General features: G+C 38.0%; 1 protein-coding gene across 1 annotated transcript; it reads right to left on the minus strand.

Moving 5' to 3' along the window:
• Nucleotides 1–1,751: 1,751 nt before the first annotated feature.
• Nucleotides 1,752–35,297, minus strand: CD36 (CD36 molecule (CD36 blood group)). Its single transcript, XM_084279234.1, has 14 exons — nt 35,185–35,297; nt 27,961–28,191; nt 19,569–19,729; nt 17,328–17,472; nt 14,398–14,577; nt 14,174–14,265; nt 13,709–13,755; nt 11,384–11,453; nt 8,516–8,703; nt 7,571–7,689; nt 6,068–6,141; nt 5,295–5,349; nt 4,934–5,098; nt 1,752–4,201 (listed from the first exon to the last, which is right to left on the minus strand). Exons 2-13 carry the CDS (start codon nt 28,078–28,080, stop codon nt 4,934–4,936), a joined length of 1,416 nt encoding a protein of 471 aa, XP_084135360.1. The 5' UTR covers nt 28,081–28,191; nt 35,185–35,297; the 3' UTR covers nt 1,752–4,201.
• Nucleotides 35,298–67,745: the final 32,448 nt, after the last annotated feature.

Here is a 67,745-nt window from a genome sequence, read left to right on the forward strand (position 1 = left end):
TTTGCCTGTGATGATAATTTGTGGGTGATCTCACCCTGTCCTTATCTTGAACAGCAAGCCTTTTTTTTGTATCTTCTCTGTCCAGCTGAGGAGACAGGGTGATAGAATGGCTTTGGTGGGCATCTGGCCTCCAGCCAGGGTCAACCCACCACAGAATATTCACATATGTGGGCTTTCCATTTGGAATAATTGAGAAGAAAAAGTAAGGGCAAAACTACAACTTTCCAAGTCCTACATGCAGATATTCTGGTGGGGGTGAAACTGAAAACATATTTAAGTTGTATCCAAAGCCTAGATCATATAGAAGTGCATACACATGTCTATATGTATGTGCCGATTTGTCCACACATCCTTGGTGTTGCACAAGTGATGATGGGCAAGAAATAGAGTCCTGAAAAATACGGGTGCTTCTGGTTACGTCAGGAACATATTTCATAAAACACCAATTCACAGAACTCAAGGGAAACCCTGTTCTTAGGAAAACACTCCAGAATATTAATGGACATCAAAATTTCTGACTTAGTGTTGCATTTAAACAACCTGTCATTCAGCAGAAACTCGAAGAAACTGCTGTGCTTTTTCACTCACTGCTTTTAAAGTGTTGTAATTATTATCGTGATGTCAACTGGCAGAGGCAGCATCAATGAATTTTAGCCAGCATTATTTTTAAACAGCCTATGCTGAAATGAAGCAGAACTTGTGAAAAGCAGTGTGTCCTTTGGGTGGCGCCTACTGCAAAGCATTTGCTTCCCTTCTTACTCAGTAGAGCTGAGAAAGGTTCACAACCGCAGCTGGCTGCATGTCCCTGGCTTTTTTGGGTACTGCTGGGAGAGGGTGCTACCACAGAGCATCAGGGATATCTGGTATGCAAAGAGGGTACAAAGAATAAAAAATAAATAGAATCTATTTATAAATTCAGTTTGAATTTAATGATTCATTTACCTCTTTGAATTTTGTTTTTATATGGATCATGAAAAAACCTGAAGCTGTAAACAAATTTTATTAGTTACTAAATTTATTACTTTTAAAATACTGATGAAGTGTGCACCCATGAATAAAACAAGTCCTTGCTTTGTCCCACAGAGAAAACATCAATTTTCTTTCTTTTTCAGGGTGTAGAAGCATGATTATGTTACCTTAACAGACACTGGAGGGCCAAGGTGGGAAGAAAAGGTTTTAAGAAAGGCTTTGAAAGCATAATTATCAAGAGATCACAAACTGGCACACCTGCTCTGGGGTGTATGTGGGCTGCTAGATCTTGGGTCAGATCTGATTTTCCCCAGTGATTTCCCCCACAAGAACCTGAGGCGGGTGAGGAACCCAGGATCACCTCCCACCCAACCTGCCAGGCTAGTGGAGCCAGCAAAGGATGTTGTAATGTGCTTCTGGGTGTGCTAACACCATCCTGCCCACACCTCCAGCTCATGGGTGCTGAAAGCAGGTCACTCTGAGCTTGGTTTCCTGGCACTGTTTTAGAATTGCTTCACTTCAGACATGCTGGTGCTCAGCTCTGCCCAGAAAGTCTCCTCCTTTTTTTTGTAATCCAGAGCATAAATATTATATGTCGCTGGTATTTATAATGTATCACACGGCAACATGAAAGGTGATAGGCACTTCTAAGCAACCGTGATGTGCTAGAATACAATGACATAACAAGGTTACCTGTACCCTTTCTTATTCATCTTATAACATCAAGCTCTAGGAAAAGAAAACACACCCAGAATACCAAGAAAATAAACACACAGACTTCATTATTCAACACAGAAGACTTTATTTACAATTAGACGTAAGAATGTCAGAAAGAAGAGCTTGAGCTTGATTTTATTTGTATTGATAAATGTTTATCCTGCATTGGTTGAACAAATGTAAATACTTAACATTAGCCTTAATAACATGAATTAACAATAACTGTAACTGATGCTTTGGACAAAATAACTGCTAATTATAATTCAAGTGCAGCCTAGGTGATGAAAATAGTTCAAAAGTCCAAACCGGCATTGAGATCAATGAGATTATACATATGAACAAATGTATTTGTGTGCATGCAAAATTGGGCCCTGAGACATTTAAAATCATGGCCTGACTTGCCAGATCACTGCTGCTGAAGCACCACAGAGCATTAAACAACACTAATGGAGCAAATAATACCTTGCTGGCAATGGATTTGAAGCAAAAGAAAATTAAGCTGAAATGCTAGTGTATCAAAACCAACAGGAGCATTGTTGCTGTTCCTTTTGTGAAAAGATCTCAGTGCTACATTCTGGCACAAAAGGCTAATTCTATTATAAACTCTTGGTGTCAGATCTTGAACCACAGCAGAGCTGTGCTTGCCTCAGAGAGGACAGTGACTTCATAACTTCAACTGTCCTCATACTTTTTTCACCAGTCCATAGGACTCTAGGTATGCCTTTAGTTGTCTCAGTCTGTCCCCAGACTAATATAGGAACAGAACATCACATATGACACCAGCAATAATGTAAAGATAAGAGAAAGGTCTTGTTCTTCACTGACTAGCAAGGACCATGAGTAATGAAATGCATGGGCTCTCTTAAGAGACAGCAGAGCTTCCCTTCAGTGTCATGCCTCTTTCACATCTCCTGCTGTCTTACATTGCATTTCCAGCTCATGGCTCGATAAAAAAAAAAAAGAAAAGTGTATAGCCATGAACCACAGAGACCTTGCCTTCAAGAATAATCTCCTGAGATTTCTGTGATTCATCAGCTCTACTGATAGCTTCACCATTTTGTCCATAAGGTGCATGGGAATAAAACAACAGCATGCAAGTCTGTTGGGTTTTTCTATTTATTCCCAAAGGGTGAAAACACCTTACTGAAGATACCTAGCCAAAGATTTAAGTCCATTGTAACATTATTTCCAAACACCAGGCTATGAGAAGATGCCCGTATTTACTTTTCCTGTCTCTTTGCAGCTTTTATTTAAGGGGACAAAAGAGTCAAGAGCAAATCTTAAAAAGTGCTGAACTTAGGCTCTTGTTCTGAATTCAATGAGTTCATGGGAAAAGGAGAGACCCCACACCACTCAATATCTGCCCCATTGACTCTCATTTCTAAGATATGGAATTCAACTGAAACAAAAAAGTAAACCATTTGCGCAGATGGCAGTGTTTGTTACCTGTCTACAGGCTGATGCACCTCATTAAACAAATGGTTACACAAATTTCCTTGTAGCAGATGGTTTATCAGTAAAGAATTGGGGCTACCTGTTTTCTTTCCATAGTGAAGAAGTGGAACCCTCTGATGCTAGATCAAAATCATTATCTCGAACTTTTCTGTGTCTGGAGCATTCTGGAACTTTTTCTCTTGACCTTAAAAGTGATATATGATATCATTCCCTAAGGGAGGCCATGGGCAAAGTGGGGTTAGGGCAGAGCAGAGGCTGGTGTTCAAGCAACGACAAGAAAGAAAGCACACAGGAGGCAACTGTAAGAGCAGTCGAGCAGGTTGGGAGTTAGGAACTGGCTTAGACTGCTAAGCAGCTGTGGAGCCAAATATTGATGAGTTATATCAACATATCAACAACTGTGATGTCTGTGAGCCATCTCCATACAAAATTTATAAACTTCATATTTTAGTAAGTCTTTTATTAACTTCATGTATTACAGTTAGTAACTTTACATACTAAACTTCACATTCAACGCAATTCACATCCCTGAAGAGAGGACAAAGAGCAGTTCTATTGCAGCAGCTTCCATTCCTTGAAGGAACAGATAGAAACTTTGCAATAAGAGCATCTAGAGCACAGCATGAGCTCAAAGGTGTTGTCATTCCCAGCCTGTGCTCAGAGGCAGAACATCAGCAAAGGGCTTTCATTTGTCTTGCAAATCCCAGAAGAAAAAAAGAAACAAGTTGCATAAATGGCAGAAGATGGACTAAAATCCAAGTGCATCTCAACTTCAGTCTGCTTGAATGTCATGTAAAATGTGTAACAAGGTTCAAATAATCAAAGTTACTTCAAAGCATAGTTTCCACGCTTGTCTCTGTAGTGATGTCAGTATTGTGGACCTTTGGAAACATCAGCTTATTTGGGTTAGTGAGTTGGTCTTCTCAAAATGGAAAAGCATGTTGAATTCCATAGCATGTAGACTGGCTGTGCCTTGCATCATACCTTTTGTTTCTGAATTTTAACATGCTGCTTGGATGAACTTTCAATTAAACATTGCCTACCTGAAGTCTTTTGTTACCTGTAGTGAAAAAAAATCAGAAATCAGCATGTGATTAAGTCTTCTTAAAAATGTCTCTCTACTACAGCATACTTTTCACCATAAAATTCACGCCTCTGCACTTCTTTTAAATCACTCCAAAGATGTGTTTGGTTCATTAGGTGTCAGTGCATTAATCCACCACTTGGTTATTCTACCCATAATAGGAGTATATTTAGTCTTTTGGGGCTTGTTACATTCAGGAGATGTTTAGACTAACATGATATCAATGCACTACTGAGACAAGTGAGAAACCCTATCCAACACTCAATAAAAATGTAATTTGCAGTGTGTTCTCTGAACTCCAGACAGGGGTATATCCTGGAGGAGCACAGGAATCTGCAGCTGTGTGGCCTCTGTCCCAGAGAAGTACTAGAGGACACATCTGAACAGTTTAGCAGTCTTGGATAAAAAGTCTATTTTCATAAACACACAACAATCATGTTGGATTTTGGAAAAAAACAGAGAAATGTTGGTCTTCTGATATAGTTCCAAATACCCTCTCGTGGGTATGTTAATAGCATCCTGAAAGATTAAGGCTGGAAAGAGAATTTTAAATCATTAGCTAAATTATGTGGATGACTTCCCACAGAACAACTACTGAATTTACTAGCACTTAAAAAACAAGAACAGTTAAATAGACAATGATTCTGAACTTCTTGAAACCCTGAGGAAAGGTTACCACTGAGGACCAAGCCATTTGTGCTTACTTACTTATTTTAATTTCTTTGATCTGCATATGAAAAAAGAACACATGAATGCGAGGAACAGCACAGAACCAGCGATCATTAATGCCAACTGCAGCACACTCAGCATCTGGACCCGACCGGTGACTTTATTTCTGAACATTTCTGCTTTCTCATCGCCAATAATAGCAGACTGAAACAGTGCAAGAAAAAATTCAGGGAAAGTTATATATGAGAGCCTTCACTTGCTGAATATATCTGTGGCATGTGCAAATCACGGCATGAGTTTAATTGCTCAATTTCAGGGCACCAAGACAGCCAAAGCTAGCTTGGGGGTTTTCCCCCCTTGTTTTAAACAGTGAACATTAATAAACAGAAAATATACTAACCTCATTTAGCCAAAGAATAGGAAAAATATAAGGTTTTTTAACTTTTGATAGAGCTCTGAAATGAGAAAATAAGTACAGCATGTTACCTTTAATTTGATGCATAAACCCTGTCTCTAAACATTTTTCTTCTCCTCTAATGCATTTATACCTTTCAGATGTAAATTTTTAGTATAGTTTTAGACTGAAAAAAGCATAAGCCCACAATTAATAACAACCATTTTACTTATCAGGCAACTAACTCTTTCTGTTAATCAGAAAGAAAGGCTGTACACAGCTAGGCATTGGTGGGAGGGTCTGCAGATTGTGAAGTTCACCTGCCAGCTGTCCAATATCCCAGAACACTAGTGTATTTGGGAGAATGAAGAGAAAAGAAACAAGCTAGAGACCCATCAACCCTCATCATAAAACCCATCTAGTGGCAGAGCACATATAAGCTTTCTCATTGGATTTATTACACAGAATTTTGCCTTCTAGCTCATCCTCATGGCTCCCGTTGGTGTTTTGTAAGAATTCATTTTTAAGAACATGTTGCCTTGTAAGCTTCTATGGGGAAATCAAATGTTTGCTAAAATTCTTGGGTGGTTTCTTGCTTAAGAAGACTTGCTCTTGTACTGAAATTTATGTTCTTGGAAAAGACATGACTGAATTTTTTGTCCAGAAAAACAAAATGCTTCTTTTCCTAGTCATTATTACTGACATACTTGTAGACCAATCACTCTTGAAAAAAGTCTTTAAAAACAAAATAATGAAGCATGATACTTCTCAATACTTACTCAATTTTTGGTGCAGGCTTCACAAGTAGATTTACTTGCAGCCTTTTTGCAAATCGTAATGTAAAACCAGTGATCTAAAACAAGAAAAAAAACCAAATGAACATATTAATTTCTACTTTTTAATTCAATGCCTAAGGCTATAATATGGGCTGTGGCAAACACTTTGGTATTATTTTAACCTTAAGTTTTGAAGGATTCAATTTTTATGAAATTTTAATGTTTCTAAGGGTCTCTCATTTCTCATACAAGTTCTGGTTTTGTAGCTTTACAATAGTTACTTTTGTAATTTGCAATTAAAACTGTAGGGGGAAAAAAGATTAAAAATAGTATATCAGTCATTAAATTTCTCATATAAAAATAGGGTTTAGATTTTTTTTTTGCCCAGAAATTAGTTATCTTTTCAATAAGGATGTTTAACTTGCATAGGACCGAAAACAAATGTTTCATATTAGAACAAATATATCAAAAAAAGATCATATCTTTTCTTCATCTCTTCCTTTTCTTAATTTATGTCTTCCTTGCTTTGGGCAACCTGGTCCAGTGGAATGTGTCCCTGCCCATGGTGGGAGGTTGGAACTAGATGGTCTTTAAGGTGCCTTCCAACCCAAACCAGTCTGTGATTCTATAATTGTTTTCCACTCTGTCCTCCGCAAAGACAGGACAGGGTGTGTTCCTTGAAACTTTTACACCAGATTTAGGAAATTCTGATCCATGTCTCTATTCCAATGAAGGTGAAACAAAGAATTAATTTTATATCTCCTCACTGAAGACACATAGTTTAACTGTCAAATTATATAAAAAGAAAATTAGTGAAAAATCCTGAATTTTACATTTTCTTCCAAATTTAGAGTAAAAAAATATTGAAACCTTAGAATTCATCATAAAAATCAGAAAACTTTGTGAAATACACTTAAAGTTAGGAATCTGAATTGCTGGAATAGAAGTAGAGGTAAAATTGGAAGCAATGAATAACAGAGCTGTCATAAATTCATTCAGCTTGGGAGCTCTGTTGGACAACCTTAGTCACACAGTCTGTTCTAGACTATTTTTTTCACACTTCTAGCAATTTTCTTGGAAATAAACTGATTTATATTTATTACATTTCAATTTAGATAATATTTATACAAAAATGACTAATTATAGAAAATAAAATCAAATATAGAGAGAACAGCAGAACTTTCATAGAAAAGAAATTTCTCAAAGTGCTTGGAGGTGATAGAAAAGCTATAGCATACTTCAAAGTGTGCAGAATCTATTTAATCTCCATTCTCAGCAGCGAAATATCAAAACTTATTTTCCAAACTTTGGCGATCAGAGTGAGATAAAGTTTGTTCTAAATTTCCCCTGCTAAAACCATAGCACTTTTGTGAGCAGATCTTGCAAAAGCAAGCATGAAAATGTTATGTTTTCTGCTCGTCCCTCTGGTAAAAGGCCTACTCTACTACAATGAAATTTAAACATTGCAAGTTTACTGAATAATCATTAATAAATAGTTGGACTTACAGGCTCTACATCTAGAAATGTCTCATGCTCCTTCTCATTCGGGCTCAGGCCTTCAACGTCATGCAATATAGAGTCGCTTGCATGAAGAAAATGTGGGAGAGAGATATATACTGGTCTTCCTATTTGAAAAAAAAAAAAAGAATCTCACTTGAATCTTTAAGCCTTATTTCAGTGCTCATCTTCTAAGGCCATTTTCCATGCAGACACCATTTTTTGCATAGAGATACAATTCTGATAAAAATGTTAATAGTCCTAAACCTCCCCCCCTCAGCGTGTGTGTGTCCCCCCCAAAAAAAAAAAAAAAAAAGGAGCATTTCTGTGATTCTATTGTTACTGGGAAAATTGGTAAGGTGAAATAAGTTGTGGTCATAACTCCTGCTTGTCGTGTCCTCACTGTGGAGCTGGCAGTGCTCCAAGTTTCATGCTGAGGTGAGGACCTGTCACTGTTTACCCTATCCTATGATCTTGTTTTAGTAGAAAGTAGGCCTGAAGGGAATCCACGCTGTCTGCTCTGTACCAAACACAGGCTCTGTGTACATTTATTTTACTAAACCAGTGCTAACCTTGGCCAATAGTGTGTGTTGATCTTTGCATGTGTATATAGTTACGTACACGCATATATTGTGTGTGTGAATTATCACCAATACAAGGACTGTGACTATCCTTGACTTTTATACAGCACCCATAGGATCCTCTTTTCTGTACTCACATTCCTACAGTTTCAATACACAGGCTGCAGCATCATAACTATGCACAGCAATTTGTAAAATCACGAAATACTATGGTTCACATTTTGGAAGATGAGGCTACAGAAAAGTGAACGTTCTCAAAGGCAGCCTGTGGAAGAATTCACGGACACACATGAAAAGTCCTGGATCAGCTACAGGACATATGCTTTCTCCCACATTAAATGGCTTGTTCGGCAGTACTGTGTCACTGCTATACCTGCTTTGCAGGCACTGATGTCTAGAACTCCAGCTAATGTGCAGTTCTGTGATATGACTTCATCTGTACAGAAGCAGTAATTATCTGCGACTTCAGCAGGCGATGCAAACGCTTCACGAGGGACTGAGAAACGATAGAGTGTGATTCCCTTCACATCCTGCTTGCCCTGGAAAACTCCATAGATAGATCTGCATATAAAAGAGAAAAGTGTTACTGTCATTTGGAATAAAAATCCGAATTCATGGCAAAACTCTTTGAGGATCCCTTGACTGCCTCTCTCTTAAAGAAACAAGCACTCCAGAGGGCTGATGCCTGGGCTCCACTGACACTGTTCAGAGGCTGGAGGGGTGTTCCTCTGTAATGGGGAACACTCTACACTTTCACAAAAGGATGTACAACCTCAGAAGTGACCACAACAGCACACAAAAAGACAGACAAAAATACTAAGGCTACTAATAAAAATTATACACCACACTAACTAAGAGCTCTTTCCCCTACACATTTCTACACTGACTGTTTTTATGAAATTTTGAAACTTTTTGGGCTACAGTAGAGATAATTACCAATATAAATCTGCTCTTTTATTGGCTTTTGCTGACATTATGATACTAATCTAAGCTTTATGATGCAGGCACCATTCTCCCTTTAACCTTATTTCATTGCAGATGAATCAGAATACCAATTAAGCTTCTTTCTTCTGATACATTATCAACTGATACAGAGATATGGTTGTTACAGAGTAATGTAACCAGGGCAGCAACACTTTGTATCACAACCAAACAAAAGAAGGGTTCTGGGTTTTGCAACATGGACAGAAATATTTTCTATGATCTCTTTCAACACTACCTTGGGGCAATTGTTACTGTCCTTTTTCACTGTTTATTACTTGTGAGAATCATATGGTCAGAACAATCTCTCAAATTGTGTGGAATTGATCCAAAGAATTTTATCATTTCTGCTCTGTGTAGAATCCACTTTTTCAGGACTTGCAAAATATTTTCAAATTTGGAAATACAGTTACTTCACACACACACACAAACCAAACAAAAAACCCCAACGAAAAATCCCAACTTTATCTTCATGTAAAAACACTGTTCTTTAAAAGCAAACAGGCTGCAAAGCTAATGGCCCTATTTAAACCTAGTTAAAAGGAAACAGCTGTTTCCAGGCAGCAAAATAAATAAAGAGGTCGAACCTCCCAAAGCAAATACACTGTGATGCACTTTAAATCTTTAACATTGCTTTCAGTGATCCCACTGGATAACTCAGGGGCACTGGATAGACACAGCAGAAGCAGCAGGCTGAAAAGACATCAGGAAGGAATTTATTAAGCAGGGTTTTTTGTTTGTAAATACATAAAAATAAAATATGTAAAAATATCCTGTGAGAAAACAATTTTGAGTATCTAGTAGATGACAGTAGATCCTGTTCTGCACAAATGATGTTCTGAAGAAACGCCCAAGATGGGCCTAACTGGCCCCTGCTGTACCTATTGCCTTCTCAGACCAAGTAAGGCAGTTTACAGGCTGGCTCCTGGTCTTAGGAGAAGTTCAAGACTTTGAGCCCTCAGTGTCTTTCATAGATCTGTAACAGCTCACAACAATGTCAGATATTTCTGAATCTTTTTCACAGAATTTCACAGAATCACTAGCTTGGAAAAGACCTTTGAGATCATCGAGTCCAACTATACCCATCTTCTACTAAATCATATCCCTAAGCACCCCATTTACCTGTCTTTTAAATACCTCCAGGGTTGGTGACTCAACCACTTCCCTGCCAGCCTGTCCCAGTGTCTGATAGCCCTTTTGGTGAAGAACTTTTTCCTAATGTCTAATCTGAACCTGCCCTGATGCAGCTTGAGTCCATCCCCCCTCCTATCACCTGTTGCGTGGGGGAAGAGACCAACACCCATCTCTCTGCAATCTCCTTTCAGGTAATTTTACACAGCAATAAGGTCCCCCCTCAGCCTTCTCTTCTCCAGGCTAAAAAAACCCTTCAGCCGCTCCTCATAAGGTTTGCTCTCCGGCCCCTTTACCAGCCTGGTTGCATTTTCCTGGACACACTCCTGGACCTCAATGTTTTTCTTGTAGTGAGGGGCCCAAAACTGCATACAGTACTTGAGATGCAGCCTCACCAATGCTGAGTCCAGGGGCACAATCACTTCCTTGGACCCGCTGGCCACGGAATTTTTGATACAAGCCAAGATGCCATTAGCTTTCTTGGCCACCTGGGCACACTGCTGGCTCATGTTCAGTCGGTGCTCAACCAACCCCTGAGTCCTTCTCTGCCTGACAGCTTTCCAGCCACTCTTCCCCAAGCCTGTAGCGCTGCATAGGGTTGTTATGACCCAAGTGCAGGACACATCACTTGGCCTCATTGAATCTCATCTCTTTGGTCTTAGCTCATTGATCCAGCCTGTCCAGATCCCTCTGAAGAGCCTCCCTACCCTTGGGCAGATCAACACTCCTCCCAATTTACTGTCATCTGCAGACTTACTGAGGGAACATTTGATCCCTTCATCCAGGTAATTGATAAAGATATTGAACAGGACTGGAGCCAGGACTGACCACTGGGAAACACCACTTGTGACCAGAAACTTCCATCACAAGCTGAAATAAACTTCTGTAAATAGCTGAAATAAAATATACCATAAAGTGCTCACTAGTTGACATAAATAAAAGTGGTTGAATCGGGTTCTGAATCACCAGCACAGCTCACAAATTGACTTGTGTTTAGGTGAAATGTTTATGTTGAGCTGTCTCAAGCAATGGGAGCCCAAGCAGAACCACTGCATTTGCCCTCTGAAACAAAAGAGCATTCGGGTGGCACAGGCAGGTGTGTGTGCACACCAGGAAAGGACCAGCCTACCTGCAAATATCGGAGGAGAAGAAGCGCAGTACCTGATCCTTCTTAACAAATGGGGGGAACGATGCCCCATCTGTGAATAAAATAAAATAAAAGTTCAAAAGCAATTCTACTTAGAAGACATGATTTAATTTCTAGCTCAATACTGAGCTGGTACTTTCTTATCAAGCTGTGAAAAAGGTAAACAAAATGAGTCATTTATGGGGAAAATATTTATGTAAGCTATTGCTCAGTGACACACTCCATAGATAAGAATGTATTGCTTTTGAAAGTGAGCCAAATTATGGCAGCTATTTTTTTCACAGCTGCAAAAATATATGACCACGCCCATTAAAAAATATGTAATGGGAAAAAAAATACTAATTAATACGAATCTCAATACCTGTTGTCATTACTTCAGGGGTAATGCAGTCTAAAGACCTAAACCTTTCTAGAGATGCCTGGTTCACCTGCAGTTGTGGCAATCAGCGATTACAAGAAACACAGCTTTAGACTTCAAAACTGACAATTTAATAATCAGTCCTAAACCCTTTTTCACCAAAGATTGCTCAAGTGGACCTCTTCTTTGTAAGATGACATTCTCGCTGTAGATAATGGAGAGAAGGAAGCACTTCTGAGAGGCAATCCATCTCACCCCATGGTAGTCACGCAAAATAGGTCAGAGGAGTAGCACTTTGGTGGTGTCTTTCTCTCCACTCGCTATAAAAAGGGCACAGCCAGTTCAGATGCACATGCCTGCACCGCAAGCATCCGAAGTTAAGTAAGAGGAACCTCTGCCATTCCCAAACAAGGTGGTGCAACAAACCTTTAGCCAGTACATTTGTTATTTCTTGCTACAATTTCTGTTTAGTTTCTTACTCAGCAGCCATAACCAAGGGATTGAAAACATCTGTGACAGCTTTGGATCTAGTTGGCAAGAGTGAAAAAGCTGAATTACATACTGCCACTTGCCCACTGCTGGCAGAAGCATTTTTTTTTTTCTCAAAGAAAAATCCAAGATCATCCAAGACACTGTTTCTAAATCTCGGCAGTCATGGAGAGTTTGCAAACACAGACTCGCTTCAAGCCCTATACAAGAATACTGCTTAATCTTTCTGTCTACATATTTATTTATACTATGCATTTTGCGCTTTAGTGTGAAAGCTTACCAGACTTTTTAAGCCTGTAGCTTTTCTAAAGACATCATCTCTCCTGACAATGAATGCTCTTGTAAATTATGTGTAACCTTTTCTAACAAGTAAAATCTCCACATTTTCACTTGCACTTAGTCTAGTCAGCTGAGTGTGTTTATCCCAAAAGTTTTGGAAAAAAGGGAAAAAAAAAAAAAAGCTGACCTTGAGGAAAAAGGGTTCAAGCTTCTTAAGAAAGAAGGAAAGTCCAAGAACCTAAGAAAATATTGCCTCCTATAAAATTAATTACATAGTTTAAAAAGGAACTAAACCTTAATTTACTTGATTTTTGAAAGTCAGATTCTGGTGATTGATTTGAAATACTTCAAAATAATTGGCCATGTGTTCTGGGTTATAAGAAAAGGTAAAGAACCAACCCCCCCCCCCCTAAAACTCAAACCCAAAACCATGCTTATTTTGATACTCCCACTGAAGACCTGCAGCTCTGCCAAATATTCTACCATGACATCTGCCTCCCTCAGCTCAACCCACTGTAGTGTCCTTACAGCAATACTTTCATGCATCCAGAAGAAAAATATCATGTTGGACAAATATATTTTAAACCACTCAACTGTTTCAATATACATTACAAAGCAAATTCAAAAATATTCTTCTCTAGTTTATTTATCCCAACTCAACTACTTCTACATTCTTCTTCACTTGCCTCTAAACCACCTGTCTGACTGCCTTCTCTCTTCTCATCTCAATTTCTTTTCATAGTTCATTAAAAAACTTTTCTGTCTGTTCTGGTGCATTTAATTTTATTTTTTAACACTGTAAATGAAGGTTCACTCTTAGAATGCAAAGACAATTATAAACTAGTATAGCAATGAAAAAGAATCTCAGGTATATTGTACCATAAAAAGTAGTAGAAGCAGAGCTGCATTTATTTCATTCATCTCATCCATATCTACTCTAGCTGAAAAGGATATGTGAACATGTATATATAAAGTAATATACTATAAATATATATATATAAAATAACAGATACACATATATGTATGCATGGCCGAATAGTATGTATACATTCATATTTATATGGACATCTAATATACATAACTGTCAAAACACAGGGGATTTATCTTAAATATTGTATCTCATTATTCCCTTGCAATATCAGGAAAGGTTCTGAAGTTTTAAAAAGCTTTAATAGGCTCACCTGTGCCATTAACCAAATCACAGTGACCTTCCCAGTATGAAAGATTCCTTTAAAAAAAAAAAAAAATTATGCTGCATGTAGTCTATTATACCATGCAATAGAATTCATCACCGATATTGATACATATAACTGCTCCAGTATAAGCCTGATCTATTAGTAAAATCAGAGGATAGAGATGTTAATTTTTTTATTCACATAAACTATATGCGGCATTAGAATAGGGTAAAAGGGATCTAGCTACTTAAGTATGCAGAACAGAAATAACTACTTGTATCAAAGAATCAATAACTGTCTTAAATGCAATTAGCAATTAAAAGAGAGAGGTGGTTTTACTAAGCCCAGGGTTTGATCCAGACTCCTTTAAATTTCTGAAGATTTTCCAATTATTTGCATAACTTATGAATCAAGACTTAAAGACCATACTGTGAAATAAGCATGTTTTTTTCCTATACAATACTATGGTACCTTTTGTTTTTGTAGCTTTCAATTATCGCTGTTTTTTTAATATCTTCTTTTCCAGTATAGACTTTGTAAAGTCCATCGGATGTCCCATTATACTGTAACAGACACAGAAGAAGGAATAACAGTTAGAAGTACTGAACCAGATCATTCTTTCTCACAGCAGCTACCTTGATTTTTATTCATAGAATTACATCTGCAGAATTTGCCTCCTCATTGGTTTCACTTACCGGGTAGAAGACTCCCAGAACTGGGTCCAAAGGGAAGGGTACTTTGTTTAAGAAGGGATCTTTGTATCCCCACAGTAATTCTTTCACTGTTCTGTTCTGCAGCATGGATGACTTAGAAGATTTAATCCAAGTGTTTAACAGTAGTTGTATAAAAGTGTTTGTATACAAGGCAGGTGCAGCCTACAACAGCAACAAAGGTAATGTTTAGCATAAAATTCTGCATATGCTCTAGACCAAAAATAGAGAGACTGACTCCAAGAATTCTCTGGCAAAGCTGGTTTCTGGAGTTGCAGCTCATTCTAAGTTTCTACTTAAAACTGACACTCCTTAACAAAATAATTACTGCCATAACTGACACAAAAGCAGCTAATTTCTCTAGATCATTCCTAATCACAGAACAGTTGAGGCTGGAAGGGACCTCTGGAGGTCATCTAGTTCAATCTCACTGCTCAACCAGGACCACCAAAATCCACTTGGCAATGACCAGAGCAAGATGGCTTTTGAATATCTCGAAGAAATAATCTCAAATTCCTGTGGGCATAATATGGTTTGTACGTCTTTTGGTTTCCTACCACTTTTCTATCATCTCCATACGTCAAACGCTTCAGACTCACTTAAACTGTAAACACAAAATAAAACTATACAAGCCTTGTTACATAACTAATTGGTTTAGATTTGCTGTGACACAAGCAGAAATACTGCTGCATCCTGCATAAAACTCAATCTCCATTATTTCTTTACCCAGAAAGAACTCATATTTGCAACAAACAAGTCCATTCTGAAGAGCTTTAATTCCAAATACTGTTTTTTTTTTTTCTAATTCAATGAAAAATAATGTAGATTTACTAGCAGTAATTGTAATGAACATTCCCAGAAGCATAAACACAAAGTCAAGTCCCTAAAGGAACTCATGGAAAGCAAACAGGAATGATCTATGTTGGCCTATCTGGTAAAGCAGGAAATTGTAACAATTTTAAAGAGCAAATCTGCGTAAAACCAAATTATTCTTTTAGAACAGATGTTCAGCCTAGGCCCAATAGGTGAACATCTCTTTATATTTAGAGATATGAATTTTCTTCTTTCATTTCCTGCCCCCTTCAACCCCATGAATCTTTCACTTTTGTGTGAACTTGAAAACAGAGTAAGCAGAAAATATGGATATGAAAAGATTATGAGATAGAGGACATGTGGGTTCATTTCCCTCAAGTTTAAGAAAATATGTAAAACACCTCTGAATTCCCCTGTGAGCATTTTGATGACAAGGTTATGATACAGAGGTGGATTAAAGTCACTGTTGTCAAATGAGATAAGCAGAGCTTGTCTGGGAATATAGACTTGCACCAATTTGTTTCTGTACAGCAAAATAGAACTAGGATCTTTTGTTCCCAACTGCTTTGACATAGATACTTCCCGCCATGAGCACATGAAGAGTTACATGGTCCAAAGTGTGGAACCTGTGCAGTGTTAAATCATTGGAACATGTTGCCCAGGGAAGTGGTGAATGCCCCCTCCCTGGAGGTGTTCAAGGCCGCGTTGGATGGGGTCTTGAGCAGCCTGGTCTAGTGAGAGGCATGCCTGCTCATGGCAGGGGGGTTGGAACTTGATTATTTTTAAGGTCCCTTCCAGCCCTAACCATTCTATGATTGTGACACAAAGAACTCTGAGCTTATGGAACAAGAACAAATTTTCATAAGAGGGTTGTTGGCCTAAATTAGGACACAGTCAGAACATAGATAGTCTGAATGAGGTCATTTACCTTTATTTATTAGGTTATTTCTCCCTAAAGAAAAAAATCTCAAGGGGACCTCACACAATATTCCAGTACTTTTTAAAGGGCAGCTAGAAAGAGAATGAAGACTCTTTGCAAGAAGCAACATGGAGAAATCAAGGGACAATGAGTACAAGTTACACTAAGAAAGGATTCATCTTGATAGGCAAAGAAATCTTTTACCATGACGAGTCAATGCCTGTAACATCATGGTCTCCCCATCACTGGAAGATTTCAAGGTGCAATTGAACAAGGTGCTAGAAAATTTCATAAAGGCCTTTCTCAGAAAAGATTGGCTGGGATGATCTTTTGAGGTCCCTTCCAACACAGCCTCTTCTATGATTTTAATTGCTGGTACGATTCTATTCTGTGTTTACACCAAGCATCTCTTTACTCTGTCCCTAGCAGCCCCTCTCTCATAGTGGTCCTGAACACTGACGTGCAGACACCAGAGTTAGTTCAAGGCCTGAATACAATTATGAAAATTGCAAACATCAGTCAAGGGCAAACATTCTCAGCCTGTGATAACATATGAAATGTCTGAACTGGAGAAGGCTATCACCACTCTATGTGAGGAACCCTGTGCTTTCCTTTGAAGGAGTAAGGCCTCAGAAGGACTGGAGAACTCAGGGATGCAGTCGTGCTGAGGGGCAATATGGGGAGTAAGCAGTTGAGGCAGCAAGGCCATGCATATACAGAGCATGGGATTTTATGCAGCCTCTCCTGTAAAGCAAGATTGAGGATGTTCTGGAAAAGGTATGGCAAAGGCACCTTCTACTGTTCATGCTGTACCTCACACAGAAAGGGAATCTATCCACAAACTATTCCCACACTAAAACCAACTAGGAGGATGCTTTCTGATACATCCCATCTAAACTGATGAGCTTGCTTATATTGACAGGATGAAGTCAATTTTAATTTGCCATTAAATTACCCTGGAAATATAAGGAAACCTTAATATAAATGCAATATGTCCTTATAATTTTATTTGGTTTTAAAGACTGTAATACAGCTGTCCTCGGTGTAACTGACACTCTTGTCATCTGAGTTCACAGACAAGCCACCAATCCTGTGGCAATTTCACTATTGCTAACTGCTCCCCTATTTCCTCCAGCATGTCAACATTTGAATGTGGAAGTTATAGTTTTGTTTCTTTACTTACAGCAACAGCAAGGTTGAGGCAGGTGAAGGTATCATTTTCTGTCCCAACAGACATATCAGGTTCAAAACGAGCACTGTTAGGCAACATGTAGGATACAGTGCCATCAGAGTTTTCTGTGATATTTTCTTTGGGTAAATATCGCACCCTTGAAATATAAAATAAAAACATAGAATACTTTTAATATTTTATTTTTGACACAACACGTAAGCATGCCTGACTGAAGTTTTTAGGGTTTTTTTTTTAATTTGATGACCATTTTATAACCACTAAAATAATTATAAACTTTTAATGTGATTATATGTAAAAATTCCATTTTCTTTAAAATATTTTTCTTTTGGAAATATGTCCTTAGTGCCTCATGGAACTTTGATACAAAAATGGAAAAAATATTTCTTTTTTATTTTTATTTCAATAATGAAACTTATTTCTTTTTATATTTTGTTTTAAATTAATTATGTTTTGTCACATTTTTTTCCTAAGCCTTCTCATGGTTGCATGTAATGAGGGGGGTGACTCAGAATAGTTAATAAACAGTCTTATGGTCTGATTTAATAGGCCTGTGTTGCAACAAAACAGATTAGAGGTTAAATCCATAATGGGAGTCCCTCTGATAACATTTCATATGCATGTGGAGATTTAGAAACAGTCTTTCAGCTCCACTGAAATTCTTCTAAGCCTCTCCAGCATGCCCTGTCAGCAGATCATTAGGGTGCAAACATCTGAGGTGCTGTAGTTCTTTAGGTGCTGTAGCTCAACACTTCAAGTACCAGTCTTCTTGCCAACCCCTCTGTGGGGCAGCATCCAAAATCTAGTCTATGCTGTGGGTCCACAAAGCTTGTCCCAGCCCCATCCCAGAAGGGATCTTCAGTGTACTTCATCAGATCTTCCAGTCCAGGCTTGGGGTACCAAAAGGTTCAGGGAGCATTTCCCATGGTATAGACATAGCCAGTACAGGTGGGCCTTACCCCAAAAGCATCTGGATCTTGGCTTCTCAAGATCATTTTGTGTGCATCCCATTTTAATTCATAGCCTAATGTGTAGACATCCTACTTGAAAGTTGGGAGACTTTTTTTCCTAATTATTACTTCTAACTCGAAACAAGGTTTCCCAAGAGAATTTCAGGGACAGATGTGTTTTCAAGGCCAGTTGCTCTAAGTTGTAATAAAAACCTATATATTTAAGGGGAGATTGAGAGACTCAGTGTCAGAGTGACCCAGGTTGACCCAACATCCCAGGGTTGACTTCAGTAGAAAGAAGAGCTTTAGCCTTCATTTTTTACATAATCTCATCTAAGCTTCTAGCAGAAGCTTGTCACTGAGAAAATAGGTACCAGCACCACCACCAGAGTAAAACACGTCTCTTTAGCAGGAATTCACCTTCTGCCGTATTTCTTAGTTTCCTGATTCCTGTGTAACCATTTCCTGTTTTCACAGGTACTTTATGAACTGAAAGTTCTCTATTTTGAATGAGAAATAAATAATATTTTAGGCACAAAGCATCTCAGCTGTAGATGCTGCAACGCAAAACCATCTTGTGAACATAATATACATCCACGAAGATATCAAGAAACAAATACCATTTTAGGAAAGTAACTCTGTAACAAGGGTGCCAGTTGTAACTGGGTATTGAACTTAATGACACAAGAATCATCAACTAGTCTTTTGTCAACATCACATTTAAAATTAAGCAAATGATTAAAATCTTCCCCGAATGGAGATAGATTGTTGCATCCAGACCCTGGCTAGTACATCCAGTAAAAGGAATGCTTTTCAGAGGAACAATAAAAAAAAGGAACAGCTACAGATTAAATATAAGACATAAAGGAGCAAAGAAACAAAAAACATTAAAATAAATATGAGTGATATATGGATGATGGACAATCTTTTGGATTTAGGACATCTGGCATATTTTCTTTTATGTAAAAGTTGGCAAACTCTGAACAGGAACAGGTGCAACATGCCTCAGTGGTGGTGTGGCAAAACACGTTGCTAATGAGCAATTGTTTTTCACAAGAGCAAACAGATTCACACCCAATTACCTACTTCTATATGTGTTTTCCCAATTGGAGCCCCAATACAGAAAGTGTTTTGTGATTGCTGTGTGTAGCTGCAATTTAGGCAGTTTTGTCAAGTCTAAAATACAATGCTGGAATTTAAAAAATAAATCTTAACCCCACAGAACTCACTGATTTTAACAAAAGTTCTACTATGGCATGTCACATATTCCAGAGGCTTTGCTTACCTGTATGTGTAAGGTCCTCTTTGTTCAAGTTTTGGACGTTCTCCTTTGTCTAATACCTCAGTAGGATTTTGCACATGGAAAATCCAAAATTGCCTGTAAACTGAACTTCCTGGCACAAGCCAATTTTCAAAAGCAATGGTACCATTTGAAATGACAACTTCCTAAAAGAAGAAAAATCAAAGTTAAATTTAACCACAAAAATTGAGTGACAAGCCACATTTACTTTCGGGACAATTGTTGAAGATTCCCAAACAAATGGAAAAAAACCACTAGTTTTATCACCCATCTCAGGCTTAAATCACATGTTTTTGGCCAACATTTGAAGGCAGCGTGACATTCCTACTCAGCGAGAGCAAAAATGAATCCCCCTAAAACAAGTGACCACAAAGCTGATATAATTGTTACCATAGCCAGTAGCACAGCTTTCCTATTGCTGTGGTTGGGCACTGCCTTAGTTCTCAAAAACTTGCCAAATCCACTGATTATTTATAAAAAGAATATAGTTGAATTACTGAAAGTTACCCAGCAGTTTTTAGAATTCATAAACTACTTCCATACATTTGCTAATATCCCAGAAGTGGAAATGAACATTACTCATGCACAATGTCATTTTGCAGTCAGTGAAAGCTAAGAGTGTTCTTGCAGGACTGTTTTTTGTCAGAAAAATCATGTCACCAAAAAATGAGACTTTCTAAGAAATCGCTCTAGTTTCAATAATTCTGTAAGTCAGGTTTTCCAAGTCCAGGGAAAGAAGGAAGAATATGGCTGTAAGGACAAGACAGGACATCAGGAATCACTCTTAAGTAGCCAAAAGCTTTATGTCCATGGTACTTGGATACACTCTGGCAAATCAATCCTTATGACTATACAGGGAAAAGAAGAGTTAGAAGGTATATTTCCTAGAGGATAATGAAGTTTTTCCCCTTGTTAGGAAAAATTTAGAAAAGGTTTGGGTTTTTTAATGAGAAAAATCTAGGCTACCTGGCTCCAACAAATAAAATGCTTTTTTTTTTTTTTTTTTTACAGTTGTGCAACATTAATTAGTTAATTTACTCAGCTTACAGGGTCTCCTGAAGAAAAAGGCTGGAATCCTTCCAGACACAAGTGGATAGATCTTCTTTCTACCTTAATTATCTGCCTCTGAAGTTTGCTTTGTGAGCACCATAAAAAAAACCCAACCAATCAACCAAACAAACAAACAAATAAAAAAGGGGATACTATCAATTAAGAACAAATGCAGTTAGAAATGAATGTCATATCTTGGAGAACTGTAGAAAGCCTGTTTGTAATGTAGAGTCGCTAATGCTTTGCTGGTGGTGTAAAGCCCTGGGCTTCCTGTCTGAATATCTTCTATAATGTGTGTGCATTTGTGTGAGAGGGGAAGGAGACCTCATTGCAGCAAATGTGTTACCAACTTGAAGTCTTGCACTCAGACCCGACAGCTAAAATCTCTTCAGCCTTGTTTTGCAAACCTCAGGAGGACAAAGGCTTTGCCACAAGCTGTGATCCAGCATGGGGCAGACCATCTCCTTGGTGAAGAGCAAGAAGTTTGCATGATTTGGAAATCACCTTTTTGGTTTCCACAGAGAATTGCTCAAAGGATCTGGGAGAAGTATGCTGATATGAAGAAAGGCAGAACTCACTCTGCTCAGGGTCTGTCTGTGACCTATGTCTGTGACCTATGGGACAGAGACAGATGCCATTTGACCTCCTGCCTCCATGTAACTGTGATAGGGAAATGTTTGTGGATTCCTGCCATCTATATAGTGAGGAGGACAAACTGAGTCTCTAGAAATCAACAACACACAGGCATAGAGGTGAATGGAGAAGTTTTAACCCCATGACAATAGATTTTAAAGTAGTGTTACTTACTTCCTAAAAGGTTTAAGTTTTTCCCTCCATCCATTCTTCCCTCACCTTATATAACCCTTTGCTAGGGGTTATCATAGCACAGAATGATTTGCAAACTCCCCTGCCACTGCAGAGTTTGCTCAGAGTGCCTGAGCCATAGGACCTCTCCTCCTATCCTTGAGAGGAAATAGGCCCCAGCCTACCTATACCTTCAGATATGCTGGACACTTTGAAAATGTTTATTCTGCAATGGTCATATCTTATGACTTTGTGTTGACTTAGAAAGATATAAGGAACATGATTTCTCACAGCTTTCTCCATGTAAATTATCTTTTTTTTTCTAATGGGCGGATCTTTGTCTATTATCCTCTCTCTGCTACTACAGGGTGTAGCTGTAGTAGCAGAGTAGTTACTACAGTGTAGCTGTAGCTACACCCTGCTACTACAGGGTGTAGTTCTTCCACTCTTCTACTAAGAGTGTGCAGGACTTTATACTGGTTTTTTAGTACAACCAGGACAACTTTCCGTGTAAACTGAGACAGTAGGCTGTGATGAGCCTTTTCATGTACCTTCTATACTGCCTGTTACTGCACTTTACTGTACAATGCACTTTCTTATCAATCTAGAACACTTAAAGAGGTGGTGTGGTTGTTCTTTATTTTTCATGCAAGAATTCCCATGTGCATATTATACCCGTAGAAAATTCCAATGGAGAGGAATTAATTTGGGTGTTGTATGAAGATCCCCCTGGGACCAGAGTAGGTAGGACAGCCAGGTCACAGCATGTGGATTTGCAGCTCACCATTTACTTTGTGCAAATGCCACCATAGACACTTAGGGGATGCTTCAAGGGGACAACTGATAAAACCTGGCAGCACTACAGCCAAAGGGGCAGACCAGCTCCTGCAGCCCCTGGTACCTGATCCACATGCCTCCCCTTTCCCTTGTGCTGGTAGTCATTCATCGGGGAGCTGCTTCTGCCTGAGGGACTGGAGGAAGATTCTTTCTTTCTTTTATTTTTTTTTTTTTTTTTATTTTACTGGGTTACCTTTCTACTAGTAAGCAAGTTGGCCCCATGGCGTGGGTAGGTGAAGAATCAGTTGAGAACCAGAGTTTAAAGAAGGGAAGCAGCAGAACAAAAGAGGAGACGGAGGAAGGGAGCAAGACAATTACTTTCAGTGGCATTCAGGCATTTTTTTAAAATAATGTTTCTCCTACAAAGGAGGTGTGTATGATTCTGTCACATACTTAAAGAGTACAAATGATGGGTTAAAGCACAAGAAAATCTTGAGGTCTGTCTTTATTTATGTCTTCATTTACAAAACTAGTATACACATACCAGCAAGACCTTGGGTTTTGGCTGGCTGATCACTGGTGAAGCCAGCCTTGATACTATTTCTCTCTACAGCTGGTCACTTGCATATTCCCCTAGTAACACTGCCATATTTGGTGATATTATGAAAGATAAAGTAATTGGGGGAACTACTAGTTCACATCTGATAGTATGAAACACTTCTCAACTCCCTGGTCAACCTAAATCAGCTCTAGTATCTTATGCAATAGTTAACTATCGTTAAGAAAAGTAGCTGTACAATGTGTAATTGCAGTACAGCCAAGTTCATCTTATGATCTAACTGTGCAAGACTGAGTGAAATCAATGGGAACTTTAACCCCTTTTGTTTCTGACACAATTGTTCCCCTACTTATGGTGGGTCAACTGGCAATGCATAAATTCAAGAAATGCTGGGCAGTCAGTAATGGAAGGTTGTTGTATTTTGTTCCTTTGTGCTAAATCATTCCTGATGGAGAAATACAAAATGTGAGACAAAGTGCTGTCTTCCCATGACATCGTGTCCCATTTTGCAGCTAAAAGTACAAATAGCTATTTATTGCTCTTTAAGTATTGGAACAGGCTGCTCAGGGAAGTGGTGGAGTGACCATCCCTGGAAGTATTTAAAAGACGTGTTGATGTGGTCCTTAGGGACATAGTTTAGTGGTGGACTTGGCAGTGTAGGTTAATGTTTGGACTTGATCTCAAGGGTCGTTTCCAACCAAAACTAATATTAGGATTCTATGATTCTAAATGATATTATTAGCTTATTAGCCTTTCTGTTCAGGCTTTGTTGGATCAAAACTTTAAGTCTTTTTTCCATTCCTTGATCATAAAATATTATGGAAGCCAATCAAGTTTATCATTGATAATGCTGGAATACATGTGAGTAGATCATTTATGTTTTGCTGAGAACCAGCAGTTGCTTTAGCTTCATTAGTTTAGATAAAGAATTCACATATGAATGTCCCAATCAGCCTTTTAAATTAGAAGTGTTTCCTATGCCTCCAGTAGCTGAGGAGCTATAATCTGGCCAATTGCAGATAACAGATAGGTAGAGAGACAGATGGCTAAACATAATAATAGCTAAAATTGATAGCTTTATTTCTAAAAATAGCAGAGACTAACCTTGAGGACTCTACAGAAAGAGTGCAGCACTGAGGTATTGTGGCAAATCATAGATGGTTCTGCATTATCAATTAATCAGGAATTTGATATATTAAGTAAGATGTGGCTTCCGTTAATGTCCCGAGCTGACATGCTCAGGTAGAAAGCAAAAATCCTTAGAGAAACAGCAATAAAGATTCTGACAAATGAATCAGTTACCAATAGGGTTGAGTGGTTAGACCTGGCTGAAAAAAAAAAATTATCAGCTGAGAAAAACACACATTCTATCATAAAGTTATGATGATTGATGGGAATTTTGCCTAAATAACTAATATTGCTTTAAGGGAGGGAAATACAAAAAGTAGTAATGGAGCCATGCCAAAATATCTCCTTTCTAAGAGATCAGATACAAGCTTTCTTATCTGTTGTTTAAAATTCACCTTTCCTTTTGTTTATTTTTTTTTCATGCTATATATCTAATAATACTGATAATAGACATGATAATGTGCAACCAAAATGCTCACAGTCAGTTGAAATGTGCATTTAATAGTCTCAAACAAAATATATTTTGAAAAAACCTTTAATGTTTCACTCCTAACTTATCAAGGGCAGTTTTCTTAACCCCTAAAGTCTTCATGTCAACGCATCTCTTACCTCTGGATAGATTATTTGGGGAAACTTGTATTTTTGCCCTTTGGTACTGAAATCAAATGCACCTTTTAATAGGGAAGTCTCCTTTCCCTGAATACTATAAGATCTGAAATAACTTGATACTAATCTCATTCAGTGCATCCCTACCAAGATGCTGTTGGTGTGTTATTTTGGGTGTGCTTTTCAAGTGACAGTTTCTTTAAAGGGCCTCTGAAAAGATTCAGAAAACATGAAATATTGAAATTCTTTACAGCTGCTGGAGGCAGGAGTAGCAACAGCTTATCCCAAAAAGCTCTGAGATATGGTTAGAGCAGTCTGGGGTTAGAGAAGGTAGCCATGTGTTTTGTGTTGAAGCACAGATGTATGTTATTAAACTGTAACACATGAAGAACTGACATCTTTGGTTGTCCACCATGGTGGAGAACAGGATTGCCAGCTAGGAGATAACAGCCTTTACTCTGAGAGTCTCTGTCAAATTTCTAAGAGCACTTGAGATTGTCTATGTACTTGCATATGTTTTCTCTTTGCTGCAACAACAGTATGCAGCTTTCCAGCAAAATATGTCTAGCAGTGTTTACTCAGGCTTATCTCTCAATAACTGCAGTAAAGGAGAAATGAGGCTGCTAGGGTTTGCTAAGCTGCAGAGATGTGTGCTGAAGGGAAACATGCTTAGGCTTCCACCACTAGCAGAACAGAAGAACGGTAAGAACTATTCATTACACTGATTTTTGAAATGCAAGTTGTCCCTATTTATTGGGAGATAGTAGAAATTCATCTGGATTTGCTTGAGATTAAAGTGATGTTTATGTGATTTGACCAAATCTAGATAACAAGTTAATTTATGAACATTTGGCTTGTTATGGTAAGAAGTGTCCTAAAACTATTAATTCAGGATGAAAAAAAAAATAATCAACATTTGATTCCCTAATCCAGCAATAATATTTTGTAGTAGCATTCATTTCCCCTAGAAATTTAAATTTGGTCTTAACTCCATTGCTGCCAACTTGTGCAAATAAAGAATTTACTCTGAGGTAGGCTAGGCAGAGGAACAACTAGGGGTCATTTTTCGAGCTTTGGACTGTGCAGAATTTCATATATAATTTTGCTTGTAATGGTGATATCTGAAATAGTGGGTTTTTTCCCCTTTCATTAAAAATACAGCATTTTGACATTTGTTTTCACCCAGTGGGTGAGGACCTAAATTCAAGCTTTGACTCATAAGAGTCCAAACAGAATTATAAATGCTTACAGGCCATATCTGAGAGAACATCTGAGAGAACCCTGTCCTAGAGTCTCTATTCTTGAGAAATTCTAAATAAAATTGTCACTGAAACTGATCTGTTTCTACCAAACATTTCCTTAAATAAATAATAAAAAAAGAAATTTCCAAAAGTGCAGGATTTTAGGGGAAAAAGAAGTGTATTTTCAGTATGCTCTGTTCAGCAGACTTGTGTTCTTTACAGTCAGTTCTGTATTTATCTAAAATATAATTATAATGAATAACAAACATTTTTCTTACTAGCCCTTTTATCAACACAAGTAAATCAGAAATAGTTAAATTCAAGTCCCTCTTGAGCATTTGCTGAATTGATCCCATATTTTGGCTGTTGTACCTTGGCATATCTTCTCTGAAAAGGAATTGCCTTAAGTCTCACTGAAACCTCAGCATGCATAATAGAATGAAAATAATCTAGTATGGCCTGTACTTAGAAAAAAAAATGAAGTGTGCATTTGCTTAAATAAATATAGCTTCTACAAATTTACTTTTTTATGTTTTATAAGAATACTGGTAAAGATTTTCCTCTTTATATATCAAACAAGCTGCCTTGAAATAGGTACAAGTATCTGAAACATGATCACAATGCAGAAAATAATAAAGAGGTTGAGGGAAAAATTACTCTAATACTTTACCACTAAGAACTCATGCAGGCATGGTTTAACATGTAGACATTTGCAAACCATGCTGGGTAACTGGTTCATTATTATAAGTAAACAGATGAACACATAACATTGCCAATACCTGTAATTTACTTTGAAAATACTTAATGGCCTAAGACAACACTCTGGATTAACTCACAGTAAATATTTAATGTAAGGAGATACATAGATTTAAAATTATGTACTTTCTAGAAAACCTGCTACTTCTTCAATATGTCAATCCATTAAATTGTTTTGCAAAGATAGAAAGTATGATTCTTTTTGTAAAATATTGCAAGGTGGGTGAGACATTATTTAATCAGAATTATTTTTATTCTCTATAAATCTGAAAATCTCATGAGTATGCAATAAGAATTGGAGAATTTCTCCACGGTTAGGTTTTCACCAAGTGTGCTGACAAAATTGAAGAGTCACAGAGAAGCCATTTTTTCTAACTTTTATAAAAAGGTGATGCTAGAATCTAAGCAGGAGCTCAACAGAGAGTTGAACGTTTACTGAGAGTTCATGTATTCACCTCCTCAACTGACTTCAATAGCTGTTGAGTTCAGGGCCATTTTCCAAAAGAGCCTTTGAAAAAGTATCACCAAGTTCTCCAGATTCTTAAGTGCGACAGCAGATCATTAGGAGGACTAACCACCAGACAAAGACTTCAAGATTTCTAGATGATTAACTGTAGGACAACCCACCATGACTACAGTGACCTCAAGGAGATTTCATGTCTCCATGTTGGACACCTCATGGCTTTCACAGTCTTTCACTCCAGATTACTCCATGATTTAGAAACTCAGTTATATGCCCTTTTCACCAAAGATTTAACAAATTAACCTTTATTTTTTCTTTAAAGTCAAACCAGGTTATAAAAACATAAAATAATATAAAAAAAAACCCAAATCAAAACCCAGAAAATTAATTGTGGCTTCCAGGTCTATGAGTCTCTACTGCAATTACTTCATTTCTTGTACCCTATAATCAAGAAGATGCATATGCATGATCAGATCCTGCAGGTTTGTGGAACACATTGAGTTGGATCACATAGCCACAGAATGTAAACTGAATTCATGAAGGTGAATTCATTTTGCATCAGAAGTTTGACTGGATTATTTCCAGTAGGTAAAAATAAGTGCATGGAGTGAGTGCCAAAATAAGAACAAAATGCAGAAAAATAAACAAGTGGATCATTACCAGGAAAAAAATTAAAGAAGCCATAAACAATCATAATTAAAATATAAATAGAAAATGCTTAATTCTAAATTATATTACTGAAAACACATCTTGAAAACCGTATTTTGGATCCTCATGTGAAGCACGAAAGAAAATAAGCAAATAAACATGGCAATATAGAAATATATTAAAAAATATTGCTTCAACATCTATCTCCAGGGAATTTTTGATTACACATATTACAAAACCTAGGTTTAATTTTAAAAAAAAAAGCAGAAAGCTTGCAGAAACACTACATAAAATAAAGACTATTTAATAACCACAAACCATATAAACTGAGGAAAAATATTGTACCTTTTTAATTGCTTTGCCTATAAGGTTATCTCCAACTGGTATCAGAATTCCTCCAAAGATAGCCAGCACAGCACCGATGATGGCCCCAGTGAGGAGCCCACAGTTTCTGTTACAGCCCATTCTTCTTTGTCAGGATCCAGGCAAAGTAAAAAAAAACTTGCTGTAAAGACTTGACGTTTACTTCTCACTTCTTGGTCCCAACAGACTCACTGATCTCCTCGAGAGAAGCTGCTAATATAAGGAGAGAGTGAACAAAAATCACATTCCAAAGCTCAAAGTGCAAAGTGCAGGAGGTGAAGCAGGTAGGAAGATAACATGTCAAAACCAAACAGATAGTGGCAGCCAGTGCCAAAAAAAAAAAAAAAAAGTGCATGAGCTTTTTTGTTCATTTTGCTAACGAGCTATTTGCTCGTTTGCTTTTTACATATCATTATTGTTTTAAATTGCAATTCTTTAAAAGGCATTTTCTTTTTTGGCTCTCTTGCATTAGGGCAAACTGACATTGTCCAGCTGACGCTTTTCCTGAGATAAGCACCTTCTCTAAAATATCTCAGTGACAAGGGAGGAAGCTATAGCCCTTTTGTTCACAGCCTACAGTGCCCATGGCTCCCACTTCAGGCAAAACCAGGAGTTTACACCACTAGTGTGAGCTACTCAGGCTGTTTCTGCATTTTTGTCTGTAAGGAAGTCCTTGAAGTCCATCAGCACCATGGTGGGAATGGCAGCCTCCAGTGGGAGGCACCTACAAGAAGCTTGTTTTTCCATACCTCTGTCAGTCCTCAGTTTGCTGCTGAAGGGATAAAACTTTGTTTCAACAACTTCATGACAAAAGCATGACTGGATTTCCTTTTGGAGCTGCACTCTTCCTACTTTCATCAATCCCAACTGATTTACAGAAGGGTAGACTTCTTAAGGAGAGTTTAGATTTTAATCTTTGAAAGATGTAACACAGTGTTTCAAGTTCTCTGAGTCTCAGGAATAAAAAAAAAAAGTCTGCAGTTACTCATTGGGAAACAACAGTTACTGGTAATATGCACTAACATATCTTAAGGTCTGGCCCATAGCAAAAGGTGTAAAGAAAATCAGAATGATACCAGTGCTGAGATACATGGTAAAAGATAATCTCCCAGTCATCTTTTTTTTTTTTTTTTTTGTATTATTTTATTATTTATTTATGACTGAGACAAAAAACCCCACCTAATTTTCAGTTTATTCTTGCTTAGGAATTAATCACATCCACATAATTTTCAGGTTAGTTATTTGATTTACACCTCCAGCTAACAGAAAAACTGCTGGTTTCAATTTTAGATGCCACTGTCCATACCCATTTTATTCTTACAAAATTTTGTTTGTTAACATGCTGTGGTCATCTTTGAATCAATGTTAAAGCAGATTTTAATTGCGGAGTTAATTACATATTGAACACCAAACACAGTGAGCAAAGGAAAACAGAAAGATGGAATGGAAGAACAATTTGATCTGAATTCACAGTTTACTCATGAGGTTTAAAGGGATAAAGCATCCCAATGGATTTCTGAATAGTATAGGAGGTGTGGGAATAGTATGTTTTATTTTTATAAACACAGCTATAGGGTCCGATTAAAAAAAGGACACATATAGCATGTACTTACATATAAGGTACCACAGTCAGCAGACAAACCAATCTCACCTTTATATTGTGCATGTACCCTAGCCTAGACTGCTCCTTTTATCCATATTGGAAACCCATCTCTTGTCTACACTAGCAGCAGTTTATGGCTCCCTTGCCATTACAATGCCTATTTCTGTATATTTGATCTTGTTTGGTAATTTAACCATTTCTCCTTGGAAGAAGAATGACCAAAAAACTACTCACAGTCAGTCAGTCAGTCCATCTAGCTGCCACCAGGTCATTCCTTGTGGTTCCCATTTCACAACTTGACCCTTTTATTGCTGCACATAAGAGGGACCACGAAAGAAACCAGATTTGGCTAAATTTTTTTACTCTTGCTAGGGACTGAGAAGAGTCTCTTTAAAGAGACCTGGTTTTGTATATCTCCTTTTTCTGCTGGAGGAGGTGCACCTTATCTGAACCCCAGGTTTATTAGCTGCTTCTCTCTTGAACAGCTCTGTTACTCTATGCCTTTGCACAGAACAGCAACAGAAACTCATCAGAGTGGTAAAAATAAGAATAAAATGCATTTTCCCAAACTTTTTATGGAAGTTTTTATGCACTTTTCACAAAGATAACGAAAGGATGACTTGACTGAATTATAAAAACACCAAGTTAGTAAAGTCTCTTTGACATAGTGGGTGGATGAATAATGTGGCTAATGGCCAACTTCAAAGCAAATGCAAATGAGAAATTCATTAGACTGGAGAACTTTTGAGTGAAAGGCACTAGGACCACATCTCATATCTTTGTAACTATGTTCAGAGCAGGATTTTTATTCTGGCAAAGGCAGAACTTTAATATGGCTGGGCAATACATTGGATAAGCAGTGTAGGGATTGTAGCTATTGTAGCAAATCTAAGGAGAAACAGAAATTCACAGTGAAATCAAATGCTGAATAGTACATATTTCAAAATAATTTTTTTTTACAAGTGTGGAAATATCCATTATAGTATTTACAATGGAAACAATATCTTCTATAAGTCTTTAAAGAGTCCTTTTAGGTGTGGCCAGACATTTTTTCTTAGCTTACACACTTAAGATTTTCAAACACAACAGAAATACACCTTCCACTGAAATGTATTTCCTTCCAAGTTTCACTAAGATGTTCCAGTGGATTAGTGTGTGTGTGTGTGTGTGTGTGTGTGTGTGTGTGTGTGTGTGTGTGGTGTGTGTGTGTGTTAGGCAGGCTAGATATCTCTCATGAGAACTAGAGATAAACAGGTAAAAAGCAACTGGCTGCTAATAACTTGTGTCTATTTCAAGCCTTTTAAAACTGCACAATATTCACCCTTCTCCCACCAAACACAATGCAATAGTAGTCTAGACATAACATAATTTAAGCAATTCAAATCATCCATTACACAACTGCAATGAAGAGCACTCACAACTTAACACTCGATTTCACATAGAAATCAACAATCTATTCTAATCTATCACAACAGAATGTAAAATATGAACATTGAAGTAGAATTTTTTTTAATAGGAATGCAGTTATGTCTTGAATTCATATTCAAGGAAAAGCTATTTGCCATAAGTGGAATAGAATGTACCATAACAAATTTAGATACTATGAGACTATAGTATGGTTTAATTTTATATTTGACTACAAGATTAATATTTACCCCATTTGACATTGTTGTGTATTTTTTAATATTGTTTGAAATGTCCTAAATAGAATATTGATAATGGAAATGGTCCATTCAAGTGTCTCAAAAGACAACTTACAAGCAACTGAAAGATGTAAAATGTTATTTAACTTTTTCTTCCCTACTTAACTTTTACTTCTGTAAATGTCAGTTTAAACTAAGCCCATATACAAATGGAAAGATATTATCTGCATTTATTTATTGTTTTCCTCAACTTTAATAGCAAGTTTTAAACATTTTTTGACATGGCAATATGCCAGTTCTTAATGATATTTATTGCTGCAAATGAGAGCAACTACAGTGTGTATAGTGAAAATTAAAATGGGTTTTTAAAATTCCTTTTAAGAGTTTCAACCCCAAAATATGCTGTTTCTTTAAACATAATTCCAGTTTGGCCAAGGTTAGATGGTAGGATAAAAAAATCCATAATTTTTTAAGAGATAAATTTATAGGGAAGTGGTTATTTCTGCTTTAAAAAAAATTACTAAAAAAAATCTTTGATTTGCTTTGAAATTATAGTTTAAAGCTTTTTATCTGTAACAGTAATTGTTATACATATAACTTTTTTTAAAAAAGACACATTTCTTATAAATTCACATTACTCCAGAACTGTAATTTCAAGAATATGAAATATCAAAAAACAGAATGCAATTAGGAAAGCTGAACATAAAATACCACTCCTAACATAGTAATAAATCACGTCACTAATACATGTAAAATTTCACTGTTTCTTGCAAGCAGCTTTGCAAAATTCTGACATTTTATTTTATATTACAAATAAATAATTTCAACATCATTCCATCAACTGATATTAAAAGTATTTCCAAGGAAACCCCTCGGCTTTTAAATGTTGTATCATATAACTCACCTTGAATAAGGGCAACTGACTTTTCAGCTGAATGTACAAGTACTTAGCACATGACTTGCTTCATGTTAGGAGAAGGAAAGCAGTTAAATCTCCCCACCAAGCACATAGCCTCTAAACTCTGACAGAGTGTTTATATATTCCAAGAAACGTCAGTTCCCTCTTTATCTTTTTGCCAGAAGAAAAAGCTAAGTTGTATTGGTGTTGGGAGGTTGGGGTTATTTTTACAGTCTGACTAAAAGCCACTACCTACATCTCGTGGTAATATACTTAGCAGCTGCAATCTTTGTCAAATTTTGATCCAAGTAAGTCAAAGGTCAAGGAGACAAAAGGGTAACTTACTTATTTGGTTCCTGGTCACTTCTCTAATATCCTTCTGCTTTAAAACTGCTCACAATGGCAAGTCATGATGAATGACTTCCTGACAGCTTTAAGATCCAGAATATTTTCAAATATTGTTTGCTACATAGCATGCTATATAAGTAAAGACTTACTACTGCAGTCATTCTCTGTCAAAATACAGGTTAAACACATTTACAGCTTAATCACCATGATAATTTATTTTCAAGCAATAAAAATTAGGAAATGTCAGAATATTGCTTTAGAGGATTTTTTTTTTCCTTAGAGCTTGAATTACATTTCCTCACAAACTTGTAAGGCTCTTCTTCTTTTGCTGCAAGTTCAATGAACTTAACCCCAGGAGCTTTTTTTTTTTTTCTAATGTATCTAAAAAATAGTTGTTTTTACACTGGCATCTGTGTAGACCAAACTATAACTCCAGTACAGTGTCCACTAGTAATTAACAATGATCAGGTTGGCAAGCTTTTGCACAAATTTTATTTAATTTTTTTAATACCTCCTCATCCCAGGTAGATTGAATTAATGGCTTTTAAATATGATTCTTCAGGCAGCAGCAAAGGAAGTGATTTACATACGTCTTATTTCACTACAAGAGACAAAATATTCCTAAAAATAGATTCTTAGGTCCAGACTTTCAGGGTATAGCACTGAAGAGTTTCTAATCCACATGCTTAGTATATGCTGCATGTTTTGAATGATTGTTTACTGTGCTATTTTTGATATTGCCCTGTTTGAAAGATTTTGTGGAAGAAATTAGCTTCTTCCAATCTACTTCCTATAAGTAAATCTAAGGTGGAAGAAGATTAGTAAATTTGAGGGCTTACTTCCTAGTAGTGAAAGCAAGAGTGACAGTGAGCCTGGTCCTGTGAAAGCAATTTGTAGGAAAGTCTTTGTATAAGGCTTGCTGCCAAGGAAAGCTGGTGAACTTGACTAACTCCAACTTCACATCCTTGAAAAGCGGAGCAGTTTTGAAGGAAGTCAAGTGCCAGGTTCAGCTGCAGAAACCAGGATTTGAAGCTAAGAGACGTGTTGTGAAATTTTGGATAGCAGTCATTTCTGTAACTTATAAACAAATCAAACCATAAGTACTTAATGGTCCTCTCTGTTCTCTGGCTTCATATGAGAGTTCCGAGGTTATAAGGGAGAAAATAGAGAGTGATGACAGAAAAAACAAAAAATTCATCAGAGTCCCCAGTGGTGTGAACACAGACACACTATCACACAAGGAGAAATGGTTGGGAAAGACAGTAAAACAGTCACATGCTTGATGAAGACACAGAAAACCACAGAGAGCACAAAAAGACAAATGTGGTTGTTAACTAGAAATGAAACTTCCTGGGATAAACATACTACTGACAAGAAAATGCAGAAATAGTGCCTGTGATTCCTGGCTTTTCTAGGCTTCTCATAATGGGGCCTTTTGGAAATCACTTTATTTGGGTGCTTTCTAAACTCAAAGGAAACAAATGAGAATTACTATCTTTCCACGTGCCCTAAGATTCCTGAACACTCAACAAACCCCTCTTCTGTTTTTTTTTTCACATTAAGATCCTTTTCATCAGGGGATGACATACTTTTATGGTTCATATAATTTGAATTTTGAGGATGCTCACATAAATGTCCCCACATTCCTGTAGGTGTTCGCTGATGTACAGTATAGCACAGGATAATTTGTATTCCTGTCTTTCCACAGTCATGGCACTTGCACGGCTTTTCTTCACATACCTATTATAAAACTTGCAGAAACCTAATCTTAACATTAGTCCTTTTCCAAATGTGGAGATGTTAGCAGATGTTAGCTGAGGTTACCAGCACATGAGGTATTGACCCAAATCAGCCTTAATAATTCACTTCACTTCTATTGCATAAGAGCCTCCCCTAGAGTGGACATGGTCTATCTTCATGTACTGCCTATAATGAACCAGAATGTCCAAATGATAAAAATAATAATTTAGAACTCATATTTATATTCTGAATTATATTATTTTCCAAAAGCCACAGGATAGAACAGTTATATGGCAGGAGTAGTCACCTCACTTTAAAAGAATAAGGTATATAGAGATATTTCAGTTGTTTCAGATTTTCTTTTGATACCTAAGGACCTAAAAGAAAAGAAAGACATATTTTCATAACAATTAATATATATTTTTTTTTAATAAGGTGAAAAGTAGGCATTTGGTCTAAGGAAAACAAATAGGATTCCTCTCCTCTCAGTGGAGAGTTATAAGCATATCCACTGACTCATCCCATTTACCTTAAATGCTCATCTTAGGTAAGGGTGCATGCTATCTTTGGAGCTACTTATTGGACATCTAAGTTTTAGAAGGTTAATGTTAGAACAATTCCATTCAAACTCCCCAAAAAGTCTTTCAATTCCTCCCTTCAGCAGCACACCACAGTGATAACACCAGGAGAGCTACACAATGTTCTCTCACAATAAGTGCAAACAAATTGTGAAGCAAGAAGAAAATGCAATGAGAAAATTTCAAAATATTTACCACCTGAAATTAATGGAGAGTTTGGCCAAAGATTTGCAGACATGGTGTGGCATTTTTTGCCCACCTTGCACTGCAGACTTTTACTGGAGATGTGTTGGCCTTTAAGATTTTCCAGTGTATGCCTTGAGGCATACTCCAACCATTCATATCAAGCAGTCTTCAGTCCCCTTGAAAAAGAACCTCCAAAACATGCATTAATACCTGATTTCCCATCACAAGAACTTGGAAGACTCATTCCAAACTTCCGTGTTCCTCCTTTATTACTCCCAGATGTAGTTTTCCCAGCTCTGTATTAGGACCTAAGGTGCTCTCCCTTGTGATTCTCAATGTGTTCTGACGATATGGAAAACGTCCTAAAATACCATTGGCTCAAGCCAACTTGGCAGCAATACAGTGGAAACAGCATGATATATTTGGCTCCTGACAGTGATGAGTTTCTCTGTCAAACTGTAACTAGGTTCTTTAAGGGGAAAAGGGGTGATGGAAGACCCAGCAGCTGCTTCAATTCATTTTTTTTCCCCTGGAAATATTGATTCTGAGCTCTTCTTTCCTGGTTGTGACATGCATGAACTGCTGCCTTTCTCAGTCCTCAAAATGATGTTTAAATTTTATTTTCAAGTGATTTTAGCAGAGGAATCATGAAGAAAGCACAAGAGACACAAGAGAGACAGGATTAGAGTGGACTTAGATTCTTCCACTTCCATGGGTTCAAATGAGAGTCACTCAGAACATACTTAAGAAGGAACTTCGTAGAACTGAACCCCATTACAGAAACTGTAATATAATAACTTTGGCTGCTGAGTGAGTCTGAAGCAGCAAAGCGGTATAAAAATCTGTTACCTAAAGGGCTGGGTCAGCCTATTAATGTTAGAGACATTTCTGACTGAAACGTAAGGAGGACACAGAGAGGAGGCTACAATGGTAAGGGAGAAAAATTTTGAAAGCAGACATCTTTTGAAAGTCAAGAGAAATTTAATAAAACTTGTCCCTACTTGGGCCTTTTCCATTTCTTGCAAAACTCTTCTCTTTGGCTCAGAAGTCACAGATGAATGGAGTAATTCAAAATGCCTTCACTGGTGAAATACATGATTGGGAAATAGTCACCACAATGAATCATGCCAGACAATGGCAGTGGCTTTGATGAGTGACTGGGTAGTCTTTATGTTAGCTTTTGCCTACAAGTTACACCATAATTTTGTCTGTATAATAACTAAGAACAACATACATACGGGTGATTTTTCTAATTAACAAAGAGGTAAGTTTAAGGTCAACATTTTTGGTGGCTTCTCAAGAGATGGAGACCTGCCAAACAATTGACACCTTTTTCCTTCAGTTCACATGTTCCAGACCTGGACATATGCCCTTGGTCTGAGGAAAATGCAGATGTTCCCCTCAACTGTTTGTCACCTCAAACACAAGGCATAAAGACAAAACATTACTGTTCTTCATCAGGCCAACACAAGTAGAAAGATTTGTTTAGCCAACAGCCACATCCCCAGCAACAATTTGATAATCAGAATCAGTGGTTGGGGTAGTATCAGAAGATCTAGGCCTCTACCAGCAGGACTTACATTTTCTACCAAAAAATGAGGGCAAGATAGAAAAACATCTGAAAAATTAATACAGGGCAAAACCTTTCCTGATCAAGCTTTCTCCCTGAAGGGTAAATCCCTGAGACTACAACAGTGGCAGCAGAGCTAATGGGAACACTCTCAGAAAAGCAAGTTGTTCCCTCCAGCTGGCAGTGGAGGTAGAGACAGTGAGGGTCTTGCCCACCAGTCTGGGTGAGGAAACAGTACTCAGTTTCAAGAAAATGTGCACTGACTGCCATGGAGCTTGTCAGCTTTTATAGCTTTTCCTACGGACCTGCTGATCTAGGCTTTATTTTAACTCTTATTACACAAAACTTTATTATACAAATTTTCTCATACTGCCAGATGTTTTTTCTTTATTCTGAGTGCTAATGCACTACTCCTCTGTGTGTAACAAAATTGGATTTTTTCCTCTTAATATTTTTCTTGAAAAGATATTTAATTACCTCAATGAAAATATAAAACAAGGATAACACAGATATAAAACCCCCAACTGAACAATAAAATATCCCTTTCCACAAGGGATACCTTGGCAGCAGCTGAAGGTCTCAAGAGATTAAAATTTGTGTAGCATTATTGCACATTAAGAAACAACTACTATGAACAACAGAGTGATAGAAAAAAGTACTAACAGTGATTTCTGTGCGCTAGAAGTGAATGAAGCAGGCAACAAATAGATAACCTTGGCTCCACAGATTGTCATTTTCTGATGATAAAATATGGCATTATTCTATTGAATGAAACCATGTTACATGAATATGTATGTAACTATCAGTTACACAAAAAATAAATCCAAAATACAATAATTTAACTGAAAAGACCCTACATTTCTGATAACTTTCCTGGTTGTGCCAATTATACGAATACTTCTGAAGTATCATCTGAGTACATAAAAAGAAATCCCTCAAACTAGGCAACTAAAATAGAACAAGTTGTTAGTATTTACATGACTATGCTATATGCATTGAGTTGATCTCAGGAATTATGTATCAAAATTAATTTAAGATATGTTATATGAACATCTTTACTGGATGTGAATTATAATTTTAAATCTACACAGAAATGCACATATATGTCTTCCACTATAATAAATAATTAATGTTTTCACACTTTCATTTATAATATGCTTATAAAACATACATTTCACGATCAGCCATACACTTGCTGTTTCTATTAATACTTTTTAATAATTAATGCATAAATCCTTTTTATGTTAAACCTTTATTTATAAGATATTAATTCACAGTTTATACTTACGTTACAATTTTAAATGTTAATATATTTGTTTTTAATTTAAATTTTAATTAAATTATATTACATTTTATAAAGTTATCAATATTCAAGTGAAATAATTTTATTATCAGTATATTTACTCTTTCCATATTTTAGTATATCAGCTCTTCTTAGAGGTATAAACAGGCAATAAATAATAATTCAAGCAGATAAGAGCATTTTGGTAGCAATAGGATGAAAGAAATGAATGTGATGCCCAACTGTGTGCTGAGAAACTGCATTTATTCCAGGAGCAGCCACATACCTGTATGGAGGGAGAGCTGTTTTCACTACTTTTGCCATCAGGAGCTGGAGAGCTGCAGAAAAGCCTAATAAATTAGCTCCTTGTTCACAGAAAAATCAAGTTGCTGTAGCAACCCTGTAGCAACCCTGGCTGTCCAGTGCCCTTCAAGTCAGTTATCTTTCATCATCCACAAAGAGAAATAGGAAGTAGGAAGATTCAAACTCTGTGGTGTATTGAAAGGCAAGGACTCTGGTTTTCATGGATCGAAGACAACTTTAAAAACAACTGAGCAAACTTTTATACCTCCTCAATGGCTGACGCAGTGCAGGAGCTGAAGATAAGGACTCAACACAGATCAATATAATCTAAGTTGAGGGTCTTTATCCAAACACACACACAACATATATATTTTCTGTATCCTTATACAAGCTACATTACATTGCTATTGGCTATATGCTCTGTTCATGCACCTTACATGTGCCTCACTGTTGCCTCACAGTTGCTAATGGCTGATTAAAGCTACACAGTCACACCATTTCTTATAAGGCAGCTGTTGACATCCTTGCAGTTTCTTATCTTGTTCTCGCAGGCTTCTACTTTCTGTTATTGTATATCAATAGTTTCTGCCTTGACATGTCTGTGCTCGGGTCAGGCTATGGCAAGCCTAGACATGTCAAGGCAATAATGAGTCTGAATGGGCCACTTGTCCATTCTTCTCAAGATCCATTGCTACAACACAGCAGCCTATAGTTAGGTTTCAGTACTTTTAATTAACACAAGAACCACAATTTTATTATATAAAAGGTTGTCCCGCCCTGGCAAACTCCTGCTGTCTACCCCGTCCTTAACATTACAAAAGCACACCATCACCACGCCACCTTCCTGCTAAACAACACAAATTTACACCTTTACAAGACCTTGGGCTTTACTGCTTTATCTCTTGCTTCCACAGCTTCCCTCCAACAAGCATAACTGGGCTGCTCTTCATTTCCCACAAAATTCCTTGGTAGCAAAACTCCACTGGAAGTCAAGGTGTTTCATACTAGAGATAACTCTACAGATTTGGGCTTGTTACATGTATTTACACAAAACACAGAGACAGGTTGAAATGAGGAACCACAGCTGTTCATACAGATGTTCAAATTCATGGGACTCTTTCTAATGATTTCCATAGGCTTTGGTTCAGACTGTCTAAAGAAATTTCTGAGTCAAGTGACAGTAGTTTCACTTCCTCTGCCTGACCTTTCAGAGCCTTTTATCACAGTAGTGATGAACTGTGTAAAGTGCTTTTAAGAACTACAAAAGTAGTACAATTTCAAGCTATTATTATTAATATTGTTGTTATTATTATTAAAGCAGATTGAGGCACTTCCTTTTAGCAATTACAGCAAATAGCAAGTGAACAGCCTGTCTGCCAAGGCCTTTCATAATTAAGATAAAAGCTGTACCAGAACGTTAACAGGACCCAAGGTGTTTCAATACGACAGCTACAAAGCTACGTCCCATATGTACCACTCCAGAGGCATCCCAAGGCATAAGACTCTTTTCCTGGCTTTCCATGAAATTTTCCATCTCTAAAGTCGGTCATTAAATGCAGCAACAAGGGAAAGGAAGGAATCAATATTCCTGAAATTTCCATTAATCTGGATATTTTCTGACCTATCCTCTTATGTAAATGCTGTTGTTCTACCTTTGGTCTTCTTGGAGTCCTACTGATCGCTTCCTCTGTGGCTTTTGCAGCTGCAGTCTCCAGTTTGTTTCCAGACTTCTCTTCTGCTTTCCTTCTACATGTGTTTCCTTGTGCCCCTGTTTCCTTCCCCAAGAATCTCCTCCCTGCTCCAGCTCTCTTTATATTTCTCCCACCTTCCACCCTATCATCTCAGTAGTCACTCCTCCATCAACTATCACCTCTGGTCTGTCTCCTCCCCCATTGGATTATCCTGCTGAGCATTTTTCCACTTCCAGAATTTATTGCTTTTCATCAATTCTGCCCTTGACTTTTGTCATTAACATTTATGTTTCCCTAAATATCCCATGATACTCTTTTTCTTTTTTCTCCTACTCTCTCTCTGCCTGAAGCTGTAGTATATAACCATCTCACAGTATTAGTTAATCTAATTCAGCTTTCAACTTAAAGCCAGATTTCTCAGTGCTCTTTGGTACAGAGAGAAATCTTACCTGAAAAGTTTAATTATAAATAATATTTTTTTCTTGGTAACTTAATCCTGTAACAAGTTCTTGTTTGTGTTCCTTCCTAAAGTCTCGTAACACTAAAGTCCATAGTATTCCTGCCCATTATCTTTTCCCTGCCCAGCTGTCATTCAGCACTCCTTTTGAAGTCCTCCCACTCCTAAGAAAATGAATATTGAACAGCTTCACCCATCCAGAAAGAAGCACATGTACCAGGTAAGGAAAAGTAAACCTTGTCCTTGACTTACCTGCACCAGAACTGAGGGAGGATCTGGGATGAGGCTGGGAACAACTCAGACTTCTCTGAACGCAGGGTCAGACAGGTTCAGTGGCAGAACAGGCATGTTGGACTGCCAAAAAATGTGCTGTGCCCTTCCTTCTGCACCACCACAGCTAGAAAGGAAATGGAATCTGTCCTTCACCTCTTCCTTATGCTTTGAGAAGTCAGGGCACTCGTTAGTGCTTAGCATTTAAAAACAATCCTTAAAATTACATAGGATACAGATTACAGAATTGTAAACATGCCATCACAACATGAAACACCCCAGGCATGTTTGTGGCGGAGTGCACACCCTCTGCCTAATTACACTCAGGCTTCTCTGTTTTAGGCAAAAAGTAACAATAGTCACTTATCAGATTCCCAAAATGGTATTGGAGAGGATTCAGCAAGACACTCCCAAGACTTTCTGGGTAGTAACAGCCGCAGGATTACAGATGTACAAATGCTCTGTCCCTCCAGCTTCTGGCAACTGTTTCTTCCATGTTGCACTCTGCTCTGATCGTGGTTTTCTAGTTAAGTTTTCTGCCAGACTTTCTTTCACAATTCCTTTCTCTGCTGCCAGATTCTAACACAGATTTATCATCCTTTCCCTAAGCCTTGCTATCGGGCTGTCTGCCCACATCTTCTCAGAGGATAAACCCTGATCATATCAGAACAGAACCTCTAAAAGTCTTGAATGTGCAGACTGAAATGCTGATCTCATCATTGCACCTTCTTGCAACTGGGAAGGTTTTTTTTCTACTGTACTTATGAGTGTGAGAACAGTTTTAGCAAAAGTTACTCATTCTAGGTGCTAGTGAACATTGTATTTTCCAAAGTCCATGCACACAAGGGAGCATGCCAGTATCTTTATCAAACATCATGGACATCTATCTGCTGATAGATGTGGGTTTACCTACCATACCTCAGCCTGTAGTTTTAATGTGTCTGTGATTCTAAAGTACGCATGCCTAAACAGAGTCTGTGTGCACATTCAAGTGACGTGTATGAATATCCTTATTAACAGACAGAAACAAGTGCAGTGGATAGAGCTGGTTTTTCATGGCTTCCCAAGAGCTTTCCCATGAGGCAGCTCTCATTCATTAGGCTTGTAAAAATGTTAGTAAAAGAGAACGCCTCTGCAGTTTGGAGACAGCAGATCCCAGTATTGTGATTTTTTCATCTGCATGAAGAATCTTCATCTTGCCATGATGGGCATGTGTTGTCTCATGAATTGGTAAGGCTTATGAGAGGATTTTTTTCCTGTCTTGGAGGGTAAACATGAGAACATATTTTATGGTCTTATGCCCAAGTAAAATGGGAAGGCCCTCTCCTCAAAGGGCAACAATATTCCATTTTTGACCAAAAAAAAATGTATTTAAACTTTCATGTAAACTTGCATGTATACACAAAAACACATACAGGTGCCTTGCTTCAATTTCAAAGAATGTCTCCTGAAACTTCATGTGTAGCTGAGCTCTTTTTGCCTCTGGCAACCTTGCCTATTGCCATTTTCCATCACGCAAGCACCCTGAAAAATACCTCCTTTTCCTTGGAAACTGCCATGTATGTCTCACTGAAATGCCTATGGTCTATGTGCCCACATAGACCTTTGAAATTGTGTTATGATTCCCCACACAGCATTAACCAAGCTATACTTTTCATACCATTCAGGTTCCTCACCTGAAGAATGGGGCAGTAATATAAACCTATTTCTTTGGCGTGTTGCCACACAGTATTGCTTAAACTGAGGTGCTTTCTGAAGTGCTACAACCCTCTTTAAAGTGGTGACTGTATTTCTATGTAGTCTTTCTTTTCTTATGATGAAATTAATCCAGAAGAGCTTCCCAATTTTAGAACTATGCTTCATCTAAATACCACTTTGATACTTCATGTTTATTTCCCCTTATACACTGGGCTTCGTCCCTGCACACATTCTACAGATGGGACAAAATCAACTTCCAAAGTATAGACCCAATTCAAATGTGTTCACTCAAGACATCACCTAGTTTTACTTCCAGAGCTTTCTGGGTCACGTGAGAACATATCTTGTTTGGATTTTACAACTCTAGGGATCATAATAATGTGTAAAACTGTCTTTAAATACATGTGACATCTTCTACCTTACTGCAGGAAATCTTCATGCCTCTGTTTGCTGTTGTCAAAGTGATGTGCACCCCTTAAGCAACCTAGGAGAATGGATTCAATGCATTGTTTCTTGTGTGTGAACTTCAGCAAAATTTTTTCAGGACTATAAGTCCCAGACTATAACAACAAAAATCATGCAGCAGACCATAGCGATTTTTTTTTTCTCAGATCTTTAGTGTATTCTGAATTATTTAGTGTATTGTGAATAAAACGCATTTTGTGGAACAAAGGAAATGCACTGCCATTCTGGGTAAGATTCATCTTTCCACATTTAGTTGTCCACAATGTAGACTTCATGAGGGATTAGAAGGTAGTGGAAACATGTAAAATGATAATACAAGCTTTATCTGACCTGTTTTCACTGTCATTTTGCAATTTGGATCTATCTGTTTCTGGGATTTGCTTCCTGAGTTTTGCCCTGAAAATGTGGCTGTGGTTATTGAGACTCAATACAGTGGCATAGCTTGAATTTAAACAGCCTATGGGCATTGTTCCTGGGTTTTGCTCAGTTAATTGGATCACAGTTCCAAGAGCTCATATGAATCTCTATTAAATAATCAAAACACAAGTTTTTCCTATTCTGTTGAATTCATTAAAGTTGTTTTTTTCTCATTTATTCTTATACTGTTTATTCCACTGTATTGAAATTAGAAAAAATTTAATACACAATAAATTAACAATTCAAACTTGTCAAACACTGAGCCTGCAATGCATGAAGCCTGAGCTTCATGAAGTGCTGATAAAATCTCAAACACTATTTTTTTTTTCTTTCTCCATGCAGTTTAAGAGGCACAGAAAGGAGCCATCATATGAGATAAATAATTATGGATTGTAATTAATTAGATATTAAGATATAAATTAGTTCAATATTCAGGTATAGCAAAGACCACTGTAATCTAGACAAACTATGAAATGCCAAATGATGTTAGTGAAAAAGTATTACATTGACAAAGATTTGACCAGCAGGTTGCGAGAGGGGTCTCACTGCTCTGCACTTGTGAGACCCCACCTGGAATACTGCATCCAGCTTTGCAGTCATTAGTATAACACTGACATGAAGCTGTTGGAGTGAGTCCAGAGGAGGACATGGAGGTGATCAGAGGGCTGGAGCACCTCTGCTATGAAGACAGACTGAGAGAGTAGGAGTTGTTCAGCCTGGAGAAGTGTCTGTGGAGACCTTACAGTCTTTCCATACCTAAAGGAGCCTACAGGAAAGGTGAAGAGGGACCATTTACAAGGGCATGGGGTGACAGGAAAAGGGGTGATGGGTTTAAGATGAAGAAGGATAGATTTAGATTAGATATGAGGAATAAATTCTTTTCTATGGGGGTGGCGAGGCACTGGAACAGGTTGCTCAGAGAATTTGTGGCTGCCTTCTTGCTGACAGTGGTCAAGGCCATGTTGGATGGGGCTTTCGGCAACCTGGTCCAACCATGGCAAGGGGGGAGTAACTAGATGATCTTTGAGGTCTTTTCTAACTCAAGGCATTCTGCAATTTTATTATTCTAAAGTACACGAATCCTAAAAATGTTATTTTCAGAAGTAACTAATTATAAAGGATGACTGCAAATTTGCATAGCTAATTTATGAAAAATGCTATTTTTCCTTTGCTATTTTTTGTTTCCTTTTCCTTTCCCTTCTGGTTGAAACCACCATGTTCCCCAAAATAGAGAAACTGGCCTTTCCAAAAAAACTTTTAATATAAAAAATTGCTGGTTAGTTAAGAAAATTGAAATGGTGTGTTTGTTTATACAGCATCTACACAGTGAAAAATAAAATTGTGGGTTTAAATTGCATCCGTCTTGCTAGATAGCAATTGTTTTTAATCATTAAAAAATATAAATCTCAGATCTAGATTGCATAGGTGTATGGTTCTCTGCTACCTCTTAAAATGTCTTTCTGTCATTTCTTTAGCCATATAGCCCAGAATTTTGCCCATCAGAGTCAACTGGAGTGTTCCCAGCAGGACGCTCAGAGTCCTTATCTCCTCTCCTATTGGAAAGCTTCTTAATATTTTCCATCTCAGCAGATCTTAACTAGCTTTCACTTCTTTGGCCTCTCATTTCTATTTTCCAAACCATAGTGCTATGTCCATAAAACACTTTTTGATGAAAATCAAAATCAGTATATCCCACATGTGTTTGTCCGGGAGTTTCGATTTACAAAATATATCTTTAAAGGCATAGAAAGGTGCATCAAGTAGAGCCCTGGGCTTTAAAAAGGCTGTCAAACATGTCCTTTATACTTCAGGAAGCACATGTACACTGCTAGATGAAAGAAGGCATGATGTCACAATTCAGGCAACACGCTGCTCTCCCAAGGAACTGGAACTTTATTTTTCTGCCAAAAAACGAGCATGTCATATTCAGGAAAGCAAAGTTTTTCATAGATGTCTCATTGAAGAGCTCATGACCAGCTCCCTGATCTTTGTGTCTGAAGCTAAACTCAGAAGACATACCCTAAGCAAATGAAGTCGCTAAAGATGCCTTGGTTTAAAATTCAGATCACAGCTATATCATCAGAGGATACCATTAACCTTAGCATCTTAAAACATGAATTTACTTCACCAGTCTGTTGACTACATTTCTGAAATAAAGGGTCCTTTAAGGAGATACACGAATGCCTCAACTGTTCTTCATTCCTTGAGGCAGCATTCCCCTGTCAATTGACCAGCATTAAGAATTTAGTCTATTTATAGTTTGAATAAATATTCGTTTATTTCAATGTTTTCAAACTTAAACAGCTGAATGAACATTTTCTTTGTAGCTTATGCAGACTTCCTAATCAAGCATTTGCGTTCAAAATCCTCTGATTATTATCAGGATCAGAATGCGGGCTCTGGTGTGAAGAATGGAAATGCCTGGTTCTTGTGCTCAAAGACTATCTGTCCTACTGGGCAGCTGTAACAAACACTGATCCTTGTTAAGTTAGGAAGATTCTGAACAAGATGTCACAAGAATGCTTCTTGCACTTTGTGAGGACTTGGAACCACACGTGCACTTTGGGTCTCTAAAGGCTCTGGCAGTAATTGTGGGAAGAATAGCAGCTGATGAGATGCCGGAAAGAAAGAAGTCAAGAGCAAAAAACGTACCGGGATTGAGACGGATCTTGATGTTGTACAAATCCTACTTAAATAAGTGCCAAGAGTGACTATTCAGAGGCCAGTAGCTCAAAGATACCTGGCTTCTCTTTTAATTTTTAATCATTTTGTTCCAGGCTTGTATAAACAATACCTAATTGTAGGAAAGCTGGGAGGCAATTTTCAAGTCCAAAGAGTATGTAAAAGGGTAAAGGAAACTCTGACGTGATTAAGGGAGAGCCAGACTTAAGTGCTATCTGAACAGACTCAAGGGACTTTACAGGCAAACAATCTTCAAGCATGACTGTTGTAGAAGGAAATTAGGAGAAAATATTCAAAAAAGATACTAAAAATAACAAATAAAAGAAAAAACAAGGGTAGTGGGTTGGTTTTGGCTGGCTGCCAGTTACCCACCAACGTACTCTATTACTCTCCCTCCTCAAATAGACCGGAGAAGAAAGTATAACCAAAAGCTCGTGGTTTGAGATAAGGACATGCAGATTACTTACCAATTATTGTCATGGGCAAAATAGACTAATATTAGGGAAATTATTTTAATATATTGCTAATTAAACAGAGTAGCATATTGACAAATAAGAACAAGTCTAAATCCAACTTTCCCCCCACAACCCGCTTCTTCTTGGCCTCAACTTCACTCCCAACTCTCCTACCTCCTCCCCCTGAATGGTCCAGGGGGATGGACAGTGGGGGTTGCAGTCCATTCATAGTACTTAATCTCTGCCATTAATTCCTCCTCATACTCTTCCTCTGCTGCATTGACCAGTACCACGCGTGGGGCTTCAAGTCCTTCATGAACTTCTCCAGCGTGAGTTCTTCCCATGGGCTGCAGTTCACCCTCCTACAGGGTGCAGACCTTCAGGAACAGACTGCTCCAGCATGGGTGCTCACATGGCTACAAGTCCTGCCAGCAAACCTGCACCAGTGTGGGCTCATGTCTCCACAGGGCCACAGGTCCTGCCAGGATACTGCTCCAGTGGGAGCTTTCCACAGGGTTACGGCCTCCTTCAGGTCCATCCACCTGCTCTGGCGTGCGGTCCTCCACTTGGGAGTGAAGTGGATATCTGCTCCTGCACCTGGAGTGCCTCCTCCCCCTCCTTCTGCACTGTCCTTCATGTCTGCAGAGTTGTTCCCATCACTTTTTCTCACTCCTTTCTCACTACTGTTGCAGACCTTTTTTTTTTACTCTTCCTTAAATATGATGTCACAGCTACCACTGCTACTGACAGGCTCAGCTTTGGCCAGTAAGGGTCCACCTTGGAGCCAGCTGCAACTGTCTCTGTCAGGAGATGGGAGGATCTTCTGGTGTCTTCTCATAGACACCACCTCTGTAGCCTCTCCCATTGCAGTTAAAAAAACCTTGTCATGTAAACACAACAAAAAAATTTAGAAAAAATACATTATTGTGGATATATGAATCAGTAAACAATCAGAAATACTTCAGGTAACTATGACTTTTAAGAAATCAGTATTAACCAATAGGGTCATCATTTTACTGCGGACCTTACAATATCTGTCATGGTTAGACTTCCATTTAGATTGAAGTGTAAGTGCTAATATGAGTATCTTGGATTTCATTTCTAGAAAAAAAACGAAACCAGTCTCCTAGTTCTCACAAGGTTAATTTATTCCTGGGGTGGTGGTGCTAGAGGGTTGTGAGTGTTGACAATTTCTAATTTTTGCAAGATGTTCCCAAAAATGTGGATATCTGCAGTAACTACATCTAAAATATTGAAATATATTATTATTACATAAATTTTGAAAGCAATTAATTTTAAACTGGATTTCCTCTTTTCCCTGACTATAATAGAGTGGTAATAATTTAAGACCTGTGCAAAGAAAGGAATCTGAATTTTACAGTTTGTAAAAAAATGAAAAAGAAATTACAAGAGTCAGTGCTGCCTTAGCAGTTCTTAAAGAGGACATACATGGTTACTTAAAATACATTATTACAGACTTCTATAAAGTGCCTGGAAAGGCAGATTCCACCCTTTGGTTTCATTGAACATCTGCTACATTTCACTGAGGAGTTTTGTGTTTCAGGGTTTATTTTTTACACAGAAGACTTTTGGACACCGTTTCTGAACATCCTTGAAAACGAACTCCCTTTCCTACAGATTTCGAATCACACAAATGCAGGAAATTGTTACAATAATTGTTCTGCAAACTTTTTTTTGTTGTTTTGATGGATTAGCATTTCTGATTCTTCTTAACCTTGCACTGATTTTCCGGCAATAATGAAACTGAACCAGTAAGAAAATGTTCTGGAGATTGAAGCTTTTTCAATAGCATCTAAGGAACCAACTATTTATTATGGCATTTATTATGCCAATTAAATCCAATAGAAAGACATTGCTTATGATAAAAATATTCTGTTAGTGATTCCCTGGTGTTACAGGGTTTCTCTGCACAAAGTAAGTGAACAAAACAAGGAAGTCAGCCCCTAATCATGAAGCAGACAGGCCTGACCTTGTCTCAGTCACTCAGATGAGATCAAGCATGAGGGAGGATTTCTCAAGTGGGTGATTTTGTGCATTGACTATTTCTAGTGTCTTGTCATCCATCTGGCAATTAGAAATTCTGTCACTTGCTGCTCAAATCAGTAATTACTTCAAACCATGTAGGGAATTTAACACAGTCCTATTAAAAAGAATAATTTAATAGCAGGTGAAGGCTTGATGGAAAAACAAACCTATAAATACAGTAGCTGAAATCAAGTATCTTCAGTGTAATCCATGTTTTTATGTGGAAAAAGCCCTTACAATAGCAATAAAACTGCTTTCAAGAAGTATTTACTTACACTTTAATAAGGCAAGTGTATTCATAAATGTATTATCACAAGGCAGTTCACACTAATGTTGATGATAATACAACTGTTTGCAACTGCCTTGAAAAGATTTGTTTGCATGCATACATGATAAATAGATACATGCATGTTTCCATTGTAAATCCTGACTATTTTTTTGCTAAAGGACAAGGGAATGAACAGGAATTTGAAGTTATATTCAATTTGTTATGTCATGAGAGCTCCAGTGGCATCTGTATTTCATGACATGCAATTGTCACCATTATTTTTTTCAAACTCTTTTGCTGTGTTTATTTAACTAAAATAAGGCTTATCTGAACTACTCAGCAGCATTGTCACTTCCATACTTCCAGTAACATATATATGTTACTTCCATGTTGTTTAAACCACTTCTCCTATATTGCAAGTCATGCAGTCAACTAGACGGAAAAGTTGGGCTGAACTGGCAGCTCTGATTAATGACTATAAACCCTGTCCTTCCTTCCCTCCCACTCTAACACACCTGCTTTAAATTATAATTTTCCTGATGGTTGTGATGAAGAAACCTCTGGAGTAAATGAGGCTGATCAGATAGGAGCAAAAGTTCTTTTTCTCTCATAGTCAGCATGTTAATGGGGTGTTCAAAGCAGCTTGAGGTTTTGTTTATTTGCAGGTGAATACATTGGGAGATCAGAGATGGAGGTGAGAACTGGTGTTTCACTGTTCTCTGTACTTGAAGAAAGCTTGAAGCCCAGGTATGTGGTCTATGGATGAAGAGTTTCTTCTCTATTGAGGTGTGCTTGGTAAAGAGAAGCTAGGCACTTGTTTACTTCAGCAAGACCTATGGACAATTGCTGAAATGAAAGGTTTTTTGGGGTATTTAAGTTGTTATTTCTATGCTAAATTATATGAACCAAAATCCAAGTACACCCATACACCCTGTTTGCATAGACCAAAACCAGTGCAATAAATGCGATCACCTTTTAAGAAATATACCAGTATGCCTTTGTGTCAGGAAAATATCTTATTTTTTGGTTTGGGCTGATGCTCACATCCACAATAGTTAAGTCTAACAGAGTGCAGTCAGTAACCGACTGGTTTTTCTCTAATTCAGTCAGAATATCAAATTAATGCACTTAAATTCTCATTTATTTAAAGACAAATTGTAAGCCAAAGTCCCGCAATCCTCTCTGGCAGCAGGAGTTTATTTGAGAATCAATACAATAAAAAGTGTTCAAAGTCTCTCAGAACTGAAACGTAGTCTGAAAAAACTTGGTCACAAATGATTAACAGAGAAACAGAAGGGCAGGTAGGTGACACACTCCCGTATTCCTGTAAATGTGTCACTATAAAAAGCTTTTAGCTGATTCTGCTTTATGAGGAATAAATGATAAAAATGCAGTGCAGAAAAGCTCTGGAACATTTCTTTTTCATAGCTGTGGTCTTAGAAATTTATCAAAAAAGGGTAGTTTAAATAAACAGCTAAAAGTAGTTTAAATAACTTCAGTCCAAATTATACAGGTAGAGGAGTAAGATAACATTGTTCTATATTAAATCAGTGAAATACAATGTTGAAAGCATACAGAAGAAACAAATCATAACTTTAGAGAGGCAATTAGAATCACTAAGCAGAGCACTTCTGTTGGTGGCTTCTGCCAGGTTCTCAGCTACCTGATGGAGACAAGTTATTTCTGGGAAAGTACACCAGCACTACTGGAAATCCAGGGCACAATTCAAACTGTAGGAAGTATTGCTGGGTACCAGTCCAGACAGGCACATAGAATGGAAGAAGAAAAATAGGTACAGAGGAGAGACTTTGCTACAAAGCAAGATACAATAAATGCAACTGGAAATTACTGTGCTTTAGCACCATTAGAGTAACACAGGCACATAAGCATGAACCAGAATAAAACTTTCACTTCAAAAATTATTAAAAACCTTAAATCCTCAGCCTTTACACATAAGCACGGTGGTTTTACTGCTGGAAAGGACAGCTACTATTAGAAGAGATCTGAAAGGGAAGAGCTGCATATAAAACTTAAGAGGGAAGGAAATCCACACAAAGACGGAACTGGGAAAGTTTTGATAAAGTGGTAAAAATAGGCAGCCATCTCCTGTTAGTAGCCATGTCGTCTTCTGCCAAGGTGAACTTCTTCACAGCTATTCTAAAATCTTGGATTCTTGTCTTCGGAATATTTTGACTTGGCTGTGTGATGTTAAAGTCCCAGCTTCCCCTCTGCATGATGTTTAGGACAGCAAAGGAGTAAAATGGGACAGGCTGAGAATCTGAACTTTGATCTCCGGTCTCTAACATTATATCCGGAACCACCAGACTCTTACATGAAAGGAAAGTGCTTTTGCCAAGTACTTTGCACAACAACCTGGCCTTAGGTTCAGCCCATTCACTAAGGTGTGTATCCCAGCATAACGAATCCCACTCCAACAGCCTGTTCTGGAGCCTGAAAGCATTAAAATTTCATTTATAATCCTACCTCAGAATATGAAGACCTGTGTCTGGGACTACTTTATGTTTCTTATTCTTAGCTTCTTATCTAAAATTTAAGTAGCTGAAGTTGAGCTGAGCTGAAGTTGCGGGTTTTTTGGGTTGTGGAGTTCTTTTAGAAGGCTCACCATGTTTTTAAATATCCATCTTATTTGTCCATGTGCAAGTATCTAACTCAGTAGTCTGATATCAATTTTACTTCATACTAAAACAAGAACTTTGCTAACTTGAAGGTGGGAAGTGATGTAAACTTTGTTTTAGCATAATTCAAGAAAATATAAATACCAGGGAACTTTTAACGAAAGCCTTCCCTTTGTCAATAAAAGTCATACCTTAGGGGTTTCTTTGAAGAAGTGAGCAAAAATGGACATGGGAAAGAAATCCTGTGTCTGCAGTAGCTTTGGTTTGAAAAAATTGTTCAACACAATCATAGAATATACTGAGCTGGAAGGGACCCATAAGGATCATCCATCAAGTGTTCCTGAAAAAAGAAGTTGCAAAACATAAGAAGAAAAATCCTTATATTAATGAAGAACTCCACAAAAAATAGGTAACAGATATTAAAAGAAAGTAATCTGGTTTCATAATCAATATAACAACTGATGAATTCTACAGGGATTTGTGCCAGGGCTCATAGAGGTTAGCAAAATTTTAAAGATTAGGCAAAGAGAGGGAATAATGAATTGACAAATTTAGATATATTAATACCTTATTCAGGTAGGAAAAATGAAAACTGAATATGAAGAGCCTCATATAGGTCTCATGACATTGTAGGACTATGAAACAACTTTAACAAAAATATAAGCAAAATAATGTACAGAGAAGAATACAGTCCTAAAATTGCCTGAATTCTGAGCTTTTACCAATCAGGAATGTGAGTGATGAGAGATTCTGGAGAGAATAAACAGTTCCATGAGAACATCTTCTAAATAACAGTCAGAACGGCAGATATGATGATGGGAACTCTATCAAATTCCTTATGCTGCAGTAGGATGAGCGTGACAGAATTCTGTAAGTAGCATGATAATAGGGAATTATAATTAAACTACAGGAATGAAATCTATTAGCTCACTCGTGCCACTGCATAGAACTTGTTCTGCAGGCATCCTTCTGTCATTTCAGTTTGGCATAGTCTGAAGAGTAGTTTGACTAAGAAAGAACATTGCAAGAGACAAATATTCAGCAGGGTAGGTCTTGTATGCAAGTGTTCTGATTGCTGCTAGCAGTTTGGCACTCCAATATTTGTTGTGTAAGTGTGCCTCTTTTTGTATACACACTGGATAAAGAACCTCTAACCCTAGAGACTGTGACAGGTGTATTCAAACTGAATAGATTAGTTAAAGGAATCACAAAGAGTTTCTTCATGGTTGAATGAAAGTTGAGTACGCTACTTTGAATATCTCATTTGATTCTGAGTGACAACACAGAGCCATATGGGATGCTTAATAGTAGAGTGAAGCTTTTCACTGTTACAGGGGTGGGTTTTTTCAGAGGAACTCACAGTTAGTCAACAATCTCAATGCTCTAAAAGTGTTGGGTTTGTAATTAATTTAAAATTAATTTCCTATTTAGATCTCATAAAAGGAAGAGAAAAATCCTACCCAAAAAAAAAAAAAAATATGTAGTCAGGAAATATTCTTGTACCTTTCAAACAAGACATTAATATTTAAAAATAATTCCCATCATTTTTTCCAAATCAGTTATTGTCTTTTCTAACATTATTTAATGCTTTGAAGTGAAAAGAATTTTCATCTGATTTAAAATAGACCCTTCTAAACAACTAATAGTTCTCTTTCTGTACCCCTCTATTCATGCTTTCTCTCTTACGCATATCCATTAAAATGGTCTCTATTTATTATCCCTCAATTTTTAGGTTTATTTCTGCACAGAAATATGGCTTTCTCTGAAGTAATTGTTATTTTTCTTCACAATAACTTTGCCTCCTTAGTGGAATGATGTTTTGTTCACTGATCCCAGTGAATAGCTCTGAGTTCACATAATTACATTTCCTTCATTTTTAATTCTTGAAAAGAATCTCAGGATTTCTGGCCAAGATAACTGACTGCTATATCAGTCCCTGATGGGAAGGATGCTATAAATGTAACACAGACATTAATAATGAAATGTGGTAACAGGATCACTGTAAGATTTCAGACTCTGACTACACAAAATATCTTCTGGACTTTTCCCATCAGAATATCTTCTACCCCACCTTCCTACATTTGAGCTCTCCTATGCCCAATACTTTGGTTCTTACTCTGAACCCAGAAATATCAAACAAATATCTGAAGGGCCAAAGACTAGAAGAAGCACTAAAGAAGGAAGAGATAGCCAGTGTGAGGTACATAAAAAAGTGCAGAACTGCATCAGTTTTCAGAAGAAAGGGAGCAGAGTATTAGGCTTTCCTATACTGTGGAAGACCTAATTAAATTCCAGCTTTTCTACAAATATTCTGATCAACATTTGCAAGATGTTCGATTCAATACCTTCAAAGTCACTTAAGTGTTACAGTTCTCCAGATTCATGTTTAACATCTTGTTTAGTTCCTAGCATGGGCTGTGTGTCCTTTGCATAAAGCACAGACAAGGGAACAGCTGCATAAGCTATCCAAGCAAGGCAGGCAGAAAAAAAGGAGTGTACGTTAGATACATGCCACATTCAACATAGGATGTTTAACCATGAACTCTCAGATGGAATCCTCCAATGGGCATTTGTACCTCACAAATGGGATTGTAGTCAAGACCACCCCCTGGTCAAGATCTGAATCATTCACACATCCCCACGTACCTCCAAATAACAGACGTTGTTTTGTCACAGTGCTGCTCAGGGGATGCTGAAAGGCTTAGGTTTTGGTTTTCTCCTGCCTGATTCACCAAGCTTAAAACTCTACCTTACATCTCAGCAGCTTTGAGTATGTATACAGACAGAAAAGATTCAGGGGTCAGGACCATAGACCAGTGTGTTTAAATAGGTATATCAGGGAGGTCTGAATAGTGAGTACTGACTGTCTATGTTTTGCAGTTCTCAGTACCTCAGCTCCTGGACAGTTTTGAACCACTCCAACTAGCTCTAGCACTAAGCACTGTGGATGTAGAACAATCAGTGCCATTTGGCCTCAGTGGTTCTCACTTGGTTCTGATCCCTTTTTATTTGACAGTATCAATAGAGTCCTAGAGGCCTACTGTGAATGTAGTTTTCTAGGATGCTTGTGTTATCTAAATAGTGGTTAAAGGCACCTTCAGCATCACTAGTTTAGCTAAATTAATCTCCCTTTCTCCCTTTGGGAGACCTGGAGAAGAAAGTCATATCTTTGGGACTTTAGTCCTCTTTTGCTTTTTATACACTGCAGAGGGCAGCTGAGGTGACTAACCTCCTAACCTCTCTGAACCTGTTCAATGTCTGGATTTGGGTTACAAATCCTCTTGGGGGTAATTTTCTTTCTCATGATAGCACTGGCAAAAAATATATATATAGGTATAAGAAATAGTGACTAGGACTAGAGTAGAGAATAAATGTTGTATATATATTTAAGGAAGAAGAATTTTAAAATTTGGTAACGAGGCCAGGGGTTTTACTCTGTCTTCACCTAGCAGAAAAGCCACTGGGATCTCTTTGGCTGTGTGAGGACCTCATAATATTATTAATTTTTAGATTTTTCTTCTTCATTTACTCCAGTGCAGGAACCTGCTTGCTTTCCTTTGGAAATATGAAACACAAGATCCAGGATTTTTTCTTAAAATATGCATGAATTAAGCTGTTCTTACAAAATATACTAGTAATAAGGTTTTGGTTTTAGTTTTTGTTTGATTGGTTTTTTTTGTTTTAATGCAGCAATGTCATCCTAGTAAATAAGAATAAGTACTTACAGTAATTATGATTATAATTATTAATTAAGAAAAAACCCTATAAATGTTCCAAGTAAGAGCATTGCACAAAATATGGTTTAATTAACACAATACTCCCTAATCCAAAATTGCAGGGTGTGGACCAAATATTCCATAGTTCCCAGGCTGCTTGTTCTTGACCTTTACTATGTTCAAAGCATCATCTTGCATTTGGTAGAGAATCTGTAATCTTCGTTCAGCTCTTTTTGAGGACCATGGTGACAATTCCCATTGTTTTGTTCAGGGTTTTGGGGTTTTTTTTGTTGTGCTTTTATTTGGGTGGTTTTAGTCTTGCATGTTTCATAAACTGTGCAAATATCTGCAGCTAAAGGTAGAAAAGACAACCTGCAACTTGGCACCTGCTAAGCAGCGCTTAACATTGAAAGCCTTGGAAGAATGCAGTACTCACCAGGGCTGCTTTTTCCAAGGAGGTGGCATCCTATAAACTCTCTTGTATGCAATTACTCTTTGATAAAGTTCCATCTACAAAAAGCATGCAGATTCAAGAGAGATGAGAAAATAATTAAAATCTTGCAGCAGTGCAAGTCAACGGCTCCCCATGGGCTGGAGCAGGGACTGATAGCACCAGGCTGGGGTGGAATGGAGAGCTGGGCCATGGGCAGGATGGAGGAAGCCCCAGGAGGGGGTGGGCAGAAACAATAAAGCCTATTGGTGTTCTTGGGATCCTGACAGAAAAAAAATCTCCATAGCTCCACAGAACTCCTCTTCATAGAGTTCTAAGATTTAGAGCAGTGCCCGATTCTCTACACTGCATTGACCTATCTCTGCATGAAGAGACACTCCCACCTCATGCCCAGGAGCATCTTCCTTGTGTTCAAAAGGACAGAGAAAGAGAAAACAAACTGAAACAGCTTCTGAAAACTTCACAACCCCAACAACAAATGTAAAGTCCAAAGAAAAAGGACAGAAGTGAGTGCAAGTCTCTGAGTAATGATGAAGGATCTTGCCCAGCCTGAAGAGCCTTTAGACTCAAACCTCATTAAAATATTCAGTTTCATTTGACCTCTGTGCTTCAATTATCATTTAGTTGATAGAATGATGCTGTAGCAATGCTATAGCAAGCATGGAGTTTTACTGGCTCACTCCTAATATCCTCTAGAATCAGTTTCACACTAGGAGACTTTACAGGTAGCATAATGATGCACATCATTATTAACTGTTTCTGCAATGAACTCGGAAGTTTCCAGATATCCCAGATCACACAATCAGATTTCATGCTAGTAATCTAATGAAGTCCAGCATGTTACCAGCCATGTGTTAGCTTTGACAGCATTGTTTTTATGCACTGACTGGGATGTTTGTTATTCTGCAACAGAACTTTTAAAAAGTTGCATAAATCAAATTATGACAACTGAGGCTGAAAACCTTCTACCTCCAGTAGAAAAGTTTTTCTGCTTCTTAATTAGCTATCTTCTATTACCCATATACATAAAATCACAGTTGTGATTGTTGCAGTTTTATGTGGCTGGGTTCTGGTGGAGGATGGGGGGCTACAGGGATGACTTCTGCATGAAGAAGCCAGAAGCTTTCTGCAGGCCCCACAGAGCAAACACCAGCTGTCTCAAGGCCAGAGTCGTTGCTAACCAGGGCCCAGCCCATCAGCAACAGTCACAGCATCTCTGTGAATCAAGTTTAGGAGAAAAAAAAAAACACAAGCAGCCACTTTTGGCCACCAGAGAAAGGAGTAAGAAGATATAAGAAACTGTGCAGACACCAAGGCCAGTGAAGAGTGGGAGGAGGAGCCCCATGTGCCAGAGAGAAAGATGCCCCTGCAGCCCATGGAGAAACCCATGGTGGAGCGGGTGTCCCCCTGCAGCCCATAGAAAAGGCCAAGACCCCACCTGCTGCCCATGGAGAGGCCCCACACTGCAGCAGGTGGAGACATATAGAAGATGGTGTGATACGCGTTGGATCAAGCCTCTGCCAGCACTTGCAGCCCATGAAGAGAGACAGAGACACAGAGAGGAGTGAGAGAAAGAGATCCACACTGGAGCAGGTTTGCTGGGGGTGGGGCTTGTGACTCTATGGAGTACCAGGGTGGAGCAGTCTGGGCTTGATAGACTGAGACACATTCTGTGATTTGTGACTGCACCCCATAGAAATGACCCACACTGGGGCAGCTGGTGAAGAGCTGAAGCCCCGTGGGAAAGGACACACGTTGGAGACATTCGTGGAGGACTGTCTCCCATGGGTGGGACCCCATGCTGGAGCAGGGGAAGAGTGTGAGGAATGTCACCCTGGCTAAGAAGGAAAACAACTCATGAGGAAATGACTGAAAACCCCATTCCCCCAGTCCCTGCCCTTCCCCATGCCACAATGCGGGGGGGAGAAGGGAGTGAAATCATGACTAAAGTTCAGTCTGCTAAGAAGGGAGGGGTGGGGGGAGGTGCTTTAAGATCTGGTTGCACTTCTCATTACCCGACTTGGGTGTCACTGGGTGTGCAGTGCAGTGTAATAAATTAGAGTTTTCTTTCCTTTATTCTGTGTTGAGTCTGTTTTGCCCATAACTCTACTTGGGGAATGATCTCTCCCTGTCCTTATCTCGACTCCTAAGCCTCTCAATATATATTTTCTCCCCTGTCCAACTGAAAAGGGGAGTGATAGAGTGACTTTGGTGGGTGTCTGGCCTCCAGCCAGGGCCAAACCACCACAGTGATCCCTCAAACTACTTCAGATGACAACCAGTGGAAGTTATTTTTCTCCATCTGTTTTAAAATACTTTGGGTGGTTATGGATCATCCCATAGTTTCTGCTAGATCAAACAGATAAAGCAAGTTAAGTCCTGTGCACTTGTGACGTGAGTACCTCACTTGTGCTCTTAACAAATGTGGGACTTGAATGCTAAAGTGAAAAATCAGTAATACCATTTAAATATTACATAGGCTTGAGGCATAGGAGAAAAGCTGTACAAACTACACTATGGGGAGCTGAGGATCCTCGGGAGACAGATTTGACTTTAAGCTTCAAAAGCACATACAAGGAAATCTGCTTCAACAAAATGATCTCTAGGGTAAATGAACAAAGATTAAATTTTAAGAGGAATTATCAGAAAAAGCACGAAGGTAGCTTGTGCATTATGAGCAAGACTCGAGACAGGAAAGTCCCCAATAAATGGTCACTTACATCCAGAACTACTTACAAACACAGGTAAGGAAACCCTTCATTCCGAGTTGATAATTTAGGTATCCTGACTTAACCTTAAAAAAAAAAAAAAAAGCTTAAAATCAGGCAGAAATTGCTGCTGGGATCAAGGTATGCTTAGTGTTGGTTTTCAGTCAGATGTGCCACAGGAGAAAGTACGCTATGGTGGCTAGAAGTTGTATTGAATATTTATAGACTCAGAGAAAAACAACCCCCCTCTAGCACTTATGCAGGACAGCTAATTAGATGCTGATGGGCAAAGACAATAAAATTAATTATGCTGTTTTCACACCAGTGTCGTCTAGAGAGTCTCTAGGTGGCCTGAATTACTACACGAGGAAGAGCAAAACTACTTACGTAGTCACATATAGGAGGATGTTTGGCAACCTACTGCCTTGCTGCAGTGTGTTGGAATGCCGGAAGCTTAGCTCCTGTACTTGCTTTGAAGCACAGTTTCCGTGCCCAAGATGAGTAGGTGCCCGTCTGGTGCACACTGAGATCCTGAAAATTTTGGATTTGTGTGAACATCTACAGATCACCTAAAATTAATTCAACAGTAATCCATCACGAGTACTTTTCATAAGTATGTGCAGAGGGGTGCCTATATAAGCTAAATGAGTACCCATGCAAGATGTGGCAATTGTAGACTTAATTACATCTGCAAGAACAGTTTTTAAATGCCTGTCCTCAAGAAAGCCTTAACTATTAGTTTGAAACTGAAGTCACAAGCGTGATCGTGCTTATCTCACTGTTCCTCCCTGCCTCATTAATTAAGAGGTCCCAATGCAGTTATAGTGTTCTTTTACTGTGATTCTTATCTCTCTTTTCCTTTAAGTGGTTTGTTATTATGAATTTATTTGGTAATAGTTTTTCTATTATACCGTACCGTAAGACTAAATGAGTTTGTTTACAGTCTTCAATCTACATTCTGCTATTCCTTCTTCTTTTCACAAATCAGGGATATAAGTAGACTTGCCTACAGTTTTTAAGCTCTTGAAGCAATAAAATAAAGACCATGACCTCACCGAGTAAGCAGTACAGTGTTTTGAGGAGTTGTTGCACTTCTAGCTTTTCAGCTCTGTGTTCTTAGGGAGCACGTTTTTCAACAGAAGTAAATCGTACTCTTCGTTTACTCACTTCTTTAGCTATTTTAAACAAAAACTTTCCCACACAGTCCATGAACTTGCTGGGCTATGGCATGGTCTGTTATTTTCAAACTCTTGTGAACAATTACGGTTCCCTCAGGCCCTTGGAGAAGGCCATTAAAGATACAGATATACAGCACCCTTCCAGAACATACAGTCTGTAGAGAAAATAATCTGTGTTATAGACAGTATCTTTCTACATAGATATTCTAGCTTTGCAGTTTTTCCAACCAAATACCTTGATGAGTCAGGGAAATAGTTTTGGGGTTCAAACTTCAATTTCTTCCTACCTTTCTATATTTGAGAGTAGACATCTCATACTCAGCATGAATGGGCTCTGGTCTACCTAATAAATAGGTGTAATTCAGTCAGAGAATTCCTTTTAGGCCATCTTCACTCCACACAGACACCTGTTAAGGACCTTTAGCAGCAGCTACCTAAAAATTTGTGCTGAGAAGACTATATTAGTAGCTACTTTAGTAGTTCCATTAACTTCTGCCTCTTCCCAAGCCCTGTGTTGGCTTCCAGCTTTCAGCCCAAATTTAGAATCAATCCAAATTAAGTATAAACTCTTCTAATTTTTTGAAAATTCTTACTGTTTAATGTTCTTCCTCAACATGCTCAGGATAGCAGCCCATAACTGCAGAAAGCAAAGTCTTACTATCAGTACTTCCTACTCAGTCATCAATAACCCTCCTGTATTCAGTTCTTACTTCCTGGGCTTCTATCTTTGCCAAGGACTAAAAAAGAATATTTCCTGTTCCTAATAAAAACCTTTTTTTTTTCCTCAATGTGGGGCAATACCAATGAGGTATTGTAGCCGGACATGATCCTTTTTCTTGCACATACTTTTAATTGTATATAAGTAGAGGGGTTTTTTATTTAAACAAAAAAAAAAAAAGGAAAACAAACCAACCCAAAACAAACCAAAACCAAAACCAAAACCAATTTTTAAACTAACAGCAAATAGTAATTTGTTTCCATTTCTATCCTCATTTTTCTAAATATTTTCTGTATATCTGCTATTTTTTTAATTGTAAATTGCAATTTTTAAGAGAAATCCATCATCATCATCCTCCCTGAATTTCCTTTCTTAATAATTAGTTTATTTCCTTTTTTTTACCTTCAGCATAAATTGAGAAAAAACTGTCACTAATTTCCTTAGTACATCACATGGTACCATACTTCTATGCCTTTCTTACTCTTCTTGACCAAATAAAATGCATTCAGCCTTTCCATACCAATCATGCATTCTTGTGTCAGTCTTGCTGTGTCGTCTGAATATTCTTCAATTTGTCTGCATTCTTCTTATCATGTTTGAAGTCCTCTTAGCTTCATTAAAACCACATAAAAGATGTGTTACTTTATTACTTTATTTATAATACAACCTCATTCTTAAAACATGCCAGAATAAGAGTGGGTTTGGATTTCTCTGGTTGTGGGGTTTTTTTACTTCTATATAAAAGTCTCAGATTATCGAGTCATATTGAGATACTTAAATTCTCTACAAATAAAGCACTTTACTGACTTTTAAAAAATTCAGGCCATTTCTGTACTTTAGTGGATTTTGCATGGCAATCCTCTTCAGTACAGTATTTATAGTCCTCTTGAAGGTGAAATGGAGTTATTCAGTTGGATAAGGCAAAATAACTTCAGTTGTTTGGTGGGGGTTTAAGTTCCCAACCCTCTCTCTGGTGAACTGGCTAGACACCCTTTACTACATATTTCTGATTTACTACCCTTTCCCCATCCTCAAACACACCCATATCACTGTCTATCCTATTGAACTCAGAGCAATGTACTTTCATATCTGAGCTTTGGCTGGGGAAAATAGTAGTGAAGGAGGTGACTACAAGGCCTCTTCACCTTACATTAATGACTCCTCCTTTCCTCAGTTGTTCAGTCTGTTCTGTGTTCTTAGTTTAACCTAACACCTGTGCAATGTTCTTGTTGAACCAAAAGAAAGTCTTCTCACTTCAGGAGTCATTTAAGTGTTAACAGGTCTAGAAAGTTTGCTCTAAAGTACATTCCTGACAGCAGAGGAGGTCAAACATTTCTAAATCCCTAAACTCACATTTGCAGAAGATCACCTTGCAGTCAGCATCTTCGCAGAAAGAATATGTTCCCCATATGCTGTTACATACTCATGCAAAATTCACCTGAATTCAGAGCTTCATGGAAGAACCACCCTAAAATAGGATTACCTCTGTTGCTCTTTGCAAAAACCTAAAGCTTGTTGTACTGCACAGTTCTACAGCTTTCTGTACTCAAAGATCAAGACTATAGCCTGCAGAGAAAGACTTGAATGCATCTTTCCAAGACTGTCTAGGGTTCTAGTTTTTAAAAGTTATAGTCAAATTATTAAATCAGCCCAACTAAAGTCTGGGTGAGAATTTTTTTGGGTTGATATGAACACCAAATTGTTAAACTCATTGCATTAGATCAAACTTCAAATGGACTAGGGATTTATTCTGTAAATGTACTATTCTTAATTAGAAAAAAAAAAAACAAAAAACAAAACAAACCAACAAACAAACAAAATCCTTCTCTAAATCACAGTGATGTTCTAAGAACTAATTTCTCAAAAGCTTTTGTAACATGTAAGATCTTTAGAAAGAGCATGCTTAATTAATTACTATTATCATCATATATTCATCTGAAGATTCAGTGGAGAAATTGTGTTTCTAAGAACAACCTGTTTCTTTTAAGGGAATAAATTAAGAATGTTGACTTATAGATACAGAGCGTAAGGGATGACAGATGTAAAGAAGTCACAGCACAAAGGATCTGTCTAAGCAGCAAGTGGTTATGCACATTGCAGTTGTGTGTTACAAGCATTTAGATGGCTGTGGCCACACATTTGTTAATTAAATGGTGAAGCAATTTACGTCAGATGGTCAGCTTGAACACCATTCCTGAGTGATGAGAGTGTCCCTTCGGCAGATGTACGGCTTACTCACTGCTGCAATTCAAAACTGAAAAGTGAGCTTCTCCCGAGCAGCAAAGGGGTTCTGCACAGAGGAGGACATTGTAGTGTCTTTTTTGTAAAAGAAGATATCATAGAAAACTCCTTTGGCATGTACATACAAAAAATAGATGAGCATTCATTTCTTCATTGGCTGTGTTATTTTAAGTAGTCCTCTTTTGTCACCGGGTATTCGTTCTCAGACCTTGATCTCTCCCTTCTTCTGAGTCATTGCAACCCAAAATCTCTTTTTTCCTGTGTTAGTTTCCAGCTGGATACGTTCTGTAATACAGGGAACTTGAAGCAGTACAAACGAGGAATACACAAGATGGTAAGAGAATAGGAGCTGCTTAATTATTTTAAATGCATTTCTAATATTTATTCAGAAATCTAAACATGGCTGCTGGCAGCTGGACAGGGAAGTTAACCCTATCCTCAAAGTTAGGTTTGCATCATAATATAAACACTTGTGGGATTTCTTCAGAGTCACACATACTTAATAAGGAGTTTCTAGAAATCTCCTGGAAAGGTATCTATGTTCTGACAATTCCTTTTAAACATGACTTCATCACTCACTACTGATTAAAGTGTAGCTTTATTACAGCTCGTTTTGTTGCAGAGCTAAGGATCAGATCTAGGAAGATATTTGGATCCACGGTATCACCATGTCTTCCCTATCTCCACCCAGGGAACAAAAAATGCTCTACGTATAGAAGTTGCGTAAGATTGTCTGAAGGAACATCTTCATGAGGCCAAACTGCTGTTTATGTTGCCATGGTTAATTTACTGGCACAAATTCCTCAGTCCAAGTATGTTGAAAGTCAGGGTTGAACTGACTCAGCAATGACTTCTATCAGGTGAAATACAGCTGCATGAGCCAGAGCTAAACGTTGATATAGTAAAAATGACAGCCCCTGAAACTGTTATCTGCATGGCAGGAGGATTTATAGTAAAAAAAAAAAAAAAAAAAATAAGTGAAAGTATAAGTCAGAGTAATAGAGAAATTCATTAAAATGTTTAAAAAGGCAAGACTCAAACAGAGGATAGGATTGAGTTGTTATTGATATATATTACAGTATCATTTAAACTTAATTATTCCTTGCAATTCTCCCTACCTCCCTAATTACAATGTCATGATACCAGAAATATTTCCTTCTCATTCATAGCTTTGGAGGAACACACAGAATTATGTAGACATAGAAGATACCTGGGCAACTAGTACTGTGTAATCACACAACTGTATTGCTTGATCATGAGGTGTATGGGTTAATATATGTTTATTGGCCACAGGCAGAAGAATTCATGATCAAATCCCACTGTATTTAGTGTATCTTGGGCTTTTTGTTTTCATCAGCATTAATCTTGTGACATATTTATAGGTTTAAATGGGGAAAGAATGCTACTATGAACTATAGTAACTTCTCACTTCTGATTGTATAATGTGTTCTCAGATCACGTTGCAAAGTGTGTAAGACAGTGGCAAGCTGAAGCAAGATACAAGTCAGAGGACAATCTCCTACGATTTGAAGTGAATTTCTACTCTTTTTCTTCAGTGTAACATCTTGAGATAGACCAAGAAAATATATATTGACCTGAACTTGAACAGAACAAAGATTCACAACAGAAATTGATCACAGAAATGTTAGCTGGAAGGGGTATGTCCAGAGCTCTGATGTCCTACTTCTTGCTTACAACCAATCAATGCAACATGATGTCAGCTGCAATTTTGATTAGCTATGCCTTGGATAGATTCTCCATAGAATCTTGCAATGCTTCATTATCCCAACACAACTAAGTAAAGAATCTTTTCCTGATATTCAAAAATGTTGCTCATCTGTCTCTTTTGTTACATATCCATCACTATTGAGAAGATTTTGGCTTTCACTTTACAGTTCCATCGGAAACAGTTTTAAACTGTCATTACATTACCCTTTTGCCTCCTCTTTGCTAGATTAAATAAGCCTCTCAAACTCTTCTCACCAGTCATACTCTCTAGGTCTCTAATCTTCTTAATGGCTGGATGGATTCTCTCCCATCTAGACGGACTGAGATGGCCCCAAACTGTACAGAATATTTTATATGCATCCACATTAGTATCATGCAGAGGGTAATAATAACTTCCTCAATATTTTGAACATGCTTTCCTATTCAGTAAGAGTTTGTCTATCTCCAGTGAGAGCGCACTGTTGGCTTATATTCAACTTGGTGTTCACCATAGCATTCTCAGCGAGTTCGCATCTCAGTGGGTCAGTTTGAAGACTACTGATGCCTGGTGTTATTCTGCCCTAGACAAAGATCTTTAGTTTGTTGTGGAACTTCATAAAGTTTCTGTTGGTCTGCTCTTCAAGATTCTCAAAATCCTTCTGGACTGAATCTCAACTGTCAAAATGTCAATCATCTTATTTAAATATAATGTCACCTATAAATTTTTCAAGGATGTGGTCTGTCTCAACATTTTAGATGTTGATGATGATATTCAACAATATCACTCCCAGTGTTTACCCCTGGGGTACTTGTTACCAGGAGTCAACTAAATTTCAAGCCATTGATTACTATCGTTTGAGCCCAACAGTCAATTCACTTTTCAGCCCATCTAGTGGGCTCACTGCATGCTTCTTCAGCTTACAATTATGAATGTTGTGGAAAATGGTGTAAAAAACCTTAAGAAAGTTAAGGTATCTGATAACCACTGCTCTCCTCTAGTTCCTTTAGCCAGCATTTCATCACACAAGGCAATCAAGCTGGTCAAGAATGACCTGTCCTCGGTCAATTTGTGCTTACTGTTCCTGAACAACTTTCTTGTCTTTCCAGTGCTTGTAAATGGATTGCTGAAGTACATGATGAACAGCCTGAGATTAAGTTAACCAACTTTTTTGTCCTGGAGCATCCCTTTTCCCACACTTAAAGACAAGCATAATATTAACTGCTTTCCAGTCAGGGACTTTTAATCACTGTGATGGTTTTGTAAGTAACAGATCATCATCCTGCAATCACACTTCAGCGAATACTATTTAGCCCATAGCTGTGAACGCACTCAGCTTTTTTGTTGTATCCCAACTGCTGACTAGCGTCCTTCCCCATATCCTATAGGCAGTGATCTGGGAGCAGTCTTTGTGATGAGTGGGTTGAAAAATTCAATGAATACTTTAGCCTTTTCAGAATCACCTGTAAACAAATTGACTCTCCTGTTCAGCAGTGGAAATATGTCTTTAAACTTTCTTCTGCTACTGCCTGGCTTGTAGAATACCTTCTTGCTATTTCCCTGGCTAAGTTTAGTTCCAGCTGATCTTTGACTTTTCTGATTTTTTCAATAAATTCAATGAAATTGCTGTTCTTGTTTCTACTTCTATGGTACATAGATTCATTAAAATGTTCCTTGCTTTGTTGAGCTGGAATACTGTCAAAATTCTCCCTCTGTCTATAAAATCATTGTATGTGGAGATGTTCTTGAGCTTTCAGTAAGTTTCCTCTTGTATGTGGAGATGTTCTTGAGCTTTCAGTAAGTTTCCTCTTGCTTTTGAACTCAACTATATCATAGTCACAACAAATTACCATCTGCAACCATATTTACCAACAGGTTTTTGAGGGCAGGAAGTCAAATACCACAAAAATCACAACTGTCCTGAGTCAACTTGGTATAAAAAGGACAGGGATCTCCTGGAGAGAGTCCAAAGAAGGGCTACAAAGATGATTAAGGGCCTGGAGCATCTCCCATATGAGGAAAGGCTGAGTAAGTTGGGACTGTTCAGCCTTGAGAAGACTAAGGGGGGACCTAATTAAAGTCTATAATTATCTGAAGCAGGGGATGCAGGGGGAATCAGCCAGCCCCTTTTCAGTGGTCTGTGGGGACAGGACAAGGGGCAATGGCTGCAAGTTGGAGCATAGGAAGTTCTGTACCAACATGCGGAAAAACTTTTTCACAGTGAGGGTGACAGAGCCCTGGGACAGGCTGCCCAGGCAGGTGGTGGAGTCTCCTTCTCTGGAGATATTCAAGACCCGTCTGGACGCCTATCTGAGTGATATGTGCTAGGGAGCTGCTTTGGCAGGGGGGTTGGACCCGATGATCTCTCGAGGTCCCTTCCAACCCCTACAATTCTATGATTCTATGACTAAGGACAAGGGTTAGAACAGCAGCTATTAGTCTATGATGTCATCATCCATCTGCTTCTCTCTTGATATAGGTGTCCTTCAAGTTGGTCTTGATACCATTACTTATCTGTGATGCCAGGTCATGGGAGGGTTTCATAGAGCTGTTGAAAAGGCTGGTGTTATCTCAGCTGGCTGTAAGATTCCAAGAAACAAAGATCCTTCTCTTCAGGCTTGGGTTTTCCTCCTCCTTGCAGTGATCTGGGACGCTATACTTAGACTTAGCACGACTATTCAGTACTCAACATATACTATCTATCTCTTAAGAGAGCTAATATAATTTCATACTATTAGTAAAGTTCATAAAATTTCATGCTGTAAAGACTAATTGGTCCAACAGTTAGGAAATTAGATTTTCCTAACAAAGCTATCTGTTTTTTTTTCTGATATTTATACTATATTATTTTCACCAACAGGATATAAAGATTTCTTGGACTGTTTGCACAATACTTTTTTCCCCTCCCACCACAAACCTCCAATGGGGACATGAGTTTGGGATCAGGACTTCTGAACTAATTTTTATGTCATTTGCCCACATTTCAATTCAGACTTTGAAACCTACAGGGACTTTCATTTTAGGTACATCTAATTCTGCCAGAATTGTGTTACAAAGGGCATAGATTATGCTGGTGGACTGAAAACTTGATGTTGCCCCAATAGAAGCACTTGCTGATAAGTACCCAGCCTATCAACTGTATGCTATGATATCATGTGCAGGGAAGTCGTGAAAAACAATTAGAGTTTTGTGGAATCAGATTTCCTGTTTCTAGTGCTCTTCCTTTCTCTTTAAGATTCAAGAAGTGAGACCGCTTTACAACATCTTCTCTGCTTTGTGGGTAAGGAAGTATGGCTGCACATTTTTCTCAGTTCAGCTGACTGGCATATAGCTGCTAGCTAAATTTAACTCCGCACGTTTTCATAATTTCCTCATCATTCATTCCTCTTTTTGGTTTGATTTGCATGTCTTAGATAAAGTATCATCTCAGTTTTTAGCTGTAAACATGCCCAATCTTAGGGCCAACCTTAAGCCAAAATGCTAATTATCACTCACTGGTGCACTTGCAGTGGATCCTTCAAAACTGGCTTTGAGCCAAAAACATATCAACTCCTCCTCTAATCCAGCAACCCACATTTCGAGATGCATACGTATTAGAGAAAGCTATATATGTTCTAGTGAAGCTCAAATTACTCTTCTATCTTCAAGAGTAATCACATTCAATTTTGTGGCTTTGCAATATGCCAGGGGTCAGTTTGGTTAATCACAGCTCAGGATCACCAGGGTGCCTCAGCATCAAACAGGACCTCTTGGTCCAGAGCCCAAACAGCTGGTACCAGAATTGAAAGCAAATCTTCAAACTCCTCCCTCTGTT

Source organism: Gallinula chloropus (genome assembly GCF_964237585.1).
Source record: "Gallinula chloropus genome assembly, chromosome: 1".
NCBI classification, from domain to species: Eukaryota; Metazoa; Chordata; class Aves; order Gruiformes; family Rallidae; genus Gallinula; species Gallinula chloropus.

Bases quoted from the DNA above. Each gene is read 5' to 3' on its own strand.
- CD36 (XM_084279234.1), bottom strand. From the start codon at position 28,080: ATGGGCTGTAACAGAAACTGTGGGCTCCTCACTGGGGCCATCATCGGT. The intron at 19,730-27,960 runs GTACAATATTTT...TTCTTCTTTTAG, and splicing joins TAGGCAAAGCAATTAAAAAG to GAAGTTGTCATTTCAAATGG. The intron at 13,756-14,173 runs GTACCATAGTAT...TTTTTTTTAAAG, and splicing joins GAAAGCTACAAAAACAAAAG to GAATCTTTCATACTGGGAAG.